The 56741-nt window shown below is 44.3% G+C and overlaps 1 protein-coding gene and 1 pseudogene across 1 annotated transcript; both read right to left on the bottom strand.

Moving 5' to 3' along the window:
- Positions 1-7108: 7108 nt before the first annotated feature.
- On the bottom strand, positions 7109-8633 carry LOC126955370 (40S ribosomal protein S20-like; annotated as a pseudogene).
- A 5646-nt stretch (positions 8634-14279) lies between these two features.
- On the bottom strand, positions 14280-55848 carry TMEM192 (transmembrane protein 192). The gene is made up of 6 exons (XM_050791838.1): positions 55367-55848; positions 44397-44543; positions 42079-42343; positions 31190-31324; positions 28307-28409; positions 14280-23250 (listed from the first exon to the last, which is right to left on the bottom strand). The coding sequence occupies exons 1-6, from the start codon at positions 55388-55390 to the stop codon at positions 23112-23114; spliced, it is 813 nt and encodes a 270-aa protein (XP_050647795.1). The 5' UTR covers positions 55391-55848; the 3' UTR covers positions 14280-23111.
- Positions 55849-56741: the final 893 nt, after the last annotated feature.

Here is a 56741-nt window from a genome sequence, read left to right as displayed (position 1 = left end):
ATTTTGAACTCCCGGCCTCAAGTGACCCTTCTGCCTCAGCCTCCCAGAGTGTTAGGAATATAGGCACGAGCCACTATGCCCAGACCGAAAAAGATATTTCTGACTCAGCAGGGGAAATGTGAGTATGGCAGGGTGTTAGGTGATAACAGGGAGCTGTTAATTCTGCTAGGTGTGACAGCATTGTGATTGAGGAAACGCTCTTATCCAGAGCAAAATATTTAGGGGTGAAATTGTATTTCTATGATTTTTATTAAAGAGCTCCAGCCAAAAAAAAAAAAAAAAGAGTAAACGAAGCAAATGTAACAAAATGTTGATAATTGTCAAGTCTAGGTGATGGACGTTTCACTTTATGTACTATTCTTTGTACTTCAAATAAAAAGAACAAGCAAAAATGTTTCCCTTTATCCCTATGTTCTGAGCTAAGGTTTCTGGTATGACTCTGCCATTTCTACCTGAAGTTTGACTGGACACACTTACAGTTGAATGAACATGTTTATCCCTACTCTCCTGTCTAAAACTCAGTGAAATTGTGTATTTTAACTAGTTTTAAATTTCTTAAGATTTGAGAAACTAGCTGTTGAGCTATAAATATTAATAACTGTCCATTTCCTCAGAATTGGACCAAGTGCAAACTGGATGACTTTTGAGTATTTGTTTTCAAGTGGGATCTGTATTGGCTATATATATATATATATATATATATATAATATATATATTATATATATAAAATATATATATTATATATATATATATTTTTTGAGACAGAGTCTCACTCTGTCACCCAGGCTGGAGTGCAGTGGTGCGATCTCTTCTCACTGTAACCTCTGCCTCAGCCTCCCAAGTAGCTGGGATTACAGGCGCCTGACACCACGCCTGGCTAATTTTTGTATTTTTAGTAGAGATGGGGCTTCACCATCTTGGCCAGGCTGAGGTCTTGAATTCCTGACCTCATGACGCACCCACTTCAGTCTCTGGGATTACTGGCGTGAGCCACTGCACCCAGCCATATAAAAATCTTTTCTAACCACTAGGCAACCAGGTATATATATACATATATGTGTGTGTGTGTGTGTATATGTATATCATATATACATGTGTATATATGATATACACACATATGTATATATGATATAGGTATCATATATATGAATATCATGTATTCTTTTAATAAGATAGTGTAAGAAAAACATGGTGCCTCTTTTTTATTTATTTTTTTTGAGACTGCTCTTGTCATCCAGGCTGGAGTTCAATGGTATGATCTCAGCTCACTGCAACCTCCGCCTCCTGAGTTCAATTTCTCCTGCCTCAGCCTCACTAGTAACTGGGATTACAGGCATCTGCCACCAAACCCAGCTAATTTTTGTATTTTTAGTAGAGACGGGGTTTCACATGTTGGCCAGGGTGGTCTCAAATTCCTGACCTTAGGTGATCAGCCCACCTCAGCCTCCCAAAGTTCTGGGATTACAGGCATGAGCCACCATTGCCTGGGCCAGCCTCTTCTATTGTTTAATACCTAGTTTTCTATATAAATTATGTTATAAACTTTTCAGGATTACACTTCACTTTTTTTTTTTTGGAGACAGGGTCTTGCTCTGTCACCCAGGCTGAAGTGCAGTGGTGTGATCTCGGCTCACTGCAACCTCTGAGCCCCTCTACCACACCGGTCTCAAGCGATCCTCCCACCTCGGCCTCCCAAATAGCTGGAACCACAGGCCTGCACCATCACACCTGGCAATTTTGGGGGGTTTTTAGTAGAGATGGTCTCTATCCAGGCTGTCCAGGGTAGTCTCGAACTCCTGAGCTCAAGCGAACTACCCGCCCCCAAAGTGCTGGGATTACAGGCATGAGCCACTGTGCCTGGCCACATTTCACTTTTGGTTTCCAATTGGGTAACTATTTTTAATTTTTTTTTTTTTTTTTTTTTTTTTTTTTTTTTTTTTTTGAGACGGAGTCTCGCTCTGTCCCCCAGGCTGGAGTGCAGTGGCCGGATCTCAGCTCACTGCAAGCTCCGCCTCCTGGGTTTACACCATTCTCCTGCCTCAGCCTCCCGAGTAGCTGAGACTACAGGCGCCCGCTGCCTCACCCGGCTAGTTTTTTGTATTTTTTAAGTAGAGACGGGGTTTCACCGTTTTAGCCAGGATGGTCTTGATCTCTTGACCTCGTGATCCGCCCGTCTCGGCCTCCCAAAGTGCTGGGATTACAGGCTTGAGCCACTGCGCCCAGCCTATTTTTGATTATTATGCTAGTAATTTTTTTTTTTTTTTTTTGAGACGGAGTCTCGCTCTGTCGCCCAGGCTGGAGTGCAGTGGCGCGATCTCGGCTCACTGCAAGCTCTGCCTCCCGGGTTCACGCCATTCTCCTGCCTCAGCCTCCCGAGTAGCTGGGACTACAGGCGCCCACAACCGCGCCCGGCTAATTTTTTGTATTTTTAGTAGAGACGGGGTTTCACCGTGGTCTCGATCTCCTGACCTTGTGATCCGCCCGCCTCGGCCTCCCAAAGTGCTGGGATTACAGGCGTGAGCCACCGCGCCCGGCCATTATGCTAGTAATTTTACATGCTTACTAAAAATCAAATAATAGGCATATAAATAAAAATTATTAGTGTAACCTCACCTATCCATACATATGCACACATTTTTGGTATATAGCTATAGAGATTTCTTTGGCCTACATAAACTAGTTTATGTAAGTTCTTTTTATATGAACTAATCTGTAATAAGGCCAATATTAGAATTTGAATGATAGGAAGAAAGTAGATCATAAACTTGTTAGTACATTTTGGGACCTTAAGAAGAATGGGAAGCCAACGAGAAGCTTGAACCAGGGAACTGATACAATCCGATTTTCCTGTCTCATTGGCTGTATCACTCAAATTCCAAATATTAGTCTTAGCTGGATATATAAATTTAGAAGTCAGCAGTAATTGCATAGAAACTAGGCTGGGCGCTGTGGCTCATGCCTGTGATCCCAGCACTTTGGGAGGCTGAGGCGGGCAGATCACTTAAGATCAGGAGTTCAAGACCAGCCTGGCTAACATGGTGAAACCGTGTCTCTACTAAAAACACAAAAATCAGCTGGGCGTAGTGGCGCGCACCTGTAGCTACTCAAGAGGCTACAGGGGCAGGAGAATGACTTGAATCCGGGAGGCGGAGATTGCAGTGGGCCAAGATCGCACCACTGCACTCCAGCCTGAGCATCACAGTGAGACACTGTCTCAAAACAAAACAACAAAAAAAGTGAAAACTACAACTTTAAAGTTCCAGAAGCAAAGAGGATGGTGTACAGATCACAAGAGGAATGTTCAAACTTTGACACGTAGAGAGGTAATTCCTTGATTTTAAAAAAGGTTCCTGGCTGAGGGCCGTGGCTTACGCCTGTAATCCCAGCACTTTGGGAGGCCAAGGCAGGTGGATCACCTGAGGACATGAGATCAAGACCAGCTAGGCCAACATGGTGAAGGCCTGTCTCTACTAAAAATACAAAAATTAGGCCAGGCATGGTGGTTCACGCTTGTAATCCCAACACTTTGGGAGGCCGAGGTGGGCAGATCACGAGGTCAGGAGTTCGAGACCAGCCCAGCCAACATGGTGAAACCCTGTCTCTACCAAAAGTACAAAAAATTAGCTGAGTGTGTTGGCGCATGCCTGTAATCCCAGCTACTTGGGAGTCTGAAGCAGGAGAATCACTTTAACCTGGGAGGCGGAGGTTGCAGTGAGCCGAGATCATGCCACTGCATTCCAGCCTGGGCAACAAGAGCGAAACTCCGTCTTAAAAAAAAAAAAAAAAAAAAAAAGCTAGGCGTGGTGGCATGGGCGTGTAGCGTGTAGTCCCAGCTACTCGAGAGGCTGAGGCAGGAGAATCACTTGAACCCACGAGGTGGAAGTTGAACCACTGCACTCCAGCCTGGGTGACAAAGCAAGACTCCATCTCAAAAAAGTAAAAAATATAAAAGGTTCCAGTGGAATTGTAAAAACATAAATCATAAAAAATTTAAAAAGGTAAGGAGGAGTGGATGGGATAAAATATAGGTCTCATAAATTCCTTATGAGAAGTTGAGGGATTTCCCATCTCATGACCTCTTTTTTGTTTTTGAGACAGAGTTTCGCTCTTGTTGCCCAGGCTGGAGTGCAATAGCACGATCTTGTCTCACTGCAACCTCTGCCTCCTGGGTTCAAGCAATTCTCCTGCCTTAGCCTCCTGAGGAGCTGGGGTTACAGGTGTGTGCCACCACGCCCAGCTAATTTTTTTTTTTTTTTTTGAGACGGAGTCTTGCTCTGCTGCCCAGGCTGGAGTGCAGTGGCCGGATCTCAGCTCACTGCAAGCTCTGCCTCCCGCGTTCACGCCATTCTCCTGCCTCAGCCTCTCGAGTAGCTGGGACTACAGACGCCCGCTGCCTCACCCGGCTAGTTTTTTGTATTTTTTAAGTAGAGACGGGGTTTCACCGTTTTAGCCAGGATGGTCTCGATCTCCTGACCTCGTGATCCGCCCGTCTCGGCCTCCCAAAGTGCTGGGATTACAGGCTTGAGCCACCGCACCTGGCCACGCCCAGCTAAGTTTTTTGTATTTTAGGAGAGACAGGGTTTCACCATGTTGGCCAGGCTGGTCTCAAACTCCTGACCTCAGGTGATCCACCCTGCTCGGCTTCCCAAAGTGCTGTGATTACAGGCGTGAGCCACCATGTCTGGCCTCATGATCTCTATTTTTAATCCTTATACACACAATTTTTTTCGGTTAAAAATTTTTTCTTGGTGTAAATTACTACAAAACATTATCCATATTGTGGATCTGGTTTCAGGTCATACAGGAAGTCATTTCCTATACCACGGTTGTAAAAATGGTCTCCAATATTTTCTCGTATCTTCATGCTTTTTAGAAGCATGCTTTTGGATGGGCATGGTAGCTCATGCCTGTAATCCCGGCACTTTGAGAGGCCAAGACTGGAGGATCACTTGAGGCCAGGAGTTCCAGACCAGTCTGGACAACACAGTGAGACCTCATGTCTAAAATAAATAAATAAAATAAAATAAAATAAACAGAAAAAGGACATTTTAGATTACTGTGGGCCCACAGAGCTGATTAAAGAAAATCTCACAGGCCGGGCGCGGTGGCTCAAGCCTGTAATCCCAGCACTTTGGGAGGCCGAGGCGGGTGGATCACGAGGTCAGGAGATCGAGACTATCCTGGCTAACATGGTGAAACCCCGTCGTCTCTACTAAAAATACAAAAAACTAGCCGGGCGTGGTGGCGGGCGCCTGTAGTCTCAGCTACTTGGGAGGCTGAGGTGGGAGAATGGCGTGAACCCGGGAGGCGGAGCTTGCAGTGAGCCGAGATCGCACCACTGCACTCCAGCCTGGGAGACACAGCGAGACTCCGTCTCAAAAAAAAAAAAAAAAAAAAAAAAAAAAAAAAAAAAAAAAAAAAAAAAAGAAAAAATCTCACCATCTCTCTTGATTCCTAATTTAATCACACTGCAAATTCTCTTGCTATGTAAATTAAAATATTCACAGGTTCCTGGGATTAAGACACAAACATCTTTGGGGCCGGGACATGATTTTGTCTACTACAGTCCATCTTCTGGTCCCAAACATGAACATCTGTCCCATATGCAAAATACTTTCACCTCATCTCAACATCCCCAAAGTCTCAACCTGTTACTATTGTAATATTGGTTATACAATTTTATTTTTCAAAAATCGTAGAACTATATACCAACAGTGAATTTTACTGAATATAAACATTAAAATGGGTATTGAAAAAGAGGAAACAGCAAAGGAGACTGAGAAGAAGTCACCAATAAGGTGGGAAGAAACCAAGAGATTGTGCTGACCTGGAAGCCAAATAAAGAAAGTATATTGGGCCGGGCGCGGTGGCTCAAGCCTGTAATCCCAGCACTTTGGGAAGCTGAGGCGGGTGGATCACGAGGTCAGGAGATCGAGACCATCCTGGCTAACATGGTGAAACCCCGTCTCTACTAAAAATACAAACAAACAAACAAACAAACAAACAAAAAACTAGCCGGTCGTGGTGACGGGCGCCTGTAGTCCCAGCTACTCGGAGGCTGAGGCGGGAGAATGGCGTGAACCCGAGAGGCGGAGCTTGCAGTGAGCCGAGATCGCGCCACTGCACTCCAGCCTGGGAGACACAGCGAGACTCCGTCTCGAAATAAATAAATAAATAAATAAAGTATATTAAGGAGGATGTAATATGGCCGGGCAAGGTTGCTCATGCCTGAAATCCCAGCACTTTGGGAGGCTGAGGCAGGTGGATCACCTGAGGTCAGGAGTTTGAGACCAGCCTGGCCAACATGGTGAAACCCCGTCTCTACTAAAAATACTAAAATTAGCCCACATGATAGTGGGTGCCTGTAATCCCAGCTACTCGGGAGGCTAAGACATGAAAATCGCTTGAACCCGGGAGGCGCAGTTTGCAGTGAGTCGAGATTTCAGCACTGTACTCCACTCAGGGCGACAGAGCCAGATGCTATCTTAAAAAGAAAAAAAAAATGCAGTTCCCATTACATGGCCATGATTGCCATATGAAGTGTCTATACACACTCCTGCCAAGCCTGGATATAATGAATCTCTTTACTCTTGCTACTATGAGTCACGAAAATACCATTTAACTTGAATTTTCCTGATGAATAATGAGGTGGGACATCTTTTCACATAGTTTGGACATTGTGTTTCATCTACAAACTGCATGTATTTATCCTGTGCTTATTTTTCTTTGCTTTGCTTTTTAAATCTTAAATTCAATTAATATTTGAATATGTATAAGAATCAAGTTTTGAAACTCAAAAGGTAGAAAAGGATATTTTGAAAAACCTTGGCCCCTAGCCACCCAGTTCCCCTTCCCAGAAGCAACCAAAGTTATCAAGTTTTATAGTTTTAGAGACAGTCCATGCATATATAAAGAGAACGTACACATCTTTTCTCCTCTCTTTTTATGCAAATAGTAGCATGCTATCAGTTGGCACCTGGCTCTTTTTATTCAAAAATTATTTGGAGATTATTTCCTTCTCAGTAAAGAAAGCTGCCTCATACTTTTTGATGGTGTTATTTAACCAATCCTCTACTGATGAAGATTGAATCTGTACTTTCATTCTGGCTATAACAAATAATCATTGAATTAATGATGTAGCATAGGTGGGACTATATTGCCAGGATAAATATCTGAAGTAGAGTAACAGGGTCAAAGGACATATGCATCTGTGATTCTTTTTTTTTTTAATTTAATTTTTATTTTTTTAAACAACTGGTAATCAATTTATTAAAATAGTTGACTTAAGCATCTGCAGTGGTGACTTCCACCTCAACTCCTGGCTCAATACTGATGGAAGTAATCTGCATAACAACCTCGGAAGAACTGTGCAAGTCAATGAGTCGCTTGTGGATTCTCATCTGGAAACATCTCATGTCTTAGAACGTTCACCACAGGAGTTTTTCTTGTAGTGATTCTCAAGGTCTTGGTAGGCATTCGAACTGGTCCTTTCACTTTGAGATTCTTTTCCTTTGCGCCTCTGATCAAGTCAGCACACATGTTTTCCAGGGATTTTGTGTTGCGGCTCCTTAGAGTGATTCGAATTCGGTGAATTGCCACTTCCGGCTCCACGGGTGTTTTTCCGGTATCCTTAACAGCCATGGCTGCCGTGCGGCTTCCTGACCGACTCGTTCCTCTGCAAGAGCGAACAGCGGTGAGTCAGGAGCAGGAGCTTGCGGGTCGGCGATCCACGGCACCTACGAGCGCGTCTTCCTCAAAGAGCATTCTAACAGATATTTGGAAGTCTGCCCTGCCCTCCACAGAGGTTACCAACACGTCTCGGTAGGATACAGGAGAATGCTGGTTTCTCTACAGACTTGCTCACATCAAGTGTTAACTTCTTTCCTCTATCCGCTTTGCTAACTCAGTGTCAGTCACTGAGGAGTTCTCTTATTATAACGGAAGTTTATCATCTTTTCATAGGCTTAGAAACCATTCCTGTTTCCTTTAGTGTTAACTGTTCATACACTTGGCCCTTTTGGAGGCAGTCATTCTTTTTCTTTTCTCTTTTCTTTTCTTTTTTTTTTTTTTTTTTTGAGACAGTGTTTGGCTCTTGTTGCCCAGGCTGGAGTGCAATGGTGCGATCTCGGCTCTCCGCAACCTCCGCCTCCCGGGTTCAAGCGATTCTTCTGCCTCGGCCTCCTGAGTAACTGGGATTACAGGCACGCACCACTACGCCCGGCTAATTTTTGTATTTTTAATAGAGACGCGGTTTCAGCATGTTGGCCAGGTTGGTCTCTAACTCCTGACCTCGTGATTTGCCCGCCTTGGCCTCCCAAAGTGCTGGGATTACAGGCATGAGCCACTGTGCCTGGCCTCTTTTTCTTATGATTTGTAGGATCTTAGATCTTAGATCTTATGATTTGTAGGATCTTGTGTTAGAGAATTCTACCCTTGGTCTGTGACCCTTGTCTGGGTAAAAAAAATTTTGTTTTTGAGATGGAGTCCCACTCTGTCGCCCAGGCTGGAGTGCAGTGGCACGATCTCGGCTCACTGCAACCTCCAAGATTCTCCTGCCTCAGCATCCTGAGTAGCTGGGATTACAGGCGCATGCCACCATGCCCAGCTAGTTTTTGTATTTTTAGTAGAGATGGAGTTTCACCAGGTTGGCCAGGCTCATCTTGAACTCCTGACCTCAGGTGATCCACCCGTCTTGGCCTCCCAAAGTGCTGGGATTACAGGCCTGAGCCACCATGCTTGGCTTTTCTCTCTCTTTTTTTTTTTTTTTTTTTTTTTTTTTTTGAGATAGGGTTTTGCTCTCTCACCCACGCTGGAGTGCAGTAGTGCAACCACAGCTCATTGAATCCTCAGCCTCCCGAGCTCAAGTAAATCTCCCAACTGTGCCTCCTGAGTAGCTGGGACTACAGGCATGGGCCACCACACACGGCTAATTTTTTTCTATGTTTTTGTAGAAACAGGGTTTCACTAGGTATTCCAGGCTGGTCTTGAATTCCTGGGCTCAAGTGATCCTTCCACCTCCACCTCTCAAAGTGCTGAGATTACAGGGCGTGAGCCACTGCACCTGACCTTTATTAAAAAAAAAAATTTTAGAGGTGGGGTCTTGCTATGTTGCCCAGGCTGGTCTTGAACTCCTGAGCTCAAGGGAGCCTCTTGCCTTGGCCTCCCAAAGGGTTGGGATTATGGGCATGAACCACTGCACGTGGCCCCTTTTTTTTTTTTGAGAGAGAGAGAGTGTCACTGTTGCCAGGCTGGAATGCAGTGGTGCGATCTCAGCTCACTGCAACTTCCGACTTCTGGGTTCAAGTGATTCTCCTGCCTCAGCCTCCCAAGTAGCTGGGATTACACGCACATGCACCACGCCCAGCTAATTTTTGTATTTTTAGTAGAGACAGGGTTTCACCATGTTGGCCAGGCTGGTCTTGAATTCCTGACCTCAGGTGATCCTCCCGCCTCGGCCTCCCAAAGTGCTGGGATTACAGGTGTGAGCCACGGAGCACAGTCTGGCCCCCATTTTTAACAATAAAATATTTGAATCAGCTAGGATTTAGTAGATATGAATTATGAGGCAGGGATATAACATAAGTTCTTGATGCTTTCCCTCGTTGTCTTCATAACATTTATCCTTTTCTTGGCAGGGCACCTGGGGCAGGATGATATGGTTTGGATGTTGTCCCTGCCCAAATCTCATGTTGAAATATAGTCCTCAGGAGCACCGAGGGGGCTCATGCCTGTAATCCCAGCAATTCAGGGGGACGAGATGGGCGGATCACCTGAGGTCAGGAGTTCGAGATCAGCCTGGCCAACATGGTGAAACCCCATCTCTACTAAAAATACAAAAATTAGCCGGGCATGGTGGCACATGCCTGTAATCCCAGCTACTGGGGAGGCTGAGGCAAGGGAATCGCTTGAACCTGGAAGGCAGAGGTTGCACTGAGCCAAGATCATGCCACTGCACTCCAGCCTGGGTGATACAGAGAGACTCCATCTTAAAATATATGTAGATATAATCCCCAGTGGTGAATCTAGGGCCTGGTGGTGGGAGGTGTTTGGGTCATAGGGGTGGATCCTTCATGGCTTGGTGCTGTCTTCACAATAGTGACTCAGTTCTCACAAGATCTGGTTTTTGTAAAGTGTGGCACCTTCCCCTATCTTGCTCCTGCTTTTGCCAAGTGACAGGCCTGCTCCCGCTTTGACTTTCACTGTGAGAAAAGGCCCCCAGAGGCCTCCCCAGAAGTGGAGTAGATGCCTGCATCACGCTTGTACAGCCTGCAGAACCCATGAGCCAATTAAACCTCTTTTCTTTATAAATTAAAAAAATAAACATTGAATGAGCTAACTTTTCTGCAGTGAATTGAAAGAACATCTTTTGGCCAGGTGCGGTGGCTCATGCCTGTAATCCCAGCATTTTTGGAGGCTGAGGCAGGCGGATCACCTGAGGTGGGGAGTTCGAGATCAGCCTGACCAGCATGGCGAAACCCCATCTCTACTGAAAATACAAAATGAGCCAGGTGTGGTAGCACACACCTGTAATCCCAGCTACTTGGGAAGCTGAAGCAGGCGGATCTCCAGAGGTAGGGAGTTCAAGACCAGCCTGACCAACACGCAGAAACTCCGTCTCTACTAAAAATACAAAATGAGCTGGGCGTGGTGGCATGTACCTGTAATTCCAGCTAGTCGGGAGGCTGAGGCAGGAGAATCGCTTGAACCCGGGAGGCGGAGGTTGTGGTGAGCTGAGATCACACCATTGTACTCCTGCCAGGGCAACAAGAGCAAACTCTGTCTCCAAAAAAAAAAAAAAAAAAAAAGACCAATAAAAACACTTTTTTTTTTTTTTTTTTTTTGGAGACAGAATCTCATTCTGTCGCCTAGGCTGGAGTGCAGTGGCACAATCTTGACTCCCAGTAACCTCTCTGCCTCCCGGGTTCAAGCGATTCTCCTGCCTCAGCCTCCAGACTAGCTGGGACGACAGGCACGCGCCACCACGCCCGGCTCATTTTTGTATTTTTAATAGAGACGGGGTTTCACCATATTGGCCAGGCTGGTCTCGAACTCCTGACCTTGTGATCCGTCCACCTCAGCCTCCCAGTGCTGAGATTACAGGCGTGAGCCACCATGCCCGGACTGAAACATCTTTCATATACTAAATTCTCATATACACTTTGGTCTATTTCTAAATTTACTATTTTGTTTCATTGATCTAATTATTCATGGGCAGTAGCACACTGTTTTAATTATTACGTTATTATAATACACTTAATACCTTGTAGTATTAATCCTCTCATACATAGATTGAGAGAGAATTGCCATGTTTGTGACGTCAAGACTTTCTATCCAAGGACACAGCATACCATTTCAAGTCTTCTTTTTATTCTTCAGTGGTGTTTTAAAGTTTTCTTCAAAAAGATCTGGGTACTTCATCTTTTTTGTTATTATTGTAAATGGGGCCTTTTCTTCAATTGTGTCTCCTAACTGGTAGTTGCTTGTATTAAAGGAACTGATTTTTACCTATTAGTTTCATACCCAGAACCTTACTGAATACTCTTATTTATATATTTTTGTGATAGTTTTTCTTTTCTTTTTTCTGTCTCGCTCTGTCACCCAGGCTGGAGTGCAGTGGTGCAATCTCAGCTCACTGCAACCTCTGTCTCCCAGGTTCAAGCAATTCTCCTGCCTCAGCCTCCCAAGTAGCTGGGATTACAGGTGCCTGCCAACACACCCAGCTAATTTTTGTATTTCTCATAGAGATGGGGTTTCACCATGTTGGCTAGGCTTGTCTTGAAATCCTGACCTCAAGTGATCCACCCCCCCTCAGTCTCCCAAAATGCTAGGATTATAGGCGTGAACCACCGTGCCCGGGCTGTAATGGTTTTTCTACTTAGGTTCTTTGGAGTTAGCTGGGTAGTCAATCATTATTTGATAAGAAAATGCAATCTATATAACTCCATATACTTTTTCTTATCTAAATGTTTTGTTGGATCTTCCAGAACAATAAGAAATAGCAATAATATGACTGAATATTTTTATTTCTGATGTTAATGGGAACATGTCTGGTGTTTCCTACTAACTTTATCCATTTATTTTATTTTATTTTAATATTATTTTTTAAAAGATAAAGAGATGGGGCCTCACTAAGTTGCCCAGGCTGGTCTCAAACTCCTGGGCTCAAGCAATCCTCATACCTCGTCCTCCCAAAGTGCTGGGATTATAGGCATGAGCCACCATGACTGGCCATCTGTTTTCTAATAGTTTACTTTTATCTTATTCATTTAAATTACAGATGTGGGCTGGGCATGGTGACTCATGCCTGTAATCTCAGCACTTCAACAGGAGTTCAAGACCAGCCTGGCCAACTTGGTGAAACTCCATGTCTACTAAAAATACAAAAATGAGCCGGGCGTGGTGGCAGGCGCCTGTAGTCCCAGCTGCTGGAGAGGCTGAGGCAGGAGAATCGCTTGAAACTGGGAGGCAGAGATTACAATGAGCGGAGTTTGCGCCACTGTACTCCAGCCTGGATGACAGAGCAAGAATCTGTCTCCAAAAAAACCCAAAATTTATTTTCAATAGAGACAGGGTCTTCATATGTTTCCCAGGCTGGTCTCCAACTCCGAGGCTCAAGCGCTTCTCCAGCAGTGCCCTCCCAAAGTGCTGGGATTACAGACGTGAGCCACCATACCCGGCTCCAATTTGAAATTTCTATCTGAACATCTAGTTCTTCTATAATAACAGAAATGTCTTAACTATTTAATATGGGACTGGATTAATAGGAGCAGAGCTCTAAAAGGTTAACAAATATTCCTGAATATATTGTCACATGCAATCATCAATGGTACCTTTCCAATTGTATTTTAAACTGATTTTTTTGGTATGTAAGAAAATCGTTGATCTTCATGTTTTATAATTTGCCACCCTTGCTAATGGTTTTTCTTAAATTCTCTAGATGTCTAATGGTTAATTCTTAAATTTTCTAGATATTAATGTATAACCATCCCATGCACAAATTAATCCTGCTCCTTTATCCAACTGTACTGATGAGCACTTTTCGACAACAGTAAATAGCAGTGATTATAAAAACGATCAGACTTATCTCTTTTATTTCTGCTATTTTGTTATTTTTTAGTGTATCCTAGATATAAACTTTTAAACGAGACCTTAAAAAATAATCTTTCAGTTCAGGACATCATAAACAGAAAGTGAAAACAGAGCCCAGGTTACGGCTAGATTACAGGAACAGGCTTTGAGCGTGTGTGAGCATAGTTTTTCTACTACAATTCCAGTAGTGATTCATCAACAGATATTGAGTGCTTACTTTGTGCCAGACACTGTTCTATGTATGAAGGATACAGTAGTAAGCAAAAGATAGAACTTACATTCTATCAGGAGACAGAGACAAAGTAAGCAAGTAAGTTACATGCAGTATTTTCCCCTTATCTGCAGGGGAAACATTGCAAGACCTCGGGTGGATGCCTGGAGCCACAGATAGTACTAAACCCTACGTACACTATATTTTTTCCTATCCACACATAACTATGATAAAGTTAAATTTATAAATTAGGCACAGAGAGTAACAACATCAATAATAAAATAGAACAATTATAACAAAATACTACAATAAAAGTTATGTGTGGTGTTGTGGTGCACATCTATAATCCCAGCTACTCAGGAGGCTGACTGAAGTGGGGGGATTTTTTTTTTTTTTTTTTTTTGAGACGGATTCTCACTCTGTCACCCAGGCTGGAGTGCAGTGGTGCGATCTTGGTTCACCGCAACCTCCACCTCCCAGGTTCAAGCGATTCTCCTGCCTCAGCCTCCTGAATAGCTGGGATTACAGACACGTGCCACCATGCCTGGCTAATTTTTGGATTTTTAGTAGAGACAGGGTTTCATCATGTTGGCCAGGCTGGTCTCCCAACTCCTGACCTCAAGTGATCCACCCGTCTCGACCTCCCAAAGTGCTGGGATTACAGGCATGAGCCAAAAGTGACATTTGAACAAAGACTTGAAAAAGATATATGGGAGTTGATCATTCCAGGCAGAGGGAACAGCAAGCACAAACGTCCTCAGGTGAGAATGTGCTTGGCAATCCAAAAGTCACAGTGTGACTGACACAGGGTACACAAAAGAACAGTAGGAGAGAGGAGGTGGGGTGGGGTGGGAAGTAGAGAGTTTCTAGGTCTCTGAAGGCCACTATCCAGGCTTTGGGGCTTTTACCGAGTGAAAAAGGAAACCATCAGGGTAGTATGTTTTAGAAGGATATTGTTGGCTGCTGTGTTAAGCATAGATTTTGTTTGTTTGTTTGTTTTTGTACGTGCATGGGGCTGGGGGTTCAGGGTGGAGAGGTGGTAAGACACAGAAAAACCACTTAAAAGGCTGGATGCGGTGGCTCACTTTGGGAGGCCAAAGCAGGCGGATCATGAGGTCGGGAGTTCCAGACCAGCCTAGTGAGCATGGTGAAACCTCGTCTCTACTAAAAATGAAAAAAGCACGCCTGTAATCCCAGCTACTCAAGGAGGCTGAGGAAGGAGAATCGCTTGAACTTGGGCAGTGGAGGTTGTAGTGAGCCAAGATTGCACGACTGCACTCCAGCCTGTGCAGCCTGTGTGACAGGAGTGAGACTCCATCTCAAGAAAAAAGAAAAAGAAAAAGAAAAAGAAAAACACTATTATAATAGGGCCAGGCACAGTGACTCATGCCTGTAATTGCAGCACTTTGGGAGGCCAAGGCGGGTGGATCACCTGAGGTCCAGAGTTCAAGACCAGCCTGGTTAACATGGTGAAACTCCCTTTCTACTAAAAATACAAAAAATCAGCTGGGTGTGGTGGTACGTGCCTATAATCCCAGCTACTCAGGAGGCTGAGGCGGGAGAATCACTTGAACCCGGGAGGCAGAGGTTGCAGTGAGCCCAGATCGTGCCACTGTACTCCAGCCTGGGCAACAGAGCAAGACTCCGTCTCAAAAAAAAAACCAAAACCCCAAAAGACTATTATAATAGTCCAGGTGAAGATTATAGTGGCTGAGGAAGTAGCATTCGGGGTGCCAAGAATTGCTTGGACTCTGGGTATGTTTTAAAGGAAAAGCCAGCAGGATTTGCTGATGGATTGTCTATAGGGCTTGAGAGAAAGAGGAGTTGCCATTACAGAGGTGGAAGAGACTGTGGCAGATGGCTCAGCTGGGGACATGTTCTGTTTCAGGTGTTTTTTTCTATACCCAAGTAGTGATCTAGAAGAGGCAGTTGGATACATGTGTCTGGAGTTCAGGGAGGAAGGCCTGGCTGAAGATTCACATTTGGAAATTATCAGCTCATAAATTCTATCAAAGTCATGAGATTGTGTGAGACACCAAAAGCGTGAACGCTGATGGAGAAGCCAAGAGGCCCAGGGGTTGAGTCCTGGAGAATACCAATGAAAAGGAACTTGCAAAGCAGATAAAAGAAGAAGCTAGTGAGGTAGAAGAAAACCAGGAGAATGTAGTGTCCTGGAAGCCAAGCTGAAATAAAGAGTCAAGGAAGAAGTGATCAACTGTCAAGAAAAGAAAGAGAGATCAGACTGTTACTGTGTCTGTGTAGAAAAGGAAGACATAAGAAACTCCATTTTGATCTGTACTAAGAAAAATTGTTTCTGCTTTGAGATGCTGTTAACCTGTAACTTTAGCCCCAACCCTGTGCTCACAGAAACATGTGCTGTATTGAATCAAAGTTTAATGGATTTAGGGCTGTGCAGGATGTGCCTTGTTAACAATATGTTTGCAGGCAGTATGCTTGGTAAAAGTCATCGCCATTCTCCATTCTCGATTAACCAGGGACACAGTGCACTGCGGAAAGCCGCAGGGACCTCTGCCCAAGAAAGCCTGGGTATTGTCCAAGGTTTCCCCCCACTGAGCCTGAGATATGGCCTCGTGGGAAAGGAAAGGCCTTACCATCCCCCAGCCCGACACCCTTAAAGGGTCTGTGCTGAGGAGGACTAGTGAAAGAGGGAGGCCTCTTTGCAGTTGAGATAAGAGAAAAGCTTCTGTCTCCTGCTCATCCCTGGGAATGGAATGTCTCAGTGTAAAGCAGACCATTCCCATTCGTTCTATTCTGAGATAGGAGAAAAGCACCCTGTGGCCGGAGGCGAGATATGCTGGCAGCAGTACTGCTCTGTTGCTCTTTGCTACACTGAGATGTTTGTGTAAGGAGAAACATAAATCTAGCCTACCTGCACATCCGGACACAGTACCTTGCCTTGAACTTATGATACACATTCCTTTGCTCACATGTTTCCCTGCTGACCTTCTCCCCACCTGTTGCCCTGCTACACTCCCCTTGCCAAGATAGTAAAAATAACGATCAATAAATACTGAGGGAACTCAGAGACTGGCGCCGGTGCAGGTCCTCGCATGCTGGATGTGCCAGTCCCCTGGGCCCACTGTTCTTTCTTTATACTTTGTCTCTATGTCTTATTTATTTTCTCAGTCTCTCGTCCCACCTGATGAGAAATACCCACAGGTGTGGAGGGGCAGACCCCATTCAATCAACTGAGCCAAATGTTGCTGATAAGTTAAAAGAGGAGACCTATGCATTCATCTCCAACTTAAGCAATGTGGAAGTTATTGGTGACCTTGCCAAGAACAGTTTCAGTAGAGTAGTAGAGTGAAGAGTGAGACTGGATAGAGAGGAGGGGACAAGAATTAGAGATAGACTTCCCTGGTTTACGAATGAAACAATATTCCTTAGGAAACCTAGGGAATGTTTTCAAATCTTAAATTTGTGATTGTCACATATTCAAAGTTTGATTCTTCAAGAACTCAAGAGCTTACCAGGTGTGAGTTTTGTATTCAAGATTTATAAAAGCATCTCAGTTCAGACTGAGATCACTAAAATATCTGAAACAGACAGACTTGTTAAAGGGCATGCCTTTCTAGCCTTTTCTGTAAAAAGAACAGGAAAAGGAGAATATAAAATTCATTTGCCATTGACTTTCTGAATGGTTAAAGCATAAAGATAAATTTTTTTCCCATGAGCCTTATCATACCATACATCTCAGCCATATTAACACAAGGTCTAATTTAGAGAAGAACAACTGAATTGATCAAACCCAATAGTTGGTTTATTTGTCTATGGTGTTAACTCCTTCCACTCCCCACCACCAACCACCACCATTAAAATGTAGATACCGTGAAAACAGGCATCCTTTCTGTCCTATTAACCCCTGAATTCACAGCACCTGGAATACTTTCTGGCACACAGTCAGCTCTCAAATGTTAAGTGTTAAATACAATTAAACTAAATGCATGTGTATGGAGACACTTTTGGTTGTCACAAGATTCCAAGAGCATCCTAGTAACCAGGATGCTGTTAAACATCCTACAATGCACAGGAGAGACACCCCTCCCCCAACAAAGAATTGTTCAACCCAAAATGTCAGTAGGACTGGGTTGAAAAACCTTGTCTTAGAGAAATTTGGGGAAAAATAAAAAAAGAGAAAGGATTAACTTGACTCAAATAAGACTTTTGTTTGAATCCCGGGAAGAAGAAAGAGGGCCTATGGCAGAAGCCTGGATATACTAAAATTCACTCAAGCCACTGGCAGCTCTCCCATGACAAGAAGATATGCAATCCCAGCACTTTGGGAGGTAGAGGCAGGTGGATCACGAGGTCAGGAATTCGAGACCAGCCTGGCCAACACAGTGAAACCCTGTCTCTACTAAAAATACAAAAATTAGCCAGGTGTGGTGGCAGGCACCTGTAATCCCAGCTACTTGGGAGACTGAGGCATGAGAATTGCTTGAACCTGGTAGGCAGAGGTTGCAGTGAGCTGAGAGCGTGCCACTGCACAGCCTGGGAGACAGAACAAGACTCTGTCTCCAAAAAATTAAAAAATATATATATCCAATGTGGCTCTGGTTATTCATTAGTGTAAAATTTTCACCAGTGCTGGGGGAGAAAGAATCCAGGCTGCAGTGTTTAAACAGTAAATGACAAAAGAACCCAAAACAACAAACTAGGATGTATTTCTAACAAACATTGGGACTATCTTTAACATGTAAAGGAAGATTTTATATATATAGTTTTTTTTTTTTTTTTTTTTTTTTTTTTTTTTTGAGACATAGTCTCCCTCTGCACATGTAGGCTGGAGTGCAGTGGTGCGATCTTGGCTCACTGCAACCTCCGCCTCCCAGGTTTGACTGATTCTCCTGATTCAGCCTCCTGAGTAGCTGGACTACAGGAACCTGCCACCACGCCCAGCTAATTTTTATTTTTATTTTATTTATTAATTTATGTATTTATTTATTTTGAGATGGAGTCTCACTCTATCACCCAGGCTGGAGTACAGTGGTGCCATCTTGGCTCACTGCAACCTCTGCCTCCCGGGTTCAAGCGATTTTCCTGCCTCAGCCTCTGAGTAGCTGGGATTACAGGTGCGCGTCACCACGCCCAGCTAATTTTTGTATTTTTAGTAGAGACGGGGTTTCTTGATGTTGGTCAGGCTGGTCTTGAACTCCTGACCTTGTGATCTGCCCGCCTCGGCCTCCCAAAGTGCTGGGATTATAGGCGTGAACCACTGTGCCCAGCCTTAATTTTGTATTTTTAGTAGAAACAGGGTTTCACCAGTTGGCCAGGCTGGTCTCAAACCCCTGACCTCAAGTGATCCACCTGCCTCAGCCTCCCAAAGTGCTGGGATTACAGGTGTGAGCCACCACGCCCGGCCAGAAGATTCTATTTGTTAAGAAAAAGAATATCCCAGGACAATAATAAGCAAAGGACTTGAATATATACATCATAAAAGATTTATAAAAGACCAAATAACTTGGAAAAAATGTTTAACACTTCATTAGTATCCACAGAAATGCAATTTGAGACAATGACATAGTCATCCGATGGATCAAGGCTTAAATAAGATAACACCCACTATTAGTAAGAGTATGGAGACCAGGTGAGCTGGCTCACGCCTAAAATCCTAGCATTTTGGGAGGCCAAAGCAGGTAGATCACCTGAGGTCAGGAGTTCAAGATCAGCTGGCCAACATGGTGAATCCCTGTCTCTACTAGAAATACAATTTTTTTTTTTTTGTTTTTTGAGATGGAGTCTTGCTCTGCTCTGTCACCAGGCTGGAGTGCAGTGGCACCATCTTAGCTCACTGCAATCTCTGCCTCCCAGGCTCAAGCGATTCTCCTGCCTTAGCCTCCTGAGTAGCTGGGATTACAGGCGCCCTGCACCACACCTGGCTGATATTTGTATTTTTGGTAGAGATGGGGTTTCACCATCTTGGCCAGGCTGGTCTCGAACTCCTGACCTCATGATCCACCCACTTCAGCCTCCCAAAGTGCTGGGATTACAGGCGTAAGCCACCACACCCAGCCCAAATTTTTAGTATGTTTGTACTAAAAAATAGTGGCACGCGTCTGTAGTCCTAGCTACTTGGGAGGCTGAGGCAGGAAAATTGCTTGAACCCAGTAGGAGGAGGTTGCAGTGAGGAGGTCCCGGATCACACCACTGCACTCCAGCCTGGGAGACAGAGTGAGACTAAAAAAAAAAAGTGTACATTGGTATAATTCCTTGGTAGTGAGATTTCAAATAACTGTTTTGCTTTGTATTTTTCCATATTGCCATTTTAAAAAATGAGCTTTTAACTTTATAATAAGTCATGATACTGTTGTCATTTGGAATACATACACATACACATATACCTCTATCTATCTATCTATCTATCTATCTATCTATCTATCTATCTATCTATCTACCTACCTACCTACCTACCTACCTATACACATATAGACTTATAATAAAAGGTTTACTATACCTTCCCTAGTTCAGGGCCATATCTTTCTGCCACACATATTTCTTCCATATTGAACTACGATCTGATCCTCCTGAAACTAAAACTGACGTTGTCACTTCCTTGCTTGCAATGCTTCAGAGGATCCCATTAACAACAAGATAAAGTGTGGTTCCAGCATAGTATCAAGGCCATCCAAGCTCTGACCCTGTCTACCTCTTCACCCAGCTCCGCCTCACATTTTTGGTTCCAGCTACACACAGTGCTTGTGATATTTTGTAGTTATTTGCCTTCCTACTTTACTCATTGTTTTGTCTGGCATTCTTAAAACCCTCTACCCTCTTGCCCTCAGTGTGCCCCCTGAAGTGGAGCTCCTACAGCATGTTGTGCCTACTGTCATTACTGCACTTAGCATGGAGTCTGGAAATCTATTCCTTGCTTTCTTTAGAATGTAAGCTGCCCACCAGAGTCTTTAATTTCTGTATTCTCAGTGCTAGCACAATTACCAGCCTGGTGAATAGAACATTTAACATTTAAATTGTTTTGTTCGTTTTTCTGTTTTGTTACTTCTTCTTCTTTTTTTTTTTTTTTTTTTTTGAGATGGAGTCTAGCCGTTGCCCAGGCTGGAATGCAGTGGCGCAATTTCAGCTCACTGCAACCTCTGCCTCCTGTGTTCAAGCGATTCTCCTGCCTCAGCCTCCTGAGTAGCTGGGATTACAGACACGTGCCACCATGCCCGTATTTTGTATTTTTAGTAAAGATGATATTTTACCATGTTGGCCAGGTTGGTCTTGCGCTCCTAACCTCAGGTGATCCGCCCGCCTCAGCCTCCCAAAGTGCTGGGATTACCGGTGTGAGCCACTGCACCGGCTGTTTTGCTACTTCTGATACTTAGTTTCATTTTCATTTACTGTTTGAAATGTTCATTATTGTATTCAGAAAAATGTTGATGATTATACAACAAACATGTTGATGATTACATGAGAACATGGGCACCCTAACTTTTTAACTACACTGTTCCTTGTAAACAAAGTTCATCCCATAAATCTCAGAAACACTACAGATGCAAATTAAATTTTAAAAATAAATAAGAGTTAATCATCTACCACTGGTGTTCCCTTTTGAAAAGAAAAACAACTGAAGGCAAAGTTTATAGGCTCTTCCAGAACAGAGAAACAGATATCTAGAGAAGGCAATGGCTTTGAGATACACTTATCAAAAAGAAAGGAAGGCTGGGCACAGTGGCTCACACCTGTAATCCCAACACTTTGGGAGGTCAAGGAGGGCAGATCACAAGGTCAGGAGTTTGAGACTAGCCTGGTCAGCAATGGTGAAACCCTGTCTGTACTAAAAATACAAAAATTAGCCAGGCATGGTGGTATGTGTCTCTAATCCCAGCTACTCAGGAGGCTGAGGTAGGAGAATTTCTTAACCCCAGGAGGCAGACGTTGCAGTGAGCCGAGATCATGCAACTGTGCTCCAGCCTGGGCGACAGAGCGAGACTCTGTCTCCAAAAAAAAAAAAAAGAAAGAAAGAAAGGAAGGAAGGCACCATTGCACTCCAGCCTGTATGACAGGGCGAGACTCTGTCTCAAAAACAAAAAAAACCCCAAAAAATCAAAAAAAAAGAAAGGGAGAAAGGCAATTTTAAAAATACATTTTGGCTTTAGTTTGTGAATGTTGTGTGCAGGTGACAAACCATCTTTTTTTTTTCTGAGAGACAGTGTCTCACTGTTGCCCAGACTGGTCTCAAACTCCTGGCCTCGAGTGATCCTCCTGCCTCAGCCTCCTGAGTAGCTAAGATTACAGGCATAAGCAATCATCTTTATCTTAGTAGAAAACTTTTAGAATGCCCCAGCAATGGCTGTATCTAAAATAAACAGGTATTTGCCCTCCACAAATCAAATAGATGTGGCCAAATCAATATATCCCTTGCCTATACAATTATATTGAACACATCACTATATAGTTACATATCAAATATTGAATATTCAGCTAATGATCAAAAAAGATGAACACAGTCACAAATATCCCCTTCCTTCATATTCAGCCTTCAACCAAAAGTCTTTCTAAGGCAGCATATAACAGAGCTAATAACAAATTGATGAACTAAAGGGGCATACTAGGAAAAATGGAGAAATAATGCCATTTGCTCTGAAAAATACTTCATTTTTATCTTGAGAATCAGATATGTTTAATATCTGCATATAACTTAATACGCATTTTATCCATTACATTTTTAAAGTATAATCTAAGGCTTTAAAAGGTATCTTTTTTTATAGTAATTCAAAATTACAGAAGATGCCTTTCCTATAATTGAAGTTATTGATCAATTGAAGGTATAACCAGACTGAAATATACAGCAGCTTCTTGAAGAATGGCAGAAATAAAGTGAAAGTTCTAAATTCTTCTCTGAATTTTTCAGCTATTGCTAATGGAAGGTGCTGCCAATATAATAGGTAACACAGTTTTGTCTAACACTGGTCCAAGTAATCATCATATCTTATTTATTTTTATTTTTATTTTTTTGAGACGGAGTCTCGCTGTGTCACCCAGGCTGGAGTGCAGTGGCACGATCTTGGCTCACTGCAAGTTCTGCCTCCTGGGTCCACACTGTTCTCCTGCCTCAGCCTCCCGAGTAGCTGGGACTACAGGCACCTACCACCATGCCCAGCTAATTTTTTTGCATTTTCAGTAGAGATGGGGTTTCACTGTGTTAGCCAGGATGGTCTCGATCTCCTGACCTCGTGATCTGCCGCGCCTGGCCGTTATTTCTTAAGAATAGAAAACTGTAGAAGTTTGCATAGTAGATCATCTGGTGAGACCTCAGTCCTATGGTGAGAAAATTCTCTATAAAAGCTACATGGCCCATGATGTCATCCACTACCACATAAGCATATAAAATACATGATAAGGCTCTCCAGGAAAAAACATTCACAAGAAATAATGACTTCTTTCATCAGCTTAAAAGTGGGAAGAACTTATTTGATTAAAACCCTCTTTAAAATCGATTGTCTTGTTAGACTTCCCCTATCCATAATGAAATCATTACAGGGTTCTAATGTCAGGTGGAAAAGTGTTGACTATGGAGTTGTTTAGCCTCTGATTCTAGGATAAACCAAACAGTTAAATAATTTCCAAAAGTACAAAACAGACATTCCCCTCAAGTTACCCGGGCTTCTACAGGTACTTTTCAAGTGACCTACAAGTCCTATATTTTAAACAGCCACAGAAGTCAGAACCAAATTCAGGTTTCCAGCAAACACTGTAAACTGCAGTTCCCTGTGGCAGCCTGTCAGGTGGTCAGGCAGTTTGAAGGACTCTGGGTTCCTCTGCAATTGCTGTCATGACCACGAGCCTCTCACGTTCTACTTGGCTGGCCGTCCAGGTCTGAGGAAGTGAGAGCCAACAACCGCTTACTCAGCAGCGCATTGTGTCGCTTCAGGTATTCAATGGTGTCTCCTTGCTTTTCAACAATTTCTTCTAGGCCTGAAATAGTCCTGCAAATAATCAAGATATAAACGGGTTACACATATTCCCCAATACTCATTAGTGTCTTTGCAAACGAGTACCTATGAGTTTTTAGTAAAGCATATTGTATTTGTTACCTTTTCTTAGATGTCAGAAGCCAGGGCAATATTGCCAAATAAGAATATTTTCCTAAATCATTTTAGTAACTTCTACTCTTGAAATAAATTTAAAATGTTATAAACTTTCACAACTCTACGTTTTAAAAAAGGTCATCACTGCTTTATTTAAGAAAGATCCTAATTTGTTAGAGTAAGATAATTGAGTATAAGTGATCAACTTAAATGGCATTTAAAGATAAGTAAAGGCAAAATTCATTCAATAATCAAATGACGATTAAAATAGACAACTCTGATCATGAGAAACAATTTTGTAAATGTATGGCATTTATTTCTTTTTGCATTTCTCCTTTTTTCTCCCATACCACAAACATGTATCTTTTTGCACTTGACACAAATAAAAATACTATTTAAGTATATAAAACAAACAAACAAAAAATCTAACTCCTTCCTACACTACTGCCCCAACCCACTTTGGTCTCACTGCTCAGAAGTAATAGCTATAAAGTGTTTTTAATTTCTTTTTTTTTTTCTTTTGAGACAGAGTCTCGCTGTCTCCCAGGCTGGAGTGCAGTGGCGCGATTTCGGCTCACTGTAAGCTCCGCCTCCCAGGTTCACGCCATTCTCCTGCCTCAGCCTCCCAAGTAGCTGGGACTACAGGTGCCCGCCACCATGCCCAGCCAATTTTTTGTATTTTTAGTAGAGATGGGGTTTCACCGTGTTAGCCAGGATGGTCTCGATCTCCTGACCTCGTGATCCGCCCACCTCGGCCTCCCAAAGTGCTGTGATTACAGGCGTGAGCCACCGTGCCCGGCGAGTGTTTTTAATTTCCTTCCACTAATTTAAGATATTAGTACTAGGAATAGTGATGATGATAATGATAATGACAATAATATGCCAGATAAATTTTAATGTTGACTAAAAATTGCCTATTCAAGAAATAAAATGTTATTGGATGTGTTTTACTCAGATATCCTGTATGTGCTAAAAGGGAAATATTTCAAGGGATGGTGAGAAATTCAGTATGAAAAATATCACATGGGAATGGTCCCATGTGAACAAAAAAGATTTATTCTTAGAAATAGTTATGCTTATAAATAATGTGGTTACAGGAATGGGCTATGTAACCACGTTACTATTATTATTATTTTTTGAGACACAGTCTAGCTCTGTCATTCAGGCTGGAGTGCAGTGGCATGATCTCCGTTCACTGCAACCTCCGCCTCCTGGGTTTAAGCGATTCTCCTGCCTCAGCCTCCTGGGTAGCTGGGATTACCAGCGCCCACCACCACGCCCAGCTAATTTTTGTATACTTAGCAGAGATGGGGTTTCACCATGCTGACCAGGCTGGTCTGAACTGACCTCAGGTGATCCACCCGCCTCAGCCTCCCAAAGTGCTGGGATTACAGGCATGAGCCACCACGTCCGGCATTAACTGAATTTTATTGACCCCAAGTTAACCCCATGAGGTGAAGGGAATACATTTTAAAGTTTTCCATTAAGTCATAAGAGGGCAATATTAGGTAAACTCTTCAGTGCTCAGGAAGAACAAGATGAAATATGAAAAGGGTCAAGGTCAGGAAGACTAGTCTCTGAATTTAATAAGCCCAAAAGTTAACAAAGAGATAATCAAGAATTGATACTAAAGTTATTCCTCTATTTAGGATACAATGAAGAAAAAGAGTCAACAAAATAAGAAGGCAGATCATGGTAGGTGAAAAGTGACAAAAAAGGTTGTATTTTCTGGCCGGGCGTGGTGGCTCAAGCCTGTAATCCCAGCACTTTGGGAGGCCGAGACGGGCGGATCACGAGGTCAGGAGATCGAGATCATCCTGGCTAACATGGTGAAACCCCGTCTCTACTAAAAAAATACAAAAAATACAAAAAACTAGCCGGGCGTGGTGGCGGGCGCCTGTAGTCCCAGCTACTCGGGAGGCTGAGGCTAGAGAATCGCTTGAACCTGGGAGGCAGAGGTTGCAGTGAGCCAGGATCGTGCCATTGCACTCCAGCCTGGGCAACAGAGTGTGACTCCTCTCAAAAAAAAAAAAAAAGAAAAAAAAGAAAAAAAAAAGAAAGAAAGAACCACAGACGTGACGCAGATAAAGAAGAAAAGAGGTCTGAAGTCTGAGCTTTGGGCACACCAATCTTTAGGAGTCTGGAAGGCAAAGGGGAGCAGGATAAAGAGACTGAAAAAGGAAGGGCCGGCAAGGAAACCAGGAGAGCCCAGGGAAGCATTTCAAGGAACAGGCAGTGGTTAACTGTGCCCACTGCCATTGAGAGGCAAACACAAGGACCAAGAGTCAGTTCACTCTGGATTGGGCAAAGTAGAGGCCATCGGAGGGACTGCAGGGGAAGATGGGAGTAGGGTGACCAGTAAGGAGACTCTTGCATATCCAGGTGAGAGATGTTAGTGGCAGTGGAGGTAGAGAGCAGTGGTTGGATTATTATTTTATTTTTATTTTTATTTTATTTATTTATTTAGAGACAGAGTCTCACTCAGTTTATTTATTTATTTATTTAGAGACAGAGTCTCACTCAGTTTATTTATTTATTTAGAGACAGAGTCTCACTCTGTCACCCAGGCTGGAGTGCAGTGGTGCCATCTTGGCTCACCTCAATCTCCACCTCCGGGGTTCAAGTGATTCTTCTGTTTCAGCCTCCCAAGTAGCTGAGATTACAGGTGTGAGCCACTGCACCCGGCCAGATTATTATTTTAGAGACAGACCCAACAGGACTTGCTGATGGGTTATCTGGGTGGAGGTGGGGTGAAGGAAGTCAAGGATGATGCCAGCTTTCCGGCCTCAGCAACCTGTTGAAGAGCCATGCTACTTCCCAAGATGGGATGGGGAGAAGGTTGAATTTGAGTTGGGAGAGGGCTCTGTGTTGGACATATTAAGTTTGCAGACATCCAACTGGAGATGCTGATGGCTAATGAGAAAGTCAGATACACAAATCTGGACCACAGGGGAAATACACAGTTGGAGATACATGTTTAGGAGTCAGCAGCATATTTATGGGATCTATTTTTCTGTTGTTGTTTATATCCACTTAATACTCATACAGAGTTTAAAAAAAAAAAAAGGTTCACAATGAAAAACAACAATTCCCTCCCTCACTCCTCATGATCCACCACCTCTGAGTTTCAGGTCCAAAGGCAGCCACTTCAACTCTTTGTAACTGTTTCTTCTATATTTCTCTGTATTTCCAAATAATGAGATTATACAATTTCTTGATTTTTCCATGTTTGCTATTTATCTGCAGACTTTCTATATAAGAAATTAGAATTTAGCTCTCTTACTTTCCCCAAATCCATATACATATAAATTTAATGTCTTCTTTCTTGTAGCCTCTTAATCCAGTAAGCAATATTCCAATTTTGGGTTAAATCAATATTCAGATCTGTAATATCACTATGTAGATATTAGCCACAGTTAAATAAGTATGTAACAGTTGGCTAAATATTAGCTAGAGTTAAGCCATGTAAATCAGCCTTCTGATTTACCTAGAATTAATAATCACCTCGTTTTTTGTTCATATAGTTTTGTTTTTTGAGTCAGGGTCTCACTCTGTGGCCCAGGATGGAGTGCAGTGGCTCTCTGCAGCCTCAGTCTCCTGGCCTCAATCAATCCTCTCACCTCAGCCTCTTGAGTAGCTGGGACCACAGGTGCCTGCCACCACACTTGGCTAATTTTTTGTACTTTTGCAGAGACAGGGTTTTGGCATGTTGCCCAGGCTGGTCTTGAACTCCAGGGCTTCAGTGGTCCACCCATCTTGACCTCCCAAAGTGCTGAGATCACAGGCGTGAGCCACCACACGGGCCTGTATAGTTTTTTACATCTACTTTAGCCCCAAGATCTCCAACAGATGTGAATGATATTTTAATTACCATGGAAGTCACTTAGGGAGAGACTGTATAGAAACAAGGGAGGGCAGACCAGGCTGGCTGTTCGGGAGGCTAAAGTGGGAGGACTGCTTGAGCCCAGGAGTTTGAGGCCAGCCTGGGCAACACAGAGAGACTCCATCCCTTAAAAAGAAAGAAACAGGCCGGGCGAGGTGGCTTATGCCTGTAATCCCAGCACTTTGGGAAGCCGAGGCTGGCGGATCACCTGAGGTCAGGAGTTCGAGACCAGCCTGACTAACATGGAGAAACCCCATCTCTACTAAAAATACAAAATTAGCCAGGCTAATATACAGGTGCCACATGCCTGTAATCCCATCTACTGGGGAGGCTGAGGCAGGAGAATCGCTTGAAACTGGGAGGTGGAGGTTGCAGTGAGCCAAGATCATGCCATTGCACACCAGCCTGGGCAACAAGAGCAAAACTCCATCTCAAAAAAAAAAAAAGAAAAACGAAAAAAACAAAGACACCTATAAAAAAAGGTGCTTTGGTCGGGCGCGGTGGCTCACACCTGTATTCCCAGCACTTTGGGAGGCCAAGGCAGGCGGATCACGAGGTCAGGAGATCGAGACCATCCTGGCTAACACGGTGAAATCCCGTCTCTACTAAAAATACAAACAAAATTAGCCGGGCGTGGTGGCGGGCGCCTGTAGTCCCAGCTACTCGCGAGGCTGAGGCAGGAGAATGGTGTGAACCCAGGAGGCGCAGCTTGCAGTGAGCCGAGATTGCACCACTGCACTCCAGCCTGGGCTACAGAGCGAGACTCTGTCTCAAAAAAAAAAAAAAAAAGGGGGGCTCCAAAGAGGGAGTAACCAGTTAATGATGCCAAAAGCTCTTTAGAGGTCAAGTAGGTTGGCTAAGTGGTTAATATTACTTTTGCATCAAATATATGGCCTGTTTAATACATTTACATATCCTGATTTAGACTTGATTTCATACAGCTGAAAGGAAATAAACAAATCAAACAAATGTAAAAGTACATATACATGATCACAAATTCCAAGCATCAGAATGGTTTCTAGCTTTCTAGGGGGAAAAACTCAATTATTTTATTTCTTACCTACATCTTACCTGAATCCAGTCTCCGAGGTAATATTGCTGGGGTAAGCATAGATTTTTTCTTCCTCAAGTATATCAGGCTCTGGTTTAGCTTTATTAAATCTCTGGATTTTCACTAAAATAATAAAGTCATTATTATATCGAATTCTGAAAAACAAGTCTAGTTTCATTTTTTCAAATTATGCTAATTTGCTGTTCTTATTAACATCCTCGAATATTTCAAAGTCTACTATGTGCCAGGCCTGTTCTAAGCTCTGCAAATACAGGGATTGCATTAGTCTTGAAAATAGCAATAATAGCTGACATTTATTGTGCACTTAGAACACATGAGGCACAGTTTAAATGTTTTACATGGATGCCCTCATTCAGTTCTCATAACCACCTGCATGAAGTGGATGCACTTATTACCCCCCAGTGAAGCCCAGAGAAGTTGAGCAACCAGTCAGCCATCTAATTCAGAAATCATGACTTCCTCTGGTCCAGGGGAAAACAGAGATAATAAGCCGACATTCTAAGACAGTATGGAAAGTACCTTCAACAGAAGCTTGTGCAAGAGGCTTGCACAAGGAGTTGTCAAGCTGCTTTTTGGCCTGGAAAGCAGTGCCTAACTCAACAGGAGATATTAGAGAGGGGAAAGAGGATAGAGCTTGAGCCCATCCTTGAGAGAAACACAGGAATTAATCACACAGACTAGGAGAATAAAGAAGGGTGCTTCAGGTGCAGGAGGAGTCGGAACAAATGCTATGGTCTTGAGAAGCTACACATATGTATGGGTGCGAGGGTGTATGGACAAGGAGTGAGGTTGGGAAGGTGGGCAGAGAATGCATCAGGAGTGGCTGGTGTGTCATGCAAGGCATTTACTTTTTTTTTTTTTTTTTTTTTGAGACAGAGTCTTGCTCTGTCACCCAACCTTGGCTCACTGCAACCTCCGTCTCTGCCTCCTAGGTTCAAGCAATTCTCCCACCTCAGCCTCCCAACTGGGATTACAGGTGTGCGCCACCACACCCAGCTAATTTTTTTGTATTTTCAGTAGAGATGGTGTTTCACCATGTTGGCCATGCTGGTCTCAAATTCCTGGGCTCAAGTGATCCGACCGCCTCGGCCTCCCAAAGTGCTGGGACTACAGGCGTGAGTCATCAGGCCCTGCCTAAGGCATTTAGATTTTATCCTCAGAGCAACTGGAAGTCATTGAAAGGATCTCACCATCATCCCTGAAGAGCAGGCTATGTAGAGGCCATTCAAGGAGAACCTTTCAGGCCCAGCATGATGGCTCATGTCTGTAATCCCACCACTTTGGGAGGCCGAGGCAGGTAGATGATCTGACCTCCGGAGTTTGAGACCAGCACGGCAAACATGGTGAGATGCCGTCTTTATTAAAAATACAAAAATTAGCTGGGCATGGTGGTAGGCACCTATAATCCTAGCCACTCAGGAGGCTGAGGCAGGAGAATCTCTTAAACCCAGGAGGCGGAGGTTGCAGTGAGCTGAGATCGCGCCATTGCACTCCAGCCTGGGCGACGAGAGCGAAACTCTGTCTCAAAAAAAAAAAAAAAAAAAAAAAGAAAATGCTTTTTATGCCACAGGAAAACTTCAGATTTTTTTTCCTTCAGCTGTTAGAAAACTCTGGGCAGGGAAGCTGTTAACAATCAGAGTTAAGTATGAACAAGATCACACTGGCAGGAATAAGAAATATGAATCAGTGGACAGAGGGAAAGAGACCTGTTATGTGTCTATTGGATACAGCCATGCAAGAGATGATGAGTACCTACCTAACCAAGGCAGTGAGTGGCAGGGACCAAAGAAAAGAGACAGAGCTGAAAGACAGGTCCTGTCTGTCAGTAAGACTGATGACTGACGATCCCCAATCCTATCCAGTTCTTGGGGAGTGAGGTAGAAGGAAGAAGGTAGATGACTCCTACGTTTCTAGGATGGGCTGGTATTGTTAACTGAGCTAGAAGAGGAGGGTTAGGATGGAGGGAAATTTTGAAGAAAATTATGTTCTGTTCAATTCTGATCTTGTTGGTACCTGTGGGACATGTGGATGAAAACTTCACTAAGCAGATGAATATATAAAATTTGGGACCAGGTGCGGTGGGTCATGCCTGTAATCCCAGCACTTTGGGAGGCCAAGGTGGGCAGATCACCTGAGGTCAGGAGTTAGAGACCATCCTGGCTAACATGACGAAACCCCACCTCTATTAAAGTGCTAGCCTCCTAAAGTGCTAGGATTACAGACATGAGCCACTGTCCCTGGCCTATTTCTTAATTTTTAATTTTAAATGTCAAGCTAACATTTCAGCTGCCTTCAGAGAAGCAAAAGTTTGCGGATGTTTTTGTTGTTGTTGTCTTAGGAGACAGGGTCTTACTCTGTCACCCAGGCTGGAGTGCGGGCATGTGATCTCGGCTCATTGCAACCTCTGCCTCCCAGGCTCTAGTGATCCTCCCACTTTAGCCTCCTGAGGGGTTGGGACCACAGTTGTGTACCACCACACCTGGCTAATTTTTTGTATTTTTTGTAGAGATGGATTTCATCATGTTGCCCAGGCTGGTCTTGAACTCCAGAGCTCAAGTGATCCTCCTGCCTCAGTCTCCCAAAGTGCTGGGATTACAGGCTTGAAGCACCTTTCCCAGCCCAAAAAGTACATGTCTTGTTTTAATGAAAAAGGTTCACTTGCGTTGACAAAAATTTATTAATGACACAATCTTAAAAGAATGGGGTCTCACAAGTGGTGGCTGTACCTTCCTGTTGGTTTGAAATTAAAAAAGTCTGCATGTGGTCACCACTCAGATACACAGAGAACTTCCTTGTCGCTAAGATAATGGGCTATACTTTACACTGGGAGGAAAGGAAGCAGTTCGAGGTTCCTATAAGAACAGGCTCATTGTAATTCTCACCTGTGTAAATGAGGAGACATATCAGGGAACAGATGAGTTCCAGGGCCAAGAGGGCCAGAATGAGGTCAAGATACAATCTGCCGGGCTCTGGGAAGGAGTGCTGCATGCACAGTATGAGGAGAAGCACTGTGTTGCCTGAGGAGGAGAAACACAAAACACAGCGTGTGATGAGAAAGACATATATGGTCTTTGTCCAATAGATAGTTGGCCTTTGTCTGGTTCCTTATACAGAGCTCCTAAAACACTTGTTAATTTCCTGCGTGATCAGAGCCTTCAGAAATGAAGACCCAGGCCAGGTGCAGTGGCTCACACCTGTAATTTCAGCATTTTGTGAAGCCAAGGCAAGAGGACTGCTTGAGCCCAGGTGGTCAAGATCAGCTTAGGCAACATAGCAAGACCCCACATCTACAAAACAATATAAAAAATTAGCCAGGCATGGTGGCACACATCTGTAGTTCCAGCTACCTGGGAGGCTAAGGTGGGAGGATTGCTTGAGCCTGGGAGGTTGAGGCTGCAGTGAGCTGAGGTCGTGCCAATGCACTCCAGCCTGGGCAACAGAGCAAGACCCTATCGCAAACTAACAAACAAACAAAACTAAAAAAAAAGAAAAGAAATGAAAGACCCAGAGAAAACTATTCTTATGCTTAGGTTTGATGAAGAATGGACAGCCATGTAGAAATGTGATTGGACAAAGCATAATCTAATAGGAATAGACTGAAGGGCGTAACCCAGTAAGGCCTGTCTATTCAGATTCTTCTTGGCGTCTGTGTAGACTCCTCGCTCCCAACCCTCCTGCCATATAGGGCAGGACCCCTCTGAAATAAGGGTCTTCAAGGGAAAAGGGTAAAGGGAGAAAGTGACCTTGTCTAGATTTGATGGCCTGCTTTGGGAGAGAGGAATCTAGTTTCTACGGCCTGCCTTTGGGAAGAAGCGTTCTGGTTTCTATGACTGGCCAGGGGAGAAAGAAGGACAAGAAACAGGAGGGCAGGAAGGCAGAGAGGCTTTGCTTCTGAGCCCCTTCCAATCTCCGTTAGTACTCAGCATGCCAGAGCCCTGCACTTTGGAGTATGGTGTTCTGAATCCCAACAGGTATATTTGGTTTTTGTATAGAGTTCCTAAAACCCTTGGAATTTCCTGATAGAAGTGTCTTTTAGGCTGGGCGCAGTGGCTCAGGTCTGTAATCCTAACACTTTGGGAGGCCAAGGTGGGCGGATCACTTGAGGTTGGGAGTTTGAGACCAGCCTGACCAACATGGAGAAACCCCGTCTCTACTAAAAATATAAAATTGGCTGGGCATGGTGGCACATGCCTGTAATCCTAGCTACCTGGGAGGCTGAGGCAGGAGAATCACTTGAACCCAGGAGGCGGAAGTTGCAGTGAGCCAAGATCGTGGCACTGCACTCAGCCTAGGCAACAAGAGCGAAACCCCATCTCAAAAAAAAACACACACACAAAAAAAACAAAAACAAAAAAGGTATGGTGGTGGGACATGCCTAGTCCCAGCTACTTGAGAGTTTGAGGCAGGAGAATCACTTGAACCCGGGAGGCGGAGGTTGCAGTGAGCCAAGATCACACCACTGCACTCCAGCCTGGTGACAGAGCGAGACTCCATTTCAAAAAAAAAAAATCTATTGAACAATGAGTTCTGATGAACTTCCAGGTTGCTGGGAGGGTGGTGCACCCCAACTCCATGTGGACAGAAGTTCCTGTACTTGGGACCCTGCTAGACCTCACGCAATGTACCTCTTCATCTGGCTGTTCATCTATCTCCTTTATAACAAACCACAAAACATAAGTGTTTCCCTGAGTTTTGTGAACCATTCTAGCAAATTACAGAACTCAAGAAGAGAGGGGCCAGGTATGGTGGCTCACACCCGTAATCCCAACACTTTGGGAGGCCGAGGCAGGTGGATCACTTGAGGTCAGGAGTTCGAGAGCAGTATGGCCAACATGGCGAAACGCTGTCTCCACTAAAAATACAAAAATTAGCTGGAGTGGTGGTGCCCATCTGTAATCCCAGCTACTTGGGAGGCTGACACAGGAGAATCACTTGATCCCAGAAGGCAGAGGTTGCAGTGAGCTGAGATCGCACCACTGCACTCCAGCCTGGGAGAAAGAGAGAGACTTTGTCTCAAAAAAAAAAAAAAAGGAGGTCATAGAAACCCCAGTTTATAACTGGTACGTCAGAAGTATGGGAAGCATGGTCTTTCAACAGACATCTGAAATGGGGAGAGCCTTGTGGGATTGAGCCCTTTAATTTGTGGGATCTAAGACTATCTGCGGATAGATGGTGCTATAATTGGATTAAATTGAAGAACACCCAGTTGGTGTCTGCTGGAGAACTGAATTAAACCGTTGTAGAGGAAACTCTATACATCTAGTTTAGTAAGAAGTGTTCTGTGTAGGAACGTAGAAAAGCAGTTTTTTCAGACAACATGTTAGAGCTCAGCACTGACACCCACAAGGGCATACCTGCACACAAAACTATTTATTCTTAGCAGCAAAGGAAGTTAAAGGATAAAAACAAAATACTGCTAAATTTGGGGGAAAATGGAAAAAAAATCTATACATCTAAGAGTCAATAATGGCCCATAATACAAATATATAAAAACTTGAACTTTCTTAAAAACTTAGGAATGATTTTTTGCTTTACAGAATTATTAACAATTACTTCCTTTGGGTACGCAATGCAAGTAAAAAGTAATGCCATTTTTAGAAGTTTGCATTTAAGACACAAAAAAGAAAAAAAATGTTTGCCTTAGACCAGTTCTTCAGGACCCACATGGTGGGAATCCTAGGAGCCCATTCTGGTCACCTCGTACAGCAACAGCAGAACTAAAGGATGATTAAGAGTGTGCCCATGGGCCAAACTACCTGGATGAAAACCCAGGACAAGTTACCTAGTATCTCTGCTTTTCCAGTCCCCATCTAAAAAATGGGGATAACAGTACCTTCCTCAGAATGCTTTTTTTTTTTTTTTTTTTTTTTTTTGAGTTGGAGTCTTGCTCTGCTGCCCAGGCTGGAGTGCAAAGGCACAATCTCAGCTCACTGCAACCTCTGCCTCCCGGGTTCAAGCGATTCTCTTGCCTCGGCGTCCTGGGCAGCTGGGATTACAGGTGTGCACCATCATGTCCGGCTAATTTTTGTATTTTTAGTAGAAATCGGGTTTCACCACGTTAGCCAGGCTGGTCTTTTTTTTTCTGAGACGGAGTCTCTCTCTGTCGCCCAGGCTGGAGTGCAGTGGCGCGATCTCCGCTCAATGCAAGCTCCGCCTCCCGGGTTCACGCCATTCTCCTGCCTCAGCCTCCCGAGCAGCTGGGACTACAGGCGCCCGCCACCGCGCCAGGCTAATTTTTTGTATTTTTAGTAGAGACAGGGTTTCACTATGGTCTCGATCTCCTGACCTCATGATCCGCCCGCCTCAGCCTCCCAAAGTGCTGGGATTACAGGCATGAGCCACCGCGCCCGGCCACCAGGCTGGTCTTGAACTCCTGACTGCAAGTGATCTGCGAGCCTCGGCCTCCCAAAGTGCCTGGCCCACAGTGCTATTCTGGGGAGTGAGTTAATATGTGAAAAATTCTTAGAACAGTGCCTGGCCTGTAAATGTTCAATAAATATTACCTGTTTCCACCCCCCACCACACACTCAGCATATCTATTACTTACTTAGGAGGACCAGGACCATTTTAACCTCAATTTGCACTTTTATTCTGACAAATGTCAAAGAGAAGTTCAGGGGCAGACTCTGTAGCATCTTATCTTAGAATTTTCTAAAACTTATTTAACACATTTATGTGAGTCTGATCCTGAGAGGGAAAATGCTTAATTTATCTTCTATTGCTTGACACAAAAGAAATGATTGTGAGCCAAAGAGCCTTGCTGAAAGAACCCCCAATTCAAACTAACTACACAAGCCTAGGAGTTTGAGACTACAGTGAGCTATGACAGCACAACTACACTCCAGCCTGGGCAACAGAGCGAGACCTTGTCTCTAAAACAAACAAACAAAACAAAAAACAAAACAAAAAGAGTTTTGACAAAATATCACTGAATTTAAAAAAGAAAAGTAACGACACAAAGTTACCTTCTAGCAGGCCCACTCAAGCAATGACCTGTCACAGTATATTAGCATACTGACAGATTCTTTGTAAATCAGTTTTGTGAACAAGATAAATACAGGTTTTTTGTTTTTTTCTTTTCTTTTCTTTTCTTTTTTTTTTTTGAGAGGGAGTCTTGCTCTGTCACCAAGGCTGGAGTGCAGTGGCATAATCTCGGCTCACTGCAACCTCCGCCTCCCAGGTTCATGTGATTCTCCTGCCTCAGCCTCCCGAGTAGCTGGGATTACAGGCATGTGCCACCACACCCGGCTAATTTTTGTGTTTTTCGTAGAGACGGGGTTTCACCATGTTGGTCAGGCTGGTCTTGAACTCCTGACCTCGTGATTCGCCTGCTTCGGACTCCCAAAGTGCTGGGATTACAGGTGTTAGCCACCCCACCCGGCCGATACAGTTTTACAACATTTAGGAAAGAAATATACGCTAGGAAAAAAAAAAACTTCTGCAGAGAAATGAAAAGAGTTTTCAAAGGATTTTAAAAGTACTGGGCAAATCCTATGTACCAGTAAGTTCACAGTCTGGTGGGAAAGCAATACTGAAATAAAACATTCCTTATAATGGTATGTGCTGTGGACATTACACAAGTACCCTCCTTGAAGAAGACCACCCCATATAATATCTTAGTTCAGACGAAAGCCACTTCACCTCTGGGTTACCACATCAGCCTCCTTACCAGTTTTGTGCTAACCAAACACACTCTCCAGTTATACAGTAATAGTCTAATAGCTGGTGTCTTTTTTTTTTTGAGACAGAGTCTTACTCTGTTGCCCAGGCTGGTGAGATCTCAGCTCACTGTAACCTCTGCCTCCCCAGTTCAAGCGATTCTTGGCCTCCCTAGTAGCTGGAATTATAGGCGCCTGCCACGCCACCATGCCCAGCTAATTTTTGTATTTGTTTTGTTTTTTTTTTTTTGATTTGCAGTTTTGCTCTTGTTGCCCAGGAGGGAGTGCAATGGTGCAATCTCAGCTTACTGTAACTTCCCTCCCTGGTTCAAGCGATTCTTCTGTTTCAGCCTCCTGAGTAGCTGAGATTACAGATGCCCGCCACCATACCTGGCTAATTTTTTGTATTTTTAGTAGAGATGGAGTTTCACCATGTTGGCCAGACTGGTCTCGAACTCCTGACCTCAGGTGATCCGCCCACCTCGGCCTCCTAAAGTGCTGGGATTATAGGCGTTAGCCATGGCACCTGGCCTAATTTTTGTATTTTTAACAGAGACAGGTTTTCATCATGTTGGCCAGGCTGGTCTGGAATCCCTGGCCTCAAGTGACCCGCCTGCCTTGGCCTCCCAAAGTGCTGGGATTACAGGAGTGAGCTACCAAGCCCAGCCTAGTTTAGTGTTTTTTAAATGGTTTAATAACCATAGACACAGTCTAAGTGTTTTTTGTTTTACGTCACTCACCATTTTAAAAAGATTCTAGGCTGGCGGTGGCTCCTGAGGTCAAAAGTTTGAGACCAGCCTGACCAACATGGAGAAACCCCATCTCTACTAAAAATACAAAATTAGCTGGGTGTGGTGGTGCATGCCTGTAATCCCAGCTACTTGGGAGGCTGAGGCAGAAGAATCGCTTGAACCCAGGAGGTGGTGGTTGCGGTGAGCTGAGATCCTGCCATTGCACTCCAGTCTGAGCGACAGAGCGAGACTCTGTCTCAAAAAAAAAAAAACAAAAAAACAAAGATTCTAGGCAGGTGCAGTGGCTCATGCCTGTAATCCCAACACTTTGGGAGGTCAAGGCAGGTGGATCACTTGAGGTTGGGAGTTCAAGACCAGCCTGACCAACACGGTGAAACCCCGTCTCTACTAAAAATACAAAATTAGCTGGGCGTGGTAGTGCATACCTGTAATCCCAGCCACTCAGGAAGCTGAGGCAGAAGAATTGCTTGAACCCAGGAGGTGGAGGTTGCAGTGAGCCAAGATGGCACCACTGCACTCCAGCCTGGGCAACAAGAGTGAAACTCAGTCTCAAAAAAAAAAAAAAAAAAAAAAAAATTCTAAGGTTAATGCTTGCTATTCATTAAGAATATTTGGGGCTGGACACAGTGGTTCACGCCTGTAATCCCAGCACTTTGGAAGGCCAAGGCGGGTGGATCACAAGGTCAGGAGATCAAGACCATCCTGGCTAACATGGTGAAACCCTGTCTCTACCAAAAATAGAAAAATTAGCCGGGCGAGGTGGTGGGCGCCTGTAGTCCCAGCTACTCGGGAGGCTGAGGCAGGAGAATGGCATGAGGGAAACGGAGCTTGCAGTGAGCCGAGATCGTGCCACTGCACTCCAGCCTGGGCGACAGAGAGAGACTCTATCTCAAAAAAAAAAAAAAAAAAATATTTGGAAGAAATAAGTTCCTGTGGGCTGGGCAGTCCTGTAATGACCAGAAACTGAGAGCTACCACGCCTGGGCTCCAGTGTAGGATCTGCTGCCTCCTAGAAACGAAACCCACGATCTCACCCAGACCTGGACTCCTCCACTGTAAAACGGGGGAAATAATGCTTATCACACAGGGTTCTGGTAGGAAGCAATGAACTAACAATGCCTAAGTAGACATGTAGTAAATGCCATGTATCATTATTATTATTAAAACAAGAATTCTGATTTTCAATTCTAGGTACATGCTATGCAGCCCCTCCTCCAAACAAAACTCACAGGGGACTTGAAGTCAGATGCTATGCTACATATAGGAGAGACCTAGCCGCTCTGACTCACCCCAGGGCACCAGACCCAGATATCAGTGAGGACTCCAGCAGGCATTTCTACAAGTCAACTAAGACAGTCTCGGGCCCTCCCAAAGAATGTGGGCCTCTGAGAACTAAAGGTAAGCAGGAAGGACACAATCACTATGCCCTCAGGTCCTACAATTCCTGCCGAGAATTCCCTCCAGAATTGAGCAGTTCCCTTGAACTGCACTTTTGCATGTCCTCAGCCTCTGGCTTCACACTTTGAGGCCCCAGAGAGACTGTTCGACTGGACCCATATGATGGGTTGAAAATTACTATTTTCAGTGAAGGACCAAGTTTTCATTTCAATGTGAAAAAAGCCCCAAATATGCAAGTTGGCTCTGTAACTAATAATAATTGATTATTTTATTTTATTTTATTTTATTTTATTTTAAGATGGAGTCTCACTCTGTCCCTCAGGCTGGAATGCAATGGTGCCATCTTCACTCACTGCAACCTCCACCTCCCAGGTTCAAGCAATTCTCCTGCCTCAGCCTCCTGAGTAGCTGGGATTATAGGCACCCACTACCACTCCCAGTCATGCCCAGCTAATTTTTTTTTTTTTTTTGTATTTTTAGTACAGACGGGGTTTCACCATGTTAGCCAGGCCTGTCTCGGACTCCTGACATCAGGTGATCCGCCTGCCTCGACCTCCCAAAGTGCTGGTATTACAGGTGTGAGCCACCAAATACATTTTGTGGCCCAAATACATTTTGAACTCAAATATTATTAGGCGGGGCGCAGTGGTTCATGTCTGTAATGCCAGCACTATGGGAGGCTGAGGTGAGTGGATCACCTGAGGTCAGGAGTTCGAGACCAGCCTGGCCAACACGGTGAAGCCTCGTCTCTACTAAAAATACAAAAATTTGCTGTGCATGGTGGTGCATGACTGTAGTCCAGCCTGGGGAGGCTGAGGCAGGAGAATCAGTTGAACCTGGGAGGCAGAGGTTGCAGTGAGCTGAGTTCACACCACTGCACTCCAGCCTGGACAACAGAGCAAGACTCCCCGTCTAAAAAAAAAAAAAAAAAAAATATATATATATATATGGATCTAAGGAAGGAGAACAGATAAATCGGGTAAATATTTTCACTTGGTAGGAAAGCAAAGCCCTTTCTCCCATCTCTACCCAAAAGTAAATAATGTTTTTTCTTCTCTGGAAAATAACAAAATATATCAGGCTGAAGTTAATATTATCAGTACTGTTATCTGTAAGTCCTACATCTCCATAGATTTATCTTGTTTTTTTTTTTCTTTGCAAATATGAAAAAATATTTTAAAAAATAGAAATAAGATAAGTACCTGCTCCATTCCTTTTGATTTTCTGGGTTTCACATGAGCCACATAAATGTGATATCACCTGTGATTCTAAAGGTCCAAGTGTTCAGAAACAGATTATGATCACTGCTCACACGTTTAACAAGAATTTGAAAGGCAGATGTTGGAAAGGTAAAGATCAAACAATATCTTTGTGAGCTTCAAAAATACTATTTCCAGACCATCACTTGAGAAACTGAATATTATTTTGGTCACAGATCATATAAGATCTTTTGTAGTTTAAAAATAAGCTTTTTTCTTTTTTTTTAGTCTTTGTGTTACCCTGACATCTTCTGGCCAAAAGAGAGTGCTGCACATCAACAGCTGAACATTATCAAGCTCATTCTCACAAGCGGCAGGGAGCGATACATGCTCCCACTTTAAGAGCAGTCAAGATCACCCATCTCTATAAACTGCTTAGCCCTGTTATAGCATAGCCCTTCAGCTTCCACTGAGAATTTCACTGAGTAGATAAACTTGCAGTTTACCCTTTAAGAAAATGCACTAACAGAACAGAAGAAAAATAAATTCTGTAGAGCCTTTTTTTGTTTTTTTGGAGAAAAATCTTTAATTTGATTCAATTTTTTTTTTTCTTTTTTTATAGAGAAGGGTATCACTCTTTCACCTAGGCTGGAGTGTGGTGCATACTCATAGCTCACTGCAGCCTCAAACTCCTAGGCTCAAGTGGATCCTCCCACCTCAGCCTCCCAAGTAGCTAGGACTACAGGCACAGGCCACTACACATGACTAATTTATTTATTTTTATTTTGTTTTATTTTATTTATTTATTTTGAGATGGAGATTTATTTATTTATTTGTTTATTTAGAGATGGAGTCTCATTCTGTCACCCAGGCTGGAGTGGCATGATCTCAGCTTAAGGCAAACCTCCACTTCCTGGGTTCAAGCGATTCTCAGCCTCCCAAGTAGCTGGGATTACAGGCGCCTCCCACCACACCCAGCTAATTTTTGTGTTTTTAGTAGAGATGGGGTTTCACCATGTTGACCAGGCTGGTCTCAAACTCCTGACCTCAAGTGATCCTCCCGCCTCAGTCTCCCAAAGTGCTGAAGTGCTGGCATTACCCGCATGAACCACCATGCCCTGCCTTAATTTTTTTAGATGGAGTTTCGCTCTTGTTACCCAGGCTGGAGTGCAATGGTACGATCTCAGCTCACTGCAACCTCCACCTCTGGGATTCAAGCAATTCCCCTGCCTCAGCCTCCCAAGTAGCTGGGATTACAGGCGCCCGCCACCACGTTCAGCTAATTTTTTTTTTTTTTTTTTTTTTTGAGGCGGAGCTTCACTCTTGTTGCCCAGGCTGGAGTGCAATGGCACAATCTCGGCTCACCGCAACCTCCGCCTCCCAGGTTCAAGCAACTCTCCTGCCTCAGCCTCCCTAGTAGCTGGGATTACAGGCATGTGCCACCAGGCCCAGCTAATTTTGTATTTTTAGTAGAGACGGGGTTTCTCCATGTTGGTCAGGCTGGTCTCGAACTCCCGACCTCAGGTGATCCACCCACCTCAGCCTCCCAAAGTGCTGGGATTATAGGCATGAGCCACCACGCCCAGCCAATTTTTTTTTTTTTTTTTTTTTTTTTTTTAATTTAGCTTGGGCTGGGCGCGGTGGCTCAAGTCTGTAATCCCAGCACTTTGGGAGGCCGAGACGGGCGGATCCCACAGTCAGGAGATCGAGACCATCCTGGCTAACACGGTGAAACCCCGTCTCTACTAAAAAACACAAAAAACTAGCCGGGCAAGGTGGCGGGCGCCTGTAGTCCCAGCTACTCGGGAGGCGGAGGCAGGAGAATGGCGTAAACCCAGGAGGCGGAGCTTGCGGTGAGCTGAGATCCGCCCACTGCACTCCAGCCTGGGCAACACAACAAGACTCCGTTTCAAAAAAAATAAAAACAAAACCAAAAAAAACCACATTAGCCGGGTATGGTGGCACGCACCTGTAGTCTCAGCTACTCAGGAGGCTGAGGTGAAGGATTGCTTAAGCCCAGGAATTCCAGGCTATACTGAGCCATGAAGGTGCTACTGCCTTTCAGCCTGGGTGACAGAGCAAGGCCCTGTCTCAGAAAAAATAAAATTAAATTAAAAAATTCCCTCTCCCTATCCTCAAATATCAAATAGCAACAGCATTTCTATCTTTATGAGATGAGTAAACCACCTGATAACAAAAGAGAGTATAATTCCACATTTCACACATGCTATGAGGATACCATGTTCATAACAAATAACAGATTTCAAATGAAAATTAAAGCTGTATATTTCATAAGAAAAGCTTTTTTTGTTTTTTTTGAGATGGAGTCTTGCTGTGTTGCCAGGCTGGAGTACAGTGGCACGATCTCAGCTTACTGCAACCTGACTCCCTGGTTCAAGTGATTCTCCTGCTTCAGCCTCCTGAGTAGCTGGGATTACAGGCATGTGCCACCACGCCCAGTTAATTTTTGTATTTTTGGTAGAGACCGGGTTTCACCATGTTGGCCAGGCTGGTCTCAATCTCCTGACCTCGTGATCCGCCTGCCTCAGCATCCCAAAGTGCTGGGATTACAGGCGTGAGCCACCGCACCCGGCCAAGAAAAGCTTTAAGACATTAAAGTGATCCAAATTTTAGTGGTTAGAATACACATCACCCTTACAAAAATGAGAGAATATATTTGATTCTAAAATCAAACTTCACATATTCTTTCTGCTGTCATTTTTGTCCCTCAAGCATCCAAGTAGCTGAGAGAAAACTGGACGTACCAGAGGAGTGTATCATTAACGCAAGTCTCTTGAGATGCCTTGTCGATCGGTAGATCAAGTTATAGCCTCGGTTTCTGATTTTGCTGTGGTGATACTGGATGTAGCATTCAAGGAGTAAATGGAGAATCCACAAAATAACTTTCCCAAGGATTATAACCGTCTGAACTTTCAGTGGGTTTGTGTAATTTCCTGGGCACTTGTCCTCATTTGGATTAGGATAAGAACAAAGCACACCTGTTAAAAATGCTAAAATAACAAACACAAGCTGAGGGAAAGGAGAGCAGAAAGATTAATTTCAATATTTGTAATTAGGAAACAATAACTACCATCCCAGCATGCATTCTTATATCTACAGCTTCCCCTATCCATTTTTATACATGAGTTTTTAAATGTATTTTCATTTTGTTTTTTTTAAATGTATTTTTGTTTTCTGTGTGAGATACAGTCGTGCCCTGTTGCCCAGGCTGCAGTACAGTGGTATCATCTCTGCTCACTGCAGCCTCAACCTCCTGGGCTCAAGAAATCCTCCTACCTCAGTCTCTGGAGTAGCTGGAACTACAGGCCCATGCCACCACACCTGGCCAATTAAAAAAAATTTTTTTATAGAGACAGGTTCTTGCTATGGTACCCAGGCTGGTACAGAGTATGTTATACAAAAAGTAAAAGAAGAAAAAGAGGTCACCTTCTGGAAACCACAAGGTTACCCCCCTGCACATGGTGGTACCAAGAAGGCGGCACTTCAGCTGGGATCTGGGGATCAGGAAGCCATGGTGGAGCCATACCACAGCTACTAGTGCCCTCAAGGAAAGGGGATACCACCTCTCCCCCCAGTGATTCAGTTCTGAACTCAAGACTCCCACAGTGCACTTCGCTGGAGAGGAATCCCAGCTGCAGGGGAAGCTAGGAAATGTACTGGGGGAAATGGTCCCTGCAGACAGCAAACCCATCAGTAGGAGGCAGAGCAAAGGCTGAGCAAGTCAATCAACTCCATTCACAGTCCTCATAAATACTCAAGGAGTGGTGAGAATGAGCCCTCTTAATTTTTCACACTGCAGCAGAGAACAACCATAACCCCTAGTGCTTCTGACTGCAATAATTGAAATGGAGGAACTGATTAAACAGACTGGCAGCGGAGTCACCACCAGTGAGGCCTGTGATAAGACTTTTCGCACATGTGCTTTTATAAACTCCAGATATTTGTAATTTTGTCATCATACAAAAATTGCACATATTATTCCACTGCAACTTGATTTGTCTGCTAAAACATTATTCCCTAGGTATAAGTAAATTGATAAATTCCTGTGTCAATATATGTAGACTTTTCTGCATCTTTTTTGTAACTGAAAAAGTAATACATGCACATGGTTAAAAAATCAAGCAGTATTCAAAAGTAAACAGTAAATTATATTAGTGTCTCTTCTACCAAGACCCTCAGTCCTCATTACAGAGGCAACTAGGTCCATGAATGCTTCTAGAAATATCTATTATATACAGGAAAACAGGTGCACACCAGCCCTCTCAACTCCCTTTTAAAAACTACAAATAGGACATTCTATACAAAAGGTTGAAAACTTGATTTTTTTTCACTTGACAATGTAATCATGAAGGCTACTCTATGTTAATATACTGTACACCTGTCTACCCCATTCTTAACAGTTGTGTAGCATTTCCTTATATGAATGGGACACACTGTGTCCTGTGGAAGCCAAGTAGTTTGTAGTCTCTTGATATGATAGACAACGTGGCTATTATCAACAATATCTTTACATGTATGCAAATAATATCCACAATGAATTATTTGAAGATGTAAGTAAACGTGTATGTACTTTTTTTTTTTGCCCTCAGGATGACACAGCCCTCAGGATGTCCTAAAAACATGTGCCCTACATTTTATTATTTTTATTTATTTATTTATTTTCTTTTTGAGATGGCGTCTCGCTCTGTCGCCCAGGCTGGAGTGCAGTGGCCGGATCTCAGCTCACTGCAAACTCCGCCTCCCGGGTTCACGCCATTCTCCTGCCTCAGCCTCTTGAGTAGCTGGGACTACAGGCGCCCGCCACCTCGCCCAGCTAGTTTTTTGTATTTTTTAGTAGAGACGGGGTTTCACTGGGTTAGCTGGGATGGTCTCGATCTCCTGACCTCGTGATCCGCCCGTCTCGGCCTCCCAAAGTGCTGGGATTACAGGCTTGAGCCACCGCGCCCGGCCTGTGCCCTACATTTTAAATGTTGATAGATACAGCACAACTGCCCTCTGAAACACTTGTATAATTTTTACAAACATCACCTCTGGATAGGTCCCCTTCTTCTAGCCAACTTACATGAATAAACCACAGAAGATTCACTATGATGACTGTAGGAAGAGGATGGAATCGAGGTCTAAAGTGAGCTTGTAATGAGTGATGTGGGAGAAGCTGGGCATCCAGAAGTGGGTCGTCTTCAATACTCTGGGTGATATCCAAGGAACCCTGGGGCGCAGAAAAACAGAAGCAAGCTATAATCACCACTTTCTAGATTATGTTTCTAAGACAAATCTACTAAACTATAAAACTTTTAAACCATATACAAATTATAGGCAAGAGAACACATTCCCTACCTGAATCCAATTTTTAAAAATTAATTAATTTTTAAAAAATTGTAGAGACATGGCCTCGCTATATTGCCCAGGCTGATCTTGTTTGTTTGTGTTTTGTTTTTTGTTTTTGAGACAGTCTCGTTCTGTCACCCAGGCTGGAGTGCAGAGGCACAATCTAGGCTCACTGCAACCTCTGCCTCCCAGGTTCGAGCAATTCTCCTGCCTCAACCTCCTGAGTAGCTGGGACTACAGGTGTGCACCACCACACCCAGCTAATTGTTTTGTTTTGTTTTGTTTTTTGAGATGGAGTTTCCCTCTTGTTGCCCAGGCTGGAGTGCAGTGGCACAATCTTGGCTCACCGCAACCTCCGCCTCCTGGGTTCAAGCGATTCTCCTGCCTCAGCCTCCTGGGTAGTTGGGATTACAGGCATGCGCCACCACGCCCAGTTTATTTTTTATTTTTAGTAGAGACGGAGTTTCTCCATGTTGGTCAGGCTGGTCGCCAACTCCCGACCTCAGGTGATCTGCCCGCTTCGGTCTCCCAAAGTGCTGGGATTACAAGCATGAGCCACCATGCCTGGCACACACCCTGCTAATTTTTGTATTTTTAGTAGAGACGGGGTTTCACTATGTTGGCCAGGCTGGTCTCAAACTCCTGACCTCAGGTCATCCACCCACCTCAGCCTCCCGAAGTGGTGGGATTACAGGTATCAGTCACAGCACCCAGCCCCAGGCTGGTCTTGAACTCTTGGTTGCAAGTGATCCTTCCATCTTAGCCTCCCAAATTGCTGGGATTACAAGTGCGAGACACCACACCCAGCCTAAAGCCAATTTAAAAAAATACTCTCCTATAAATAACTACTATATACATCTTGGTGAAAACAAGTTTTAAAATGGGTAGAGGAAATCTTAATTATATCTTCATCTCATAAACAAGGTAATATGTAATGAGATTTAAGCAAATCATTTTTCTTCAAGCCTTAAAAACATACATATTGATTTATTTAACATTACCTATATTGTTGAAATAATTACATACAGTTGCAATCGTGTTTTTTTTTTTCTTTTAGATGAAGTCTCACTTTGTTGCCCAGGTTGGAGTGCAGTGGTACAATCTCAGCTCACTGCAACCTCCATCTTCCAGGTTCAAGTGATTCTCCTGCCTCAGTCTCCTGAATAGCTGGGATTACAGGCACCTGCCACCACAGTCAGCTAATTTTTTTGTATTTTTAGTAGATAGGGTTTCACCATGTTGGCCAGGCTGGTCTTGAACTCCTGACCTCAAGTGATTCCCCTGCCTCGGCCTCACAAAGTGCTGGGATTACAGGTGTGAGCCACTGCACCCAGTCCAGTTACAATTTTTAAAGTAAGTTTTATTATGTCTATTTAAGGTATATAACACATTATGGGATACATACAGAGAGTAAAAAGGTTACTATAGTGGAACAAATTAACATATCCAACATCTCACATAGTTATCCACTATTTGTGTTTGTGGCAACAGCAGCTAAAGTCTACTCACTTAGCATGGATCCCACATACAGCACAATTTTATTCCCTATAGTCCTCATGTTGTACATAACTCCAGTAGACTTGCTCATCTTGCATATCTGCTACTTTGTATCCTCTGATCTACATCCCCCCATTTCTTTCCTGGACCCGCTGCCCAAGAGCTGCAGTTCTTAAACTGTCTCTGGTGGTTCCACAACATTTTGAAAAGTTGATGGAGGCTTTATTAAGAGATCTTAGGCCGGGCGCGGTGGCTGAAGCCTGTAATCCCAGCACTTTAGGAGGCCGAGGTGGGCGGATCACGAGGTCAGGAGATCGAGACCATCCTGGCTAACACGGTGAAACCCCATCTCTACTAAAAAATACAAAAAACTAGCTGGGCGAGGTGGCGGGCGCCTGTAGTCCCAGCTACTCGGCAGGCTGAGGCAGGAGAATGGTGTAAACCCAGGAGGCGGAGCTTGCAGTGAGCTGAGATCTGGCCACTGTACTCCAGCCTGGGCAACAGAGTGAGACTCCGTCTCAAAAAAAAAAAAAAAAAAAAAAAAAAGAGTTCTTAAAACAAACTTTCCATTATGATAGAAATAGAATGGAAATTGATCACCCGGATTGGCCCTTGAGGAAACTTAGTTTGTAGATACCAGATTCTCAGTGAAAGCAACTAGAGTTGTAATGTCAGCAAAGTACCCAACAAAGACTTAGTGCGTGAAGGCTGTCACCTAAAAATTTCAGCAAGTCACGTTTAAAGGTATGGTTTTGACAGGAACAGTTCTTCCAGGTCTCTGCTGCATAAAAATGAACCACAACAATCTCTCAATCTCAGACCCTTACTATAAACTATTATGTGTAACACTGTGCCTGGGGTAAAAGAATATAATGTGGTTACATTTTCATTGGGGGAGGTAAGAAATAAAGACATGAACTAAACAACAATATGAGAATACACAATAGAATATAGTACACTGAGATCTAATGACAGCATAGCAATTATAGTTAACAATACTGCATTGTAGGGCTAGGTGAAGTGGCTTATGCCTGTAAGCCCAGCACTTTGGGAGGCTGAGGTGGGCGGATCACCTGAGGTCAGGAGTTCGAGACCAGCCTGGCCAACATGGTAAAACCCTGTCTCTACTAAAAATATAAAAAAATTAGCCAGGCGTGGTAGCACACGCCTGTAATTCCAGCTACTCGGGAGGCTGAGGCAGGAGAATCGCTTGGACCCAGGAGGTGGAGGTTGCAGTAAGCCGAGATTGTGCCACTGCACTCCAGCCTGGGCGACAGAGCAAGACTTCGTCTTAAAAATATGGATATATACTGCATTGTATATACTTTTAATTTGCTAAGAGTATAGATCTTAAGTGTTCTCACCACATGTTAAAAAAAAGAAAAAAGGATATGGTGCGTGGGAAGTACATAATAAGTCAGCAAATGAAAAGCACAGAAGACAATGACAAAAAATTCAGGTCAGTTAATTGCATTACAATGAGACAGAAATGAAGGATTCATGAATAGGATTTGGCTACATAGAATGAGAGCTCTTTATTTTGGAAGAAGTAGGGAGTAGGAAAAATTATGTAAGGGATGGCTGTTGGTTGCTAAGATTACAAAGATAAGGACAGTAATCTGGGGTGTAACCTAGCTCTGGAGTGGGCTCCTCGATTTCCAGTAGCAAGTATTCAACACTGCTCTGCAATTGTTTTCGTTGTTGTTGTTTGGTTTGTTTGTTTGGCTTTTTTTTGAGATGGAGTCTTGCTCTGTTGCCCAGGCTGGAGTGCACTGGCTCAATCTCAGCTCATTGCAACTTCTGCCTCCTGGGTTCAAGCGATTCTCCTGTCTCAGCCTCCTGAGTAGCTAAGATTAAAGGCAAGCGCCACCATGCCCGGCTAATTTTTGTATTTTTAGTAGAGATGGGGTTTCGCCATGTTAGCCAAACTGGTCTCGAAGTCTCGACTTCAGGTGATCCATCTGCTTTGGCCTCCCAAAGTGCTGGGATTACGGGCATGTGCCACCGCGCCTGGCCAACTCTTTTATTCAATGCCTAGATTGCTTCCTGTTTAGTTTACCATAACTCATGGTACGATTCAGATTACTCCTGTTCTCTTCAAGACCCCTCTGCCTCTAGCTCATTCTCAGTCAGCAGATGTTGGAGCCTTGAAATCTACTCTTCCCTTAGCTAACGTCTATGCATTCTTTCATGCTCAGAAGGGGCAATTCCCACCACATGGCCTTTCTGGATACCCCTAATTTGGACTGTGCCACCTCCATGTTTTTCAAAGCATTCTGTGCTTGCCTCTTCTATCATAGTATCCTGTGATGGTCTCTTACTTATCTCTTCCCCACTAGACTTCATTGGACCCATTAACTTTACACCTCTTGTCTTTGTAATCCCAGCACTCAACACTGTCTCATGGTTGTCACTCAGCAAACATTTGCTAGATGAATGAATGAGTGCCCCAAACCTGTCTCCGCAGTATTTTCTAACTCAATTATGATCATCATCAAAGACCTGGGCTAATCAGAAGAGATTATCAGGACATACAGGGGATCAACTGTGACTAAAGGCAGTAAGAGCTTTGGTTAAGGGCAGGCTCCTAAGGGCAAACTGCCTGGATTCAAGCACAAGTTCTACTGCTTTCTAGCTGAGAGCAAGTTACTTCACCTCTCATGCCTCAGTTTCCCCATCTAAAAAGAAGACTAATAATAGCACCTGCTTTGTAGCTCTGTCAGGAATACTAAATGAGTCACTACACATGCAAGTCCTCATAACACTGCCTGACACACAGAGAGTTTTCAATAAGTCTTAGCCACTATTATTTATTAACTCTTTTCTCTTTTTAATATTTTTTAAATTTTAAAATAAAAATCAACAGGGTCTCGCTATGTTGGCCAGGTTGGTCTTGAACTCTTGGCCTCAAGCAATCCTCCCAAGTGGACTCCCAATGTGCTAAGATTACAGCTGTGAGCCATCACACCTGGCCTTTTCATTAACTTACTTTTGACTTGCACCCTGCTGTGGTCTAAATGTTGGTGTCCCACAGTAGTCCCCTGCTTTCCTTTGGGAAGTAATTAAGCCACGAGGGTTCCTTGCTCATAAATGAGATCAGTGCCCTTAGAAAAGAGGCTCAAATGAGCTCCCTTCCACCTTCCACCGTGTGAGGATGCAGCAAGAAGGCGCCATCTTTGAAGCAGAGAGCAACCCCTCCCCAGGGCTCTTGGCATCTTGATCTTGGACTTCCTGATTCTGTGGCTGCCTTAATCTTGGACTTCCTGTCCTCTAGAACTGTGGGCAATGCATTTGCATTTGTAAATTACTCCATTTGTATTTTATTATAGCAACCCAAACAAAGACACTACCCCTATAATCATTACCATTCTATCCACTCAGTGCTGGGACATGATAAAAAGAGAAAAAATTATTACCATTCTAACTCCTAAACCTGTTATTTGCTCTCTATTTTCACTATCTTAGTCCAGGCCCTCCCATTTCTCTTGGCCTTTTACTAGAAGTTTCCAGTCTCCTGGTCTTGGCAATCTCTTTCACTGCTGTCAAAATTCTTCCAAGACAAACATTCATGTTTCTCTCCTCAAAAACTTTGGGTAGCTCCCTGTGATGGTCAATATTAGGAGTCAAATGGATGGTAAAGTATTGTGTGTGAGGAGCCAAACACTTGAGTCAGTGGACTGGGAGAGGAAGACCCACCCTCAATATGGGCGAGCACCATCCAATCAGCTGCCAATGCAGCTAGAACAAAGCACAGAATAGGGGTATAAGCAGCCTCCTGAGTCTTCTGGCTCTCTCTTTCTTTCCTGCCTCAGATGCTCGCTTCCTTTCTTCCTGCCTTTGGACATCAGACTCCAGATTCTTCGGCCTTTGGACTCTGAAACCTGCACCAGCAGCTTGCCTGGGGCTCTCAGGCCTTTGGCTGCCGACTGAAGGCTGCACTGTTGGCTTCCCTGGTTTTGAGGCTTTGGGGCTTAGACTGAGCCACTATCTCCTTCCCTTTCCCCAGCTTGCAGGTGGCCTATCATGGGACTTCACTGTGTAATCTTGTGAGCTAATTCTCCCTAATAAACCCCCTTTTTATATATACATATATCCTATTGGTTCTGTCCCTCTGGATAATCCTATTACAATCCCCAAATCCTCAGGACAAAGTCCAAATTCTTAGTCTGTCGCTTTACAATCTGTCCCCAAGTTACTTCTCAGGATTTTTTTTTTTTCTTTTTTTTTGAGACAGAGTCTTGCTCTGTCCCCCAGGCTGGAGTGCGACAGCATGATCTCAGCTCACTGAAACCTCTGCCTCCTGGGTTCAAACAATTCTCCTGCTTCAGCCTCCCAAGTAGCTGGAATTACAAGCGCCCGACACCTTGTCCAGCTAGTTTTTGTATTTTTAACAGAGACAGGGTTTCACCATGTTGGCCATGCTGGTCTCGAACTCCTGACCTCAAGTGATCCGCCCTCCTCAGCCTCCCAAAGTGCTGGGATTACAGGTGTGAGCCACTGTGCCCAAACTTTTTTTTTTTTTTTTTTAACAGGGTCTCACTCTGTCACCCAGGCTGGAGAACAGTGGCACAATCTCGGCTCACTGCAGCCTCCGTGCCCCCCTCCCCAGGCTCAAGAGCTCCTCCTACCTCAGCCTCATGAGTAGCTGGGACCACATGCACACTCCACTATGCTTGGCTAATTTTTGTATTTTTAGTAGAGACAGGATTTCACCCTGTTGCCCAGGCTGGTCTTGAACTCCTGAACTCAAGCAATCCTTACAGGCCTGAGCCACTGCACCTGGCAAGGATTTGCCTCTCACCATTTCCCTCCTTCCTGGTGCTGTCTGCTTATGATACCTATCTTTCACGAAACACTTTCTATCTCTATACCAGCTCTACTTGTTCCTCCCCCCACCTGTCAAACGCTTGTCCCAGCAAAACCGCCTTCTCCGTGATGCCATTTTAACATTCCCAGCCCCAGCACCATTCCTACTGCACTCTTAATCTGACATTGCAGTTTTCATCTATACAAGTTTGAGCTGGGTCTACTTTGTATCTTCCATGTCTCTATTTAACTTCTAAATACATAGAAGACATTTATAATAATGTTTAATGTCCACATGCTATTTCTAGCATATGTCATGTCTGAACCAGTTTCAGTGGACTCAGTACAGCTCACAGTTTCCTGCCTCTTGGCATGCCTTGTCATTTTTTACTGGATGCCAGATATTGCAAATTTTACCTCTGTGGGTGCTGGACATTTTCTGTATTCCTTTTTTTTTTTTGAGACAGAGTCTCGCTCTGTCACCCAGGCTGGAGTGCAGTGGTGTAATCTCGGCTCACTGCAAGCTCTGCCTCCCACATTCATGCCATTCTCCTGCCTCAGCCTCCCGAGTAGCTGGGACTACAGGCACCTGCCACCACGCCCGGCTAATTTTTTGTATTTTTAGTAGAGACAGGGTTTCACCGTGTTAGCCAGGATGGTCTCGATCTCCTGACATTGTGATCTGCCCACCTTGGCCTTCCAAAGTGCTGGGATTACGGGCGTGAGCCACCGCGCCTGGCCATTTTCTGTGTTTCTGTATTTGTGAACTTTGTTCTGGAGTGCAGTGAAGTCACCTGGAAACAGTCTTGCTGTTAAGAAATTAGGTGGGCTTCATCTAAGGTTAATTATACTCCACTACTGAGGCAAGACCTTTCTGAGTACTCTACCTACATGCTCTGTGAATTACGAGGGTTCTGTCTGGCTGGTGGGTGAAATAGGCAGTATTCTTGGCCCTGTATTGAAAAACTGTTCCTTCCAATCCTTTTAGGTGGTTCTTTACGAGGCCTCCAAGAGCTTCCTCATGCCCTGATTAGCACTCTACTGGATGCCTAGTAGGGGTGGGGACAGGGGCTCCCGTGCAGACCTTCAGTTCCCCCTCTTTGTAGCTCTCTCTTCTCTGGCTGCTCTGTCTTGTGAACTCTAGTTACTTCAATCTCCTAGATCCTCAACTTAGAGGTCTGCTGGGCTCTGCCTGGCTTCCCCCTTCATTGTCACAACCTGCACACTCTTTCAAGGCAGTAAGCCGGGGCAGTGATAGGGTTCATAGCATTTGTTTCCCATCTCTGATATTGCTTACCCTTCGTCGTCTGATGTCCGGTATCTCACAAAGTGTTGTATCATATGTTGTATCAGTTTTTCGGTTGTTTCAGGCAGAATGGTAGATCTATTCCCAGTTACTCCATGTTGGCTGGGAATGGAAGTCCCTACTGAACTCTGTTACATCTGTGTTATAACCTACCGTATTAAGCACATGGCATTGAAATTGTCAGAATAAAATGTGCTTTACAAGGGCAAAGACTCTTTTATATTATGTCCTTTGTGCTTTTAACACTTGATACATAGCAGGTGCTAAAGTGTTCAATATGTGTGTTGAGAGAATGAAAGACTGCTCAACTTCCTTGTATGCTTCAGACCTGGGACATTTTTATTTATTTATTTACTTTTGGGACAGAATTTCACTCTTGTTGCCCAGGCTGGAGTGCAATGGTGTGATCTTGGCTCACTGCAACCTCTGCCTCCCAGGTTCAAGCGATTCTCCTGCCTCAGCCTCCCGACAGGTTGGGATTACAGGCACGTGCCACCATGCCCGGGTAATTTTTGTATTTTTAGTAGGTACTGGGTTTCGCCATGTTGGCTAGGCTGGTCTCAAACTCCTGACCTCAGGTGATCCGCCCACCTCAGCCTCCCAAAGTGCTGGGATTACAGGCGTGAGCCACCGCACCTGGCCAGACCTGGGACATTTAAACAAAGCTAACATTGAAACCTTCACTATAAGACAATAATCTACTTTATTTCCTACTATATTACTTTCATGCACCCTCTTCTCTCGCCTAAATGAGCTTTCTATAGAGTCCTACAAATATCCTCCCCTATCTTTTTTCAGAATTCTATGCATCTTTCAAGGTCTTAACCAAGTTTATGTTCTCTATAAAACTGGCCCTGTTAAGTGTTTTCCTTCTGCTTTAAACTCCTATAAAACATATTGCCCATAATACTCATTTGGAATATTTCTTACGCTGCCTTATATTGTTTTCCTTTTCATGTGTGTATCTTTTGTTTTTCCTAACTACACTGAAGGAGTTGGGGACTATACTATGGTTCTTCTCTATGTCACTTAGGAGTATTTACTTTCCAATGAATCCTATAGGAAATATGCAGCATAACCATATAAACAGCACCCAGTCATTCTATGAACTTACCATCTGCAAGTGAAGGCTGAGGGGAAGAGGACTCCTGAAGTCAAATGTTTTTTCCATTTCCATTATTAACTACATATATCCGTTGTTTTTGCCCACATGGTACCTATTCCCTCTTCTGTGACAGTAACTCTATTTCCTTTGAGGACCCACTGTCTACTTCTGCATTAAGTCTTAGTGGAAACATCCTTCAATACCCTTCCTCCTCCTCTGGTCTAGGAGTGGTCATGGAACGAAAAACAGTTGGGTGAATCCAACTCTCTCCATGAACAGTAAAAGAAAGATCATGAGGTCAGGTGCAGTGGCTCACGCCTGTAATCTCAGCACTTTGGGAGGTCAAGGCAGGCGGATCACCTGAGGCCGGGAGTTCGAGACCAGCCTGACCAAAATGGAGAAACCCCGTCTCTACTAAAAATACAAAATTAGCCAGGTATGGTGGCGCATGTCTGTAATCCCAGCTACTTGGGAGGCTGAGGCAGGAGAATCACTTGAACCCGGGAGGCGGAAGTTGCAGTGAGCCGAGATCGCACCATTGCACTCCAACCTGGGCAACAAGGGCGAAACTCCATACAAAAAAAGAAGAAAGATCATGGTTTAGGCAGATTCATTCCAGGGTAGACCCTGAAAAGGACTCCTGTCACTTCAGTGCCTTGAGATGCCCTTGTTTGGGTCCTTTCAGAGGCCTTGGCATATACTCGCCCTATAGCCTTTCAAATAAATCATTTTCTTAAATTAGTCAGAGTTGGTTTCACTGCCTGCAAACAATGAATCCTTACTAACACAAAGTCTTTGACTCAACTCATTTAAGTATCTGTAACTAAGGCATGGTCCAGAATTTTTAGCTTTTCCCTGAAGGCTAGAAATCATGTCTACGAAATACCAAAAGCAGGCAACTTACTCAGATCTAAAGTGACTCCAATATGTGGTTGGTGGCAAAACATTAATCTCTAATTAATTTTTATTTATTTTTATTTTTGAGACAGAGTCTCACTCTGTCGCCCAGGCTGGAGTGCAGTGATGCGATCTTGGCTCACTGCAATCTCTGATCTCTGCCTTCTGGGTTCAAGCGATTCTCCTGCCTCCCCGGTATCTGGGATTACAGGCCCCCACCACCACACCTGGCTGATTTTTGTATTTTTAGTGGAGACGGGGTTTTGCCATGTTGGTCAGACTGGTCTCAAACTCCTGACTTCGGGTAATCTGCCTGCCTCAGCCTCTCAAAGTGCTGGGATTACAGGCATGAGTCTCCCAGACCACCCCCAGTCTCCAGTGTTTGAGGAAGCAGATTTCTAGTACTGTATGCATCCTACAACTAAAAGCTACAGATCCAAGAACCCTAGAGCAGCTTAGCATCAACCAAGAAGCACTTACTGCATGTGTTTTTCTAAGAGTCTCTCATTTTCCTCTTACGTATTCGTTTTTTTCCATACATTGTCAGCTCATGAAGCTCAGCCTTAAAAACTCAGAAACAATGAATTTTGCTTTAAATATATAGGAGTCTCAAATCTACTTACAGGTCTTACAGTTAATTTTCCATTTTCTCAACTGGAAAAAATAGAAAATTTTAGTTTCATTAGAAATTGTTTGGTCTTTATTTCATCAAGATTCACTGCACAAGAATCTAAGCTACCGAAGTGCTGGAACTGTTTCGTGTTTCTCTTCCTTTTCCTGATGCAGCTCATTCAGTGACAGGATCACAGTAATATTCCTACTAATTTATTAACCCAAATTAGTGCTTTAATATAACTGTCAACTTTGCATTTCTCAAGAGGAAAAATTTTATTACTTTCCAGTGGAAACTCCAGTTAATTCTGGGCATACATACATGTTTCCCCTAAAAACACCTTATGATACTGAAGCAAAGAAATAAGATTTTTGTAATTATGTTACCATTCTGTACTATACACGCTGTAAACTAGGCCACTGGTTTTTTTGGTAATCTGGTTTGAATCTATCAAAGATTTAAAAACCTCTGCATTCCTACCATGCTAAATTCAAAACAGCACATGACACTTTTTCTCTCGTATGGGTTTCCAGGCGATGATAGCCACAGGTCTGCGGGACGCTGGCGCCCGGCCCGAGCGTCGCTGTCACTCCAAGTCCACAGCCTCTAGAGCCAAGGCAAGGGACCCCACCAGGAAGGGAGATTCGCCCCCTGCGCCCCTGGGGCGTCCGAGCGGAACCCAGTGGCCCAGCTCCCAGAGACTCGCGGGGAGGAAAGGCTGTCAGGCCAGGCGCGCATCACGTGAAGCTGCCAGTTCCGGGATCAAAGACGTAACCCGCACGTGGGCTGGGCGCCAGCCTGGGACCCCCAGAGCCGCGCGCCCACCGCCCAGGACCCCACCCCAGCCTCCACCAGGAAAATTAGCCCGGAGTTAGCGTGTCGCGGATCCCAAGGGCGCCGGCGCCCTCCCATAGCCCCGCGCCCAGGCCTCCCCGGCACAGGCGGCGCCCCCTCCCGCCGCGGCCGCACTCGCCAAGGGTGGCTTCCCTCTTTGAGTCTCCGCCCCGTGCGCCCCGGCACAGGAAAAAGGGGATTCCGGGGCCAGCCGCCCGCCACCTCCGTGCACTCACGTCCTCCATCCTGCCCCCCGCCGCCATTTCCCGACGCCGGAGGCCGAAGCCCCGGCCAGCCCGGCCTCTCCACCGGGACCTAGAAGCCCCTGGCCGCGAAAATTGCCACCTTCTGGGACCTGCCAGGCCCCGCCCCAGACACACCCCCTCCTGCGTCCGTCCCGCCTCCGGCTGGCCCATCCCCGCCCCCTTAGCTCCGATTGGCTGAGATGGTGGGAGGGGCGTGCCGGCCCAGAAGACCTGGACTGTGGGTGCTGGCCACCGCCTGAACCACTTCGGTCCCTGGGGCTTCTGGCCGCAGCGGCTCGGTGCGCTCTTACCCAGAGACCTGGGCATTAAAGGATGCCTTCCTAGTCCAAGAATTTAACTATTTTCGGGCTCCACTTGCATATTTTAAGAACATTAATTTTTTTCGGTCTTGCCTAGTTTTTTTGTTTGCAGACACAGCTCTACGCCTAGGTAGAACCAGCGGTAAAATCCTCCACCAGCAGAGGGACAGGAGGAGAATAAAGATTCCAATTTCCATGACATATTTATAGATTTCTCCAATGGGAAACAAAGCACTTCGGAATGTTTACGGCGTTTGTTTATTAAGACAGAGTCTCGCTCTGTCGCCCACGCTGGAGTGGCCTAGCACGACCGTGGCTCACTGTAGTCTCGAACTCTTGGCCTCCTGGCCAGTTCTCCCACCTCAGCCTCTCAAAGTACTGAGATTACAGGCGTGAGCCACTGGGCCCTTGTTTCTTTTAAAATTGAATTTCAAAAAGAGAAAACTAAAATGACAT

This window comes from Macaca thibetana, chromosome 5, assembly GCF_024542745.1.
Source record: "Macaca thibetana thibetana isolate TM-01 chromosome 5, ASM2454274v1, whole genome shotgun sequence".
Taxonomy (NCBI): Eukaryota; Metazoa; Chordata; class Mammalia; order Primates; family Cercopithecidae; genus Macaca; species Macaca thibetana.
Note: the sequence above shows the minus strand (reverse complement) of the source record. Positions and strands in the feature narration are given on the sequence as shown.

Bases quoted from the DNA above. Each gene is read 5' to 3' on its own strand.
- TMEM192 (XM_050791838.1), bottom strand. From the start codon at position 55,390: ATGTGCTGTTTTGAATTTAGCATG. The intron at 44,544-55,366 runs GTAGGAATGCAG...TCTGCGCCCCAG, and splicing joins GCTGTTTTGAATTTAGCATG to GGTTCCTTGGATATCACCCA. The intron at 42,344-44,396 runs GTAAGTTGGCTA...CCTTTCCCTCAG, and splicing joins ATCTTCTGTGGTTTATTCAT to CTTGTGTTTGTTATTTTAGC.